The following is a 69,994-nucleotide window of genomic DNA, read 5'->3' on the forward strand; positions in this document are numbered from 1 at the left end:
AGGTGTAACAATTGAGTTTAACATCCAGGCATCCATGAAAACGGAATTTATGATATTTAACGGCGTTAGAAGTTAGCAGGAAGTTAGCTCGCTAGCTTCTATCTAAATACAATATAGCATGTCCTGACTGCGGGGTTTTTGAAAAAAATTCAAACGTACAGCTCTGCTATCACTTCCAACATAAATGAAGACAGAAAACTAAACAGCAGTGACGTTTGTAGGGTTACTGAAGTTTGGCTAGCTGCTATATAATGATGTGCTACGTGATCGCTAGCGACACAGCTATGTTAGCATAACATAAATAAGCTAACTTTTTTTCCACTCGATAAAAGTTAACGTGAGTGTTCTCGGTGGTCAGGAACAAATGTAATCGCATGGCAGGATGCTGTAAAAGGACTAAACTTCAGCCAGGAGAACAAGTGAGATAATCCATCCACAATACGAGGTTAGTTATTCATATACTGCTGCATGGGCTATGCTGTAGTTACATCGTAAGGTTTTAAAAACTGAGCTTAAATAAATGATTAGCAGTAATAAAAGCCGAGGGAGGTCAACAGTGATCACTGACTGTTTTAGGAGCTTTTTGAGATTAAATAGAAGAAAATACAAAACATTAAACATGTTAATAACACAAAAGCCATATTAAACGCAGACTACTTTAGGCCCGGAAGTAGGATTCGTCACGTCATCACTGAACAACCGGATAGCCTTCAGAAAGGCTGCTTGCATTGTTGCTGTGATATCATTGGCCAAACGCACTTGTGGTGTCCCTGAATCTACAACATGCAATCAGTATCAGAAATATCAGCTTCCTGTGACATGTGATAAAACTATAAGCAAATTTATTTTCTGTAATATTTTGAGAGAATAAAATGTTCCTTTCGAATCAAGAAGTGACAAAGTAAAATGTGACTGGATGGGATGCTCTTTTTTGACATTATAGATTGTATTAGATTGTATTAGGGTCAGCTGTTCAACTTCTCATTAAGACAAATAATCAGCCAATCACATGGCGGCACCTCAGTAGATTTAGGCATGTAGACATGGTCAAGATAACTTGGTGAATTTAAACCCAGCATCAGAATTGGGAGTAATAAGAATCATAATCATCATCTTACACTGTAAGCTTTTTATATACAGGTTTTTAACTATGTCGCTTTAAGAACAATACTTTCATAACAGTGACAGAATACTGTTGCAACCATGTCGGCTTCCAGGCTCCTTTTAGTTTCCTCTCCATTACAGAATTTGACAGCAAAAGGAGGAGATGGGCATCATCACATCAACCAGCTCTCTTTTGGTTCCTTAACCTGGAAGCAGGTTCAACAAACTCTAAATTTTTAGCTACAGCCCTGTCCTTAGTGACCACAACACAGCCACAACTAGACATATGTTCTACCATTAAGCTATAAACTGGAGTTTATAGCTCAGATTTTGTTATGATGGGGAAAAATAAAAAATGACCTCTGGAGGTGCCAATAATTGGATTTTTCTCAATAGCATTATCATCATCATATTGCTTAAAATGTTGATTTTGACTGTTTACCCTTTCTGTGTGTTTAACGTTCCTGGAAGTGAGACATTTAAAGTTCTCTGCTGTTGTGAAGGATTAATTATCATGACTACAAATCGTAGTAGTACTAATCAGTAGTTATTAATAGCACTTATCAGGATAACATATTGCTGCACCCTGTGTCAAAACAACCACTGATCCCTCCCTTACACAAACACACAAAGATGCACTTGTTGACAGAGTTCATTTTATTGGAATCAGCTCAATTCAAATATCTTCATTTCTTCCTTTTTTAGTTAACCAAGAGCAGCCTCAGTCATCTTTGTACAGATGTAGGTTAGAACAGGTGTTATTTTTTCCACATAGAAATTTGTTTGCACGATGACAGGCTATGTACACTCAGAGTTACTGTAAATAACTAATTTCAACACACTTAGTTACTTTGAATATGTAAATAATCACAAAATGTGTAACCATTCTAATTGATCATGATGTGTTACTAGCAGTGTTGGGCAAGTTACTTTCAAATAGTAATTCAATTATAGTTACTAGTTACTTCTTCAAAAAAGTAACTGAGTTAGTAACTGAGTTACAATATTCTAAAAGTAATTAATTACTTGGAAAAGTAACTATTGCGTTACTTAAAAAAAAAAACAAAGAACGTTTAACCCTCTGGCGTCCAGGGTATAATTGGCCATTTTTTTACTACTCTTGATTTTCTCTCCACATTTTACCTTTAAAAACTATTTGCTTTGCCTTGTTTGGTATCATTCTTTTTAGCGCAACCTCACGTGCCTGAATTTACAGTTATGTTCTCATTTTGTCATACTGTATAACCAGAATTGATCTAAAATCAGACAAAAAACATAAAATCAGAGTAGAAAAAGTTATATTTTTACTGTAACAACCATAAACATGTTTAATGAATCATATTTTATAACTTCAAATGCAAATATTAATTGTCAATTTTAAAATCCTATGCACAAGTTTTGCAAACAACAAAGTTATTTGCATCCATTTACCTTTTACCCTTTTTTTAAATAACCATTTCAAACTATTTACAGAACAATCAGCTGTTCTTCAATAAGATGCCACACAAATTATTTGTGCCACTCCAAAAAAATCATTTCTGTCCACTATAAAGGAGAACATCACAGCCTGATACCTGCAGGTCTGACAGCAGCAGGTGTATCACTGCTGTTTCTACCTGGAGACAGCAGTCGCCTCATTGTTCTGACACACAACACAAAACTATCCACAACACTACACACTAACTACACAAGACAACACATTAACTACACACTCCAAACATGCTAAACGTCACAAATCTCACATCTCAAAACTCGCTCTCTCTCTCTCTCTCTCTCTTTTCCTGCTCTCTCTCCCTCTCTCTTTCTCTCTCCCTCTTTCTCTCTCTCCCTCTCTCTTTCTCTCGCCGTCACTCCTAAAACTTCCCCTGTTTTGTTTTGTTTTTTTGCTCATAAGCAGAGAGTGCTTGCTAGCGCTAACGTGGCGAAACTATTGAGGAAAAAACGCCGCGTATATATCGTTTATCATGACTCTGGTTTTACGTGGCCTATCGACACAATTTATAAACTAGCACCTTGTTGCTTTGTCTTTAAGTGGTCATGTGATCGGCTTACCACGACTACTTTATTCTTCCTCAGTCAAACAGCAGCACTCATGCGATTGTTTTGCCTCCTGAGCTCCAGGTGTTGTGCTAGACAGTGATCGTGATTACCGTCCGTGCGGGAGCGCGCAGCTGCTTAAAGCTGTAGCGCCCAGATTACTTACAGCTACTTCCGTGCAGCTGATATAAGATGCGGTGAACTGAACACAGCTTCAACTGTTTGTTGAAAAATAGTAACGGACCGCGTTACCTTGTTAGTAACTGTAACGGCGTTGTAACGATAGGAATAGTAATTAGTTAGATTACTCGTTACTGAAAAAAGTAACGCCGTTAGTAACGCCGTTACTTGTAACGCCGTTATTCCCATCACTGGTCAGTAGTATTTGGTGACCTGCACAGCGGACTCCATTCCTACAATCAAACATGCACAAAGAGAAAAAGTGAGAGAGGCTGTCCGCTCGGGAGTGCAGAAGGAGAGCATGACCTTCAGTAGCTTCAAGTGTTAAAGGATCATTTAATCCTACATTAACGAGTTCATGAAGTTTTGAGATTTAAAAAGCAAGCAAACATGCTTTTACAAACACCACAGTCACTGTTTCTTTTTAAACGACAGAAAAGTTAACAGAGAATTACTTCTTTTTTCCATCCATCCATCCATCCATCCATCCATCCATCCATCTTCTTCCGCTTGTCCGGAGCCGGGTCACGGGGGCAGCAGCCTAAGAAGAAAAGCCCAGACCTCCCTCTCCCCAGCCACCTCCTCCAGCTTGTCCGGGGGAACACCCAGGCATTCCCAGGCCAGCCCAGAGAAAAAATCTTTATATGATCTGGGTCTGCCCCGGGGCTTCCTCCTGGTGAAGCATCCTTGTCAGATGCCCAAACCACCTCAACTAGCTCCTTTCCTCCATTTGATGTGGAGGAGCAGCGGCTCTACTCTGAGCCCCTTCCGGATGGGTTAACTTCTCACCCTATCTCTAAGGGAGAGGCCAGCCACCCATCGGAGGAAGCTTATTTCCGCCGCTTGTATCCGCAATCTTCTTTCAGTCACTACCCACAGCTCATGACCATAGGTGAGGGGAGAGACATAGGTCGACCGGTAGATTTAGAGCTTCGCTTTTACACTCAGTTCTCTCTTCACCACCACGGACCGGTGCAGCATTCACATCACTGCAGCCGCAGCACCAATCTGTCTGTCAATCTCCCGCTCCCTTCTCCCGTCACTCACTCTTCCACTTGGAACAAGAACTTGTCCCTGACCCGGAGTGGGTACTACACCCTTTTCCATTTGAGGACCATGGCCTCAGATTTGGAGGTGCTGATTCTCATTCCCCCCTGTTCACACTCAGCTGCGAACCGTTCCAGTGCGAGTTGGAGGCAATCACCCGATGAATCCAACAGAACCGCATCATCCGTGAAAAGCAGAGATGATATTCTGAGACCACCCAAGTGTGAGCCTCTGCCACTTGGCTGCGCCCAGACATTCTGTCCATAAAAATTATGAACAGAATCGGTGGCAGGGCTGCCCTAACCCTAAGCCTTATTTTTAAGTTACACTTTATTATAAATTCAACATAATGTCACAACGTTTGCAGATATCTTAAGACCAGTTTTATTAATATACTTTGGATTGCAATTAGAATCAAATCTTCTTTGACTGATTTTATTAAAGGACAAAACACATCAATTGCATTTACTGAGAAAGTTTCACAGGTAGAGATGGCAGTTGCTGCTTGTGACGATAGTTTCAACGTAATGCAAAAAAATATAATGTTCTCCTAATTTGGACCGAGGTGTGGAAGTGGATGGCTTTCTGTGGGGAGTCGGAGCTGTTTGAATGGATCGAAATAATCTGCTGTGATGCTCTGGACTCTCTTACCTGTGTGTAAAAGTTGCTTTTGGTCTTAAAATTACTGCAGTGATTTACAAGAAATGCCCAGTATTAATATTGGTTTTTTTAATCCAGTGTAAAAAAACCAACAATAACAGCAACAAGTGGTTCACAGCAGATAATTTATTGCATTTTAAAATTTTGCAATCCATGTATTATTAGTAAAACTCCTGGTAAGATATCTACGTAATACATTTCACAAATTGTTTGTTTATTATTTATTTTTTATTTATTTATTCATTGTCAGTCTTAAGAAAGCCAGGGAGGGCATTCAGATGGTCCCTGCCAGGTAGTGCAGTTTCCAATAAATTTGACTTGGTTGTTATCGGTTGTTAATAATCTCTTGCATCCACACTTTAAAAACTTCATAGTCTGTGGGCACTGGCAGAGTTTTTTGCATGGTCACTTATTAAGACCATGTTGAATGTTAATAAAGTGTTAATTCCCTCCTGCCTCTCAGCACATGGAGTTTTTGCACATATAACTAAGTACCTAATATTTTTTGTATGAGCCCCTTTTATGCTTCTCTCAATGATGAAACACTAAACACAGTGTTTGTATATTATGTGGCTAATGTTAAATTGTCTATTAATGATAAAATCTTTATCCTTGTATTGCTAATAACATGCCCTTTGTCAGAATGGTGATCTGTCCAAGGTGTACCCTGCATCTCGCCCTATGGTAGCTCCGATAGGCTAGTTTACTTAATTTGATAAAATAGCAGCCACATGAAACACTGATAATGTTCAAGCATGTAGCCAGGCATTAGTGGAAGTGTGAGAGTAGCAGTAGTGGAATCATAAAATCAGATATAGCTACCTAACATTAATTGGTTGGCCGAGCAAGCTGACTGTCTGCAAACAGCTGAACAGATGTGCTTGTAGTGATTATTTATCGTCTTATATTGTTCAGCTGTTCCTGGAGATAATTTGTCTCAGTTTATGAGTCATATTGACACAGTCAGCAGAAGAGCAGGTCAGTGCTGCGCTGCTGTTCTCAATTGTTAAACTAGAAGTGTACTTGAACTTCATGAGTCAGACTCACTCCTTTCACTCACTTTCAAAGTCAAAGAGTGTTAGCTGAGAACTGTAGATCCCTAAATTGTCACCCAGTGTCTTGTTTTTTTTATATAAACTTCAGAGTGGTTGTCATACTATGAAATTGAATAAAGCTTTTGCTTTTGCACAGCTACAAAGACGATAAACAGGTCAGCAAAGAACTTCATGTACCTTGAAGTTAGAGCTGGGCGATAGAATGATAACGATATGTATTGCGAAATAACTTTTTCTAGATAGAAAAATTAAACTATTGCGATAGGCCTCATCTCTCTTGTCCTCTTAAAATAAAAAAAGAACAGCCAATCAAAATTAAGTAGCGCAGAGCCGAACCAATCACAGCCGCAGCGTCACATCACATGACTTGTTACGTACAGCACAAGTGCCAAGGCGCACATGTGTATTTGTTTGGGAAGCAGCCAGCCGGGCTGCCCAGGTAATGGAGGAAATGAGTGCGCCGACTAGAGAAAAATCAACTGAGAGCGTGAGCGAAGGTTATCGAAGAGAAAACAGATGATGGTTCCAATGCCGGAGAGTTTGTCGAACGGAAGGGCCACAGAAGTTCCGTAGTGTGAAGGTATTTCGGCTATTTCAAGTCTGACAAAAAACAGAGTAGCACGCACTGTAAATTGTGCCGAAAGCAAGTCTGGAAATACAATAAAGCGGTGCATGCTCAATCACTGACTGAAAGCGCTAATTCGTCATTCGGCTTTTGTCAGACTAAAGTAACTGTTAAAACTGTTTGAAAAGCTAAGCTATACAACAAGGAGAGATTGAGAATTTCCTTTTAGTTCTCAGTTTATTTGATATTGACAAAAGTTAGTCAATTTTGTCTGTTCTTCTGTAAAACAAACTAAGATTTATTTTTAGAATTAAAATTTTGTTTCTAAGTGGAATTGACAATTTAGTGGTCTGTTTTGTTTTTTCTGTTTTGAAACTTAAACGCTTTAGCGGCTGCCTTTTGTGTAGTTTGCAATATTTGCCTTTATTTATCTGAAATGAAGTCTCATGTTCCTTAAGTACATCTGCCCTGTTGAAGTTATTATGGGAAATAAATATTTTAATTAAAACAAGCTGCTGATTATTTCACATTTTACTTGTGAGCAACGGCACATTTAAATCTTACAAATATAGTTATTTGGCTTATATCGTGATATATATCGTTATCGCCTGAAATGAAAAAAACATATCGTGATATGAAAAAATCTTATATCGCCCAGCTCTACTTGAAGTTCTACCTAACATAACATTCATGTGTCACAGAATAGATTTTTTTTAGTAATGTGTTTTTATTTCAGTTTACTACAAATAAATTATAAATATAGCCTTTTGCTTACACGTTAGCAGTCTGTTAAGAGTTAGAAGAATAATCTAAAAAAAACAGAACTTTAACGATGGCTCGTAAAGCAAAATATGCTTGTGTTGATTTCCTCCATTACAGCGTTTAAGAGCAGGTTGATCGTTGTCACACTCACTTAATCTACTGCTGCCCTCAACTGGCTACAAAATATGGTTACATCTTAATTGTTAAATCCCTGAAGAATTCGCTGAGGTGTGTTTTTATGTCTCAGTCATGTACAAGTTCATATTTAAAATGACTAATAAAAAAAAAAAAAAAAAAAAAAATGACTAATACAGGGCCTTTGTATGACAATTGATATGATATTTGCAAACAGTGCTAACTTGTGACCTGTGTGTAGCTGCATTTTAGCTCAAATTCAAATCACTGTTTACCTAAATGTTAAATAATAAATTAAAAATTCTACTTCAAAAGCATGAAGAGTAAATAAAATTTGAAATGCCAGCCATCCAGGACCTCTACAGACAGCTTTGTATGAGGAAGGCACAATTACTATACACCATGTACATGTATTTATCATTACCTCAGCACTACAGTGTCCCACTTTTCTTTGCTAGTAATCTGTATTTATTTATTCTACTTATTGATATATATTTCCTTATTTTTATAGTTTACTTTATAAATGCTACCTTATGTGCAAGTTTCCATGAGCCTAAAAATTTCATTGCCAGTCATGATGTGCCATTGTTACCTGTATATGACAAAATAAAACTTTAAACTTGAATCTCAGAAGGACTTTATCAATTACTCTTTGCACGTTTTTGACAAGCAAGGTAATAAAATTTATAAAAGGATATTCCCACCAAAAGGTTTCATTTTTATTTTACACCTAAACACAAACAGATTTAAACATATATTATCAAATTGTTTCATATTTTAAAAATCAAACATTCAAGTTTACATCTGGTTACATAAATCTCAGATGTCTAGAATCATTATTTAGTTGAATGCAGTGATTGTGTGCCCTGTATTGGAGGGACTTCAGTGGAAAGAAAAAATGCCAAAAAGGTGTTTGGTGTATCTTATGGACAGAGGAAAGAGGACACAGACTTGGTGGTGTAAATAGGAAGTAACAGAAACAGTTCACAGAAACATAAAAATGAACACTGGGATCTAATGTGGAGGTCCATGGATGTGAGCATGTCACAGGAAAACAGATTATTGAATATGCAGGTATCTCTGTTTCTAGCATGACGGGTCCACAAATAAAAGGAAAATATCAGAACACATGGCATCATTTCATTTTTTCTCAACATTGTTATCCTTAACAACATCTGAATTAGCCCTGGTCATGGCTGTGGTTAAACAAGCACCATAATGCCGAGCAGACACTGAAGCTGTATCAGAACCAGAACCTTCACCAAGCTGTATCTCACTTCCCGTCTCTCACATAGACAAAGCAGCTAGAGCCAGACTAAACAGAAGATGAACAAGATCATGCTTTCTGTCACTGACAGGACTGATCTGCACTGCCCAGGTGGGGTCAGGATCTTAAAGATGAACACACAGCCTTTCAATCACCTGTATCACATAAATTGTAACATGTGAAGGTAGATTTTTTTTTTTTAAATTTCAACATATAAATTATTACAAGATAATATGTAACTACTATGTAACAGATATATGACTAGTACAGAGTATCTAACGTGTTATTTATCATGCACACAAGCTTAAAACAATACTCATCATAATGCATCTTAAAGTATTGATAAGTCACCTGTTAATCAATCATCTGACATCAGCAGCATCACACTCACTCTTTTTCTGCTGCCCTCAGGTGGCCACAAAGTAAATAACAGGTACTTGCATTCTAGCTGTGAAAATTCAAATCTTTTCCTCTCAGGAGTGCTCTTCTACATGGCTGAACCCTAAAAAACGTACGCAGCACACTTATAGTAGTATTCTGCTGTCACAGTAAAATAAATCACATTACAAAGATGCTGCTGTATTTGAAGCTTTGGAGTAGAAAGTACTTTGAGAGCTCAACTGAGTAGAAAGGTGCTAAATAAGTACAAGTCCAGTCCATTTAAGTCTCATTGAGCTGATTGTGCAGACAAATATGTGTGTTTGGATTCTGGCCTCTCTGTTATGCACTGGTTACTTTGATCATATTTTGACAGCAGGGTGTGTTAGAGACACTGGCTCTAATGTCCTCCATGCACTGATTTGCTGTTCTGTTCTACTCTGGCCCACTTAAACAGCCCAGGAAGTCCTAGAGCTCCTTATTTGAAAGGATTCTTCTTGCATTTAAATAAGAAAGAAACCAAGATAATAATCACGAAATAAAAGAGATGGTAACTGGCTATTGCTGTGCAACACTTTCATTTTATTGATTTAAAGTGATCCAGAAAAACAAACAAACAAACAAATGCATGATGAAAATACCTGTTTAATATAGTATTACAGAGTCCTTAAATTTCAGTACTCCAGCCTTGCACTTCTGTACTTCTAATATATTTAATTAATAAACATATTAATTAGGATATATTAATATTAACATTGCTAAATTTATTGTGGAGGGACGCTACATGCCAACATAACATCAGGTAAACTGTCTAATGTTGAATTAGTGTCTTATTTTCTAAACACAGGCATTGCGTTTTACACAAACAGAGGGATAACCACGAGAGCATGGTTCGTCATTCCACTTCTTAACAGGACCAAAGTTGTTTAGCACACAGTGTTCGTTTTTTTCCAGGTTGTTTGGCTCGCCTGCAAGCCAGTTAGAATAATGCACCACAGAGCCATCAGACCACATCCATCTGCCCTCCATGTGGATGTCACTGAGTCCAATCCAGGTGGGTGCCTGAGTAGGGTCAGAGTTCCCGATCAGGGATCTGACAAAACTCTCTTCATCACTGGTGTGGATGGACACCAGGTTAGCTCCCTGTGACAAACAGTGGAACTCTGCATTAGCCCAGCTCATTGGTGTAGCTACATACTTATAGCAACGGTTGTTGAAGTACCACCAGAATGGGGGACAGTTTCCACGCAGTAGCTTGAATCGCTGGTTATCTGAAGAAGACAGAAACAAGAAGAGGAACAAGATCATGAATTTTATCAGTGATAGAAACTAAACTGATCTGTACTGCTGAGATTAGATTAATATTTTATTTTTTTATAAGCTTCTTTTCATCATAACTCCACAGTACATGTAGCAGAATAAAGTGAAACATCTGGACCTGGAAAAGAATTCATGCATTTGTGATTATACCAACACATGGGTTAGATCTGCTGGTGCAAAATATTAGAAAAATGATCAAAAATGCATTTAGAGTCTAAACAATAAAGAGGAAATCAAATTAAAGAGGAGCCAGAATATCTGATGCTTACCAAGTTGGAGCTTCACTTCAGTGTCATCAGAAGGAGACTCAGATGGAGCACCCAGAGCCAGACCGAACAAGAAGAGGAGCAAGATCATGTTGGAGCTTTAAGTCTCAAAGTGTGATGAGGAGCTGCTGAAGCTTCTTCCTACAGGATGTTCAGATTTCTGCAGAGTGTTGGTCCTGCTTTCTTTTATAGCTGCCTGAGAGGGTGTTTTCACTGATCACTGAGATATCATTGGTCATTGTCTGGACAAAAGTCAGAAAACATCATAGGAGGCCAAATAAATTTGCTTGATACTCAATAAAAGTCAGTCAATTATAGTTTTATTATATTATAAAAGTATAATTTCTTATTAGAAAAACATCAAACATGTATACCAGTAAGGGGAAATAAAAGTTTGTGAGCTTTTACAGTACATGAAGACAAAAAACTCTCTACATTGTTTTCATTTTTATAACAGTAAATGCACAGAAATAAACTGATTACAGCTGAAAAGAAACATGGAGCAGAGATGACTGTTCATGGTTGACTTGGAGGTCATCAAGTCCAAACTCTGAGATAGCAAACCCCATCAAGGCATCTCACTCTATGGGCAGGATTTACTTTACGGTAGTGATATTGTATTTCAAATATATTCATTTTGTTTAATTTGTTGTTTTTTTAAACATGCTATAAGAAGTTTGTCTTGCAGTAAAAATCTGTCGAAATTCAGTTTTAGTGAAAGAAAAAGACACTTTTTATGGAACAAATGATAAATAAAATATCAAACATGAATTGTGACTTTTATGTTTCACCATCTAAATAGACTTAGGCAATAAAGGCCTATGAGACGCTAAATAGAGCATCTGATTGGTTTCCCTTCATTTCAGAATTTAACAGCAAATAAAACTTGTGACCATCATCTCTCCAACCTGCTGTTTTTCTGCCCTCAGCAACAAATATTTCTGCCTTCGGGCTTGTACATGTTAAAGTGTAATAATATGTTTTTATCTGTTTGTGTACAGTGTCCCACTGTATAGTCAATCAGAAAAGTGCATTGAAGACCTTTTACAGAAACAAAAGGCAGTACAAAGCTGTTTTCACACCTTTGGTCTTCCCCCAAAGAAAAGTTCACACTCCCTTGCTATCTCTTACAGTGGAGAAAAGACAAAAGGCTCCACTACCTGTGGTGCCAGGCTTCCTGTGTGAATGTCCCCGTTTCCTTAGCAGACCCCCACCATCTCTCTAACTGCTTGACCTAAAGCATTACTAATAAACAATGTGACCAAAACATAAATGAAAGAAATTCTAATACAATTCCACCCTTTGATTCTTAAATCAAACTATTAAGAATCACATTAATAACAGAATTTCTTTCCTGACAGTCTGCATATCACATCAACACCATTGTACGTTTAAAGAAGTTTCACAGTGTGCATCCTCACGTCGCTATTCTCTCACCACCCTTTGTTCATCTCCAATTATCCTCAGTTCTCACATGCAAATGATAACAACAATGATACAAAGGAAAGACTCTCTCCAGAATGTCAAATTATGCATGGCAAAGTGAAACAGCATTAGGTGGTCATTCATGGGCAATTGTTGTCAGTCATTTCCAGTCAGGGTCAGGGCTCCTGGTGTCTGTGCTGTTTACAGAGTCATAATTCCATCGCTGATCTCTCTCTGCGCTGTCACTCTTGGAGCTTGGCACACTCGCTTCATCCCTCAGTTTCCGTTCCAATGCAAGCTGTACGTTGAAAGGGCAGAGCACATCGTACACCCCTGTAGTCTTCCTCAACGTCAAGTCACATCACGTGGTAGACTTCCGCAGGCACAAACATCCTCCACTGCAACCACTGAACATCCAAGGTATGGACATTGAGGCTGTGGACAGCTACAGGTACCTTAGTGTTCATCTGAACAACAAACTGGACTGGACTCATAACTCAGATGCCCTCTACAGGAAAGGGCAGAGCAGGCTGTACCTGCTGCTGAGACTCAGGTCGTTTGGAGTGGAGGGCCCACTCCTGAAGACCTTCTATGACTCTGTGGTGGCCTCAGCCATCTTTTATGGAGTGGTCTGCTGGGGCGGCAGCATCTCTGCTGGGGAAAGCAAGAGACTGAACAGGCTGATCCGAAGGGCCAGCTCTGTTCTAGGATGCCCTCTGGACCCAGTGGAGGTGGTGAGTGACAGGAGAATGGTGGCTAAGCTGTCATCCCTGTTGGACAACATCTCCCACCCCATGCAAGAGACTCTGACAGCACTCAGCAGCTCCTTCAGTGGCAGGCTGCGGCACCCACGGTGCGGGACGGAGAGATTTCGCAGGTCTTTCCTCCCCACTGCTGTCAGACTCCACAACAAAGACTTTTGCAGCTGATCAAACCCTCACACGTGCAATAAGACTGCTATATGTGCAATTCTTTCTCTGACAAAGTTGTACTTTTGTATTTTCTTACTCAGTTGTATATAGTATTTGTATTCTATTTTATTCTATTATATATATTATTCTATTTTTATGCTATTGTATATAGTATTTTATTTTATTTTATTGCATTCCAGTGTTTCTAATTTCTGCTACATAACTTTGCACTTTTGCTGTAAAAAAACAAATTTCCCACCTGCAGGTGGGAAACTGGGACTAATAAAGGGGGACTAATAAAGGTCATCTTTATCTTTATCTTTACGTCGTCTTTATTTGGATTTCACTGTTGTTCAAAATCTCCTCATGACGATTTCTAGGAAGCCAAGTGGTACAGCCCTCTGTCTTAACTCCTCTCTGGGTTGTCAGCTGGGCTGGAAATGGTCCCTGTTTTTCACTGGTCCTCTGTCCCAAAAGCTCATGCAAACCTAGGATGTTGCTGTCACCTTTCTGCTCCTGTAAAAAAAAAACATACACACATACATCCACCCTTTTGTCACATCTGGGTGGGGTGGAGTAGGTAGGTGCAATCTTATGTATTGGTATCCAGTCAGTCCCCCATGCAACATGCAGCACCTGTACATAAAAGGCCAAAGCAGACACTGTACTTCCTCCTCAGGAGGCTGAGGTCCTTCAACATCTGCAGGAAGCTCCTGAGGATGTTTTATCAGTCGGTGGTTGCAGGAGTACTGTTCTATGCTGTGGTGTGCTGGGGGAGCAGCACAGCAAAGAAGGACTCATCCAGGCTGGAAAAACGAATCAGGAAGGCTGGCTCTGTGGTCGGCATGAAGCTGGACACTTTGGTGACAGTGGCAGAGAAAAGGACATTAAAGAAACTGCTGGACATTATGGACAATGCTGGGCATCCTCTGCACACGGTGGTAAATAATCAGAGGAGCCTATTCAGCGACAGGTTGCTTCTCTCAAAGTCAAGAACCAACAGGCTTAAAAACTCCTTTGTCCCACACGCCATCAAACTGTTTAACTCCTCGTTGGAGGGGAGAGGGAGGGGAAACAGGAGGACAAAGGAGGGCGGGAACAACTGAGCTGTAGTGCCTTTTCACTGTGCAATATTTGCAATATTTTTTTATATTCGACTTTTTTTGTGGGGCAAATAATATTGACACCAGTCATTTTGTGTTTTTCTGAAATTATTCTGTTATTGTGTACAAAATATTTTAAAAATTAAGCTATAGGGAAATCCTCTGGTTGAAAATCCTGTTTAAAAAAAAAGCACTTGGGACAATTGTGCTGGTGACAGCTTTTGTTATAATATCAATAATATTTATATGAATATGGGATACTGTTACATGTTTGCATAGACTTTTGTGGAATATGGAGACACTCCTGGCATTATATGAGCAAAGTGAGACTCATTTTTTAGGGTTTGTGGAGATGAGTGTGAGGATCCAAACAATCCCTGTCAGTGATGGAGAAGCTTTGATGAATAAATTTGGTAAAAAGTTCACCAGCATGAAGGAAATGAAGTTCTCAAACTTTCCTTAGGAGGACCCCAGCACGCCTGCTTAAAGAAAAGTAAGTGTGCTGATGTGGATGCTTGCAGCGACTGCTGTATAGAGGCCATCCTGCTATACATGACACACATCAGTGTCATAATTGTTAGTTTAGTCACGTGTTTGTTTATTATCCTCATTGTTTTATCAGGGACTGTTTGCAAACATCTCAGAGAGAGGAGACACCAGCATCTGAACAGAGACTCAAACCAGCAACCTGCAGCTCCCTGCTTGGCTGCTCCAGTTTTCTCCTCACTCATGTTGCTCACCAGTGATTTCTAGCTGCCCACCCACACAGCAGGCTAGAATATGCACTGAGCCTCAGCACCATGGTTGTAATACTTGGACATGTTTTCTTTATTGAATAATGAACCAGACCCCAAAAAGTAAACAGCTGTTATTGCTAGGCAACGGGAGCAGCATTTGGTGATGCAGCACCTGACATTCCTGACCATGTGGGCGGAGCATGCATGACATGGAATGTTTAGTAGAACTGTGCAACACAAGCACTTAGTTACAGCATTTTTCATTGTATCCAGACACAGTTAGAGACACATCTACAGCAGCATCTCTGTGCAGGACAAACGACAGTTGAAGATATAAAACATCGAAAACTTCACTTCACTTCTCTACAATACTTTGGTTCCTTTGTTTAAAAGGCCAAAATGAAACAAGGGAGATCGAGAAGAGGATTGGCGAGTGCTTCACCATACAGTACAGTGAAGTCTGAGCTGATTAACCTACGAGAGGAATTTCAAATAATACAGGCTGAAAATGTCAAATTAAGAGAAGAGGCAGAAAAATCAAGAGGAGAAGCTAAAAATTCAAAGTTTGAAACTGAAGTAGTATTGCAGGAATTACTGCATGTGGGTCTAAAACTTAAAGGAGAGAAGATGGAAAAACAACGGGCAGAAAATGAGAATGAAAATATAAAGAAAGAACTGTTGGAAGCTGAAAAAGCATTGGAGGAAGAGAAAACCACAGCACAAGAAGCCAAAAATAAATATCAAACCGCAAAGGAGGCAGAAAACGTGATGCAGGAATTACAGGAGGTGCAGAAAGATTTTGAAGAGGAAAAGAGGAAAATGCAGTTGGCAACACAAGAAGCTGAAAATGTAATGGCTGAAGCTGAAATAGTAAGGAAGAAATTACTGCATGTAAAGCAACAACTTGAAGAGGAGAAAAAACGTAAACATGAGGCAGAAAATGAGATTGAAAATATGAAGAAAGAATTGTTGGAAGTTCAAAAAGCATTGGAGGAAGAGAAAATGAAAATACAGGAAGCAAAGAAAGAAATGGAAAATACAAAGAGTTACACTCAAAACATGAAGAAGAAGTTGCTGGAAACACAGGAAGCAATAGAAAAAGAGACACGTGGAAAATGGGAGGCAAAACAGGAAAGTGAAACTCTGAAGAAGGAACTGATGAAAGTGCAAGAAGAACTTGCAGAAGAGAAAATTGAGGTGAAGGTATTCAAGAAAGAAATGACAGGCTCTGCGAGGACCAAGAAAGACTGCAAAGATGCACTTAAAGAAATACGAAAGCACAAAAAGGAAGCTAAAGAGCTCCTCAAACAGAAAGTGAAAGTGGCCAAACAGGAGCTGAAAGAAAAATTTAAAGACGCCGAGGAGCAGCTAAACAAAACGTTGAAAGAGCTGAAGGCAAAAGAAAAAGAAAAGAAAGCCGAGGAGACGAGGGGATTCTGGAGCAGACTGCTGAGAAAGAACTGACCCAGCAGCATCAAGTTGAAGGAGATCAATAGTTTCTTCCTCCTTCCCCCTCTCTCCACCTTTCTTTCACCCCATCCTTCTTCTTCTCTCTCTCCTCTCTCATCTTCTCTACTCTCACCTCTCACCTTTAACCCACTTTCTCTTTCACCGTCCCTCTCCTCCTAAAAATCCCCCCAAACTTTACTTGGGACGTTTGTTTGTTTTTTAAAAACTCTAATCTGAATACATGTCCTGAAATACACAAATAAAATTGCCATAACTTGACCTCATGTTGCCTGCTTCTTTTCTTGTGTGTCTGTGGATGTAAAACAGTAACACACTTTCTGCTCTGTGTGTCTTGTAAATAAATGTAATATATTTTAAAATGCAGTGCAAAAAACTTCTGCTCTAAATCTTTTTTTAGGAAAAAGCTTCTTTTTTTTGCCCCTTCCTGATTTCTTATGTTTTAACATGTTTGTTACACTTACATGTTTCCGATTTCAAGTGTTAACACAGATGGTCAGAGTAAATACAGATTATAGTTTTTAAATGATGATTTCATTTAGTTTGGGAAAAAAGCTCTCCAACTTTACCTCATGTGAAAAAGTAATTTCCTTCTAAACCTAATAAGTGGTTTTGTCATCTAGCAAGAACTGCAATCAAGCATTTGCAATAACTGGTGATGAGTGTTTTACAGCGCTGTGGAGGAATTTTGGTCCACTCTTCTTTGCATAATTGTTTTCATTCGGCCACTTTGGAGGGTTTTCCAGCATAGGCTGAGTTTTTAAGGTCATGCTAAATCATCTCAATCTGATTCCAGTCTGCACTTTGACCAGGCCAAAACCTCCATTTTGTTTTTTGAGCCATTCAGAGATGATCTTGCTGCTGTGTTTTGCATTATTGTCCTGGTGCACTTGAGCTTCAGGGCACATTAAATGAGACAAGTGAGGCCATCAGGTTTTCCACATTTTCTGGATAATGGCCCTCATCGTGGTTCAATTCCCAAAGCGTTTGAATTGCCTTTGTAACCCTTTCCAGACTGATAGAGTTCAGTGTTTCTTAGCTCTTTCTTTAGATGTCCATGATGTTGCTTTCTAAGATCTTGTAGTCACCGTCACTTTGTCAGACACGTTCTAGTTAAGTGATTTCTTGACTAAAATGTTCTGGCCATATTCCAACCTGGGTGTTGCTCATGAAGTCATCTCTATAAAAAAATGTGATTAATCACTGTTGATTGTTGATTTAACACATTGGTGTAATTACTTTTTACATAGAGACAGAGGTTTGGACAGCTGATGGGTCTGTCTAGCAGAAACCCGCCGCTGGAACGAGACAATTTGACTACACAGCAAAAGCACTGAACACCAAGTAGGCAAAGTTCTTTGTGTTACTCATGCATGAGGGAGAGGACTGGACGAGCGCCGTTCCTTCGCCTGACCTCAGTTGCTCTTGTCTGCTCCCTCGTAACACTGCTCCTTTATTGAGGTTACATGCATATGCATAGGTTCATTAACATATGAGTCTTACATAGATATGTACATGTAACCAGAGAGTACCGTGTCTGTGTGTGTGTGTGTGTGTGTGTGTGTGCTAACAAAACACACACAGCGAAGGCAAAAAAATATTCATCAATCATCAAGATTTTTGCGCCATCTTTAGGTGGCATGTTCTTTGCAGACCTGTTTTTCGTCTTTGTAGCTTTTGAAAAGCAAAAGTTTCATCTAATTTCACATTATGAAAAATATGATTAAAGTGTATACAACAAAAAGAAGACATTACGTGTCTCAGCTATCAAAAAAAGTGAGGTTAGGGAGTGAGTCTGACAAGAAATTGAAGTACATAAATAACCACTACAAGCACATCTGCTCAGCTGTTTGCAGACACTGGGCAATGGCTTGAATTAGCATGTGTACGCAGGGGTGTAATTTCCAGGGGGGTTAGGGGGGTTATGACTCCCCCAATAATCAGTCCCAACCAATATAACCCCCCCCCCCCCAATAAAATTATAAATTACCTTGCATAAATAGGCTGTTGATTGTCTTTACTCATTTCAGGTATTACCAGCAAAATAGTTGCATGTTTAATCATCTGGGAATTTACCCAGATTTATTTATTTATTTAGACAGAGATCTTGACCCCCCAACGTTCAGCACAAAGTTACGCTGATGTGTGTACGTCATGAAGTCTGTTGGTTAATACTTTATAGTAACTAAAACCAGGACTTGAAACTGAATATCAGATTCCTGATGAAGGCTCTTAGGGTCCTGTTGATCTTGTATTATTCTAGGCATTCCAGGATCCATCTGTGGGCCACTGAGTTGTAGTCTTTCTTGTAGTCAATCCATGTGGTGCCCATGTTGGTTGGTCTGGCTTCATAAAGCTTCAACATGATCCTGCTCCTCATTTTTGTTCAGCCTGGCTCTGGGTGCTCCTCCTGAGTCTCCGGCTGATGACAATGAAGTGACGCAACAACTTTGTAACTGAGAAAAAGATCCTAGATAAATATCAATGGTATTTAACGTAGCTGTACATAATGTTACATCTCTGAGATGGCTATGAGTCATATTTCTCTAATGGTTCAAATGTTATTTGTGAAGAAATTCAAGAAGTCATTACTAGTTAAGGTTAAAGGAAGGCTTGATTTAACAGGCCTCTGACTGTTTTTCAGCCTGGCTACAGTGCTGCAGAGAAACCTAGGGTTGTTCTTATTTTCTTCACTCAGTGATGAATAGTAACATACGCTAGCTTAGGGAGGAAATTAAATAAAGCCACAAGCTATTTTTCCAAGCTAAATGATGATCTTCTAAATTGGTCAGATGCCATTTCCTCTCTAGTTTACAAGCTAGGTGCGTCTTTGAGAGTTATGCTAGGGAGTCCAGTACGTCTGAGGTTTTCTTTTTTAGTGGAGCTACAGTATCCAGAGTCATACACAGTGAAGATCATAAAATTATTAACAAGATAATCAACCTCTGTGAAAGTAGCATTCAGGTAGCTGGTTTGCACTGTGTTGGCACCTGGCATTGAAGAAGATAAAAGTGGATGAATTATATCCTTAAACGTAATTAGAGCACTATCAAAAATACATCTACTGTGATAAAAAAAACTTCCCACTGCTTTGGCGAATCCATTACTGTAAATCTAAATGTTGTTAATAAATGATCAGACAAAAGAGGGTTTTAAGGAAATCCCTTTAAATGTTCAGTTTCCACGTCATATGTCAGAAAAAGATCTAAAGTGTGATTAAAGTGATGGCTATGGTCTTCTACATTTTGAGAGAAAACAACTGATTCTTATGAATTTAAATGCCATGTTGACAATGTTATTTTTAGTAGGTACACGGATGTTAAAATCACCCACTAATCAGATAAAAAGTGGAGAAATTGGACAGAAACTATATAAATAACAGCAAATAAAACTGGTTTTCAAGTTTTCCAGCTAGCGTAGACAAGACTAAGTGTCAGGATTTCAAATGAAATAAAACTGTGTTTGGGTGTACCCCTCATGTCACACTATGACAGCTGGGAAACAGAGACTTGGATAAGTGGAGGATATGGATGGATGGGTGCTAAAATGTTTGCATATACTGTAAATATCCCAAAGGACACCGTATACAATAGCAAAGGGAAAAAAATTGTGTATAAATCTTACAACTATGAAAATAGGTTTTTTAAAATGCCTCTAAGCAGGCCTGCCACAATAAGCTCAATTCAATATGCCTTTACTGTTAAAAAAAGAGTGGAGAGGGTTTGCTTTGACTTTATTTAGTAGAAAAGCTCACAGACTTATATTCCCTGATATTCCTATAACCTATTTTGTTTATCATTTTACTGATAAAGGTTTTTTATGATATAATAAAACTACAATTGCTGAGACAAAGAAAACAGTAAAGTTCACCTGAAAGTGCCAGAGTTCAACTACTGTTGAATTAGGTGTTGTCCTTCAGAATTTATTTTTAACCCCATACACATCAATTCATTTTTATTGTTTAAAAATACAGAGCAGATAGGCAGAGGTAAGATTTTGGAACTACTGAAGGATGTTGGTCAAACTACTTTACATTATCTAAAAAACACTGTATTTAATTTTCTTTCTATCAACCCCTCACTAGTAAGACCAAAAAGATGTTATGTCAGTGTTGTATTGTGTTTAGTCTGTGCTTTTTGAAGTAATGCCAAGCCATGTTAGAGGGGGCGATAGACTAAAAAACAAAAACCATTTTGGATTGTGACTGGGGACACTGAGTCTAAGTGGAGCATGTTCTGCAACTCCACTGATGAGGCTGCTGCAACAAGCTGGAGCTTCAAAGTTGTTGATGCCTGTTGTGGCAGTAATCCCAGAACGAGAAAGTGGATACCAGAGGTTTACTGAACCATCAGGCTGAAGAAGAAGTCTTATTGGGTTTGGTTAGCTTGTGGGAATCCACAGGCAGCTGAAAGGTACCGGCAGGCCAAGTGGAATGAGGCTCTGAGACCATGGAACAAGACTTTTGGTCCGCTTCAAAGTGATTCTAGCAAGCCCTCAGATGACTGAAGAGGGGGAAGCTGTGCTTTAATTACACTGTATAAAGTGGTAGTGGGATGCTACTGACATCAACTGAGGATATAGTCAAGCAGTGGAAGGAACATTTTGAGGATCTCCTCAAACCCACTGTCATACCTTATATACTGGAAGCCTAGACAGCTTGCCTACCACTGGGAGTGAGGTCACAGCAATTGCTCAGTGGCAGGAACTATTGGATGAATAATATTCGCCCTAAAGGCTCTGGATGTTGTAGGGCTGTCCTGGTTGACACGTCTCTGCAACATTGCGTGGAGGTGCCTCTGTTTTTTTTTGTTTTTAAAAAAAAATCGTCTTCCGTCTGTTGTTGCCACACGCATGACCTGGGCTCCACTGTTTGTCTGAGAGAGCCAACCTGGTGTCTATCCACAGTGAGGGGGAAGAAAATGTTGTGAAATCATTTTTCTTAATGTCTCACAACTCCACAAACCATTAATGTGGCATTAAATGCTTATTTAAGAACGAAACTTCAGTAAACGGAAATAGTGGAAGTTAAGATGAGAGCTGGGGGAAGAACAAAGCTTTTAGATAGCAACAACGTTGCTTATTTGTCTTCATTTTTTAGTTTTTTAATTATTATTTTTACCTGAAATCAATAGACATTAATTTAAGATCGACCTGTGTGTGAACTACATTTGAAGCTATGATGAAGTGATAATGGAAGTGTGCTTTTTTTGGAAGATTTTGTATTGCTACTACATTGTCAACTATTCTAATAATCAGTTAATCTGTATGAAAAAAGTCTCAATTCTCTGATTCATGGTTCTCAAATAAAGCTTATTTTTTTTCCATTCAGTTCAGTTCAATTCAGTTTTTTTTTATATAGCAACAGCTGCCTCAAGGTCCTTTTCCTTTTCTCTTCTCTGAAAGTAAACTAAATATGTTGTAATTGTGGGCAGAAACACATTTGACAACACCAGCTTGAGTTTCTTCAAAGCTGCCGTTCACTGCAGCCCTGTTCAAAAAAAATTTGCACTAAACATATTTTTGTTCTGCCCTCTCCCGTGGAGCATTTGCCTTTCTTTACCCTAAAGGAGTTGAAATGTTTTATCCATGGTTGCTCATAAACGTTAATCCAAATGTGTTAAAAGAATAACTATAAAAAAAAAAGGTTTGGTGATAAAATATTGCATCGCCCAGTTCGGCTGAAGGTTGTACACTATTCTTCAAGAACCTTCCACATAGATGGTTTGGCCCCCTTATCTCCATCTTGCCTTCTTTCCCTACCACAATAACAACTCCATTGTGACCAAACTGTTTCTTGAGTTGTTAGCACATTGGATTATTGATTAAAGGTATTGACATAATCATCATCTCTTGTTTCTGAAACTCAGTTCTGGGATAAAACTAAACTTCCCTGAATAACTGAGGGTTAACAAATTAAATCAGTCAGTATTATTAAGTAGATTAACAATTATCTACTCACAAACACGAGTTAGAATGATTCAATTTCTATCAGTAATTTGTTATGTAATGTACTGAGAAGTATCGGGTAGACTTCACCTTATTTGTTTTAGTATTTCATAGCTTTTAATATAAGGGACTATTTACTAAAACTATGTAATAAAATTTACCTAAATAAAATCAATGCAAATTGTTACTTCAAATTTACTGGTTAGATTCTATAGATTGTTTTTTACAGTGTATTCTTTACTTTAATTAAACATAAATGAACATTCGGATTAGAAGAAAGCTTTAAATATCCTAACTAAAAAAAAAGTGACAAAAGGAAGAAAAAAACATTACAACTGCACATGTATAAATCTTACAACTATGATGACAGTCTTGATTGTTATTGTCTCTAAACAGGTCTGCCACAATCAGGGCATTCATATTCTCATGTTCTTTGTTACATAACATATTGTTTCACATTGTTTCGTATTCATTTACTGGAAAGGATTGTAAACTTCTATAACATCTTCCTGACATTTGCTGATGTGTGTGGGGTTTTTATAATATAATAAAACCATCTCTGATAAACCATGAAGTTCTGCTGAAACGGCCAGAGCTTAACAAGTATCAGTAAATAGTAAAATAATATTCTTTGTGATGTCTTTGAGTTGTTTATGGTTTTTAATAAAAAATCATGTGTCCTGAATGGATTTTGTATAAAAGGCTTTAAACACAAACGTGATCTTACAAATAAATAATACTTTATGTTGCAGTAAAATATGTACAACAATGTAAAATTGCACAAAAAATAGAGTTTTGTGAACTATTTGATGTCATGGTTCCAGAGTTTTGCAATGACATGTAGCTTCTCTCACATATGGCTTTGAGTTTTTGGTCCCTTTATTTGATGTTTATTCTATTCAGTGCTTCTCCGTCTGTTTTCTCTGTCTGTTTTCCACTGACTGATTTTCAGTCTGCGTCATCCATGCCATGTCTTTCTGCTTTAACTCTAATAGTTAGCTTGAGTTCTGTCTCTCTGTGCCAATCCTTTAAAAGACTGGCAAGGTACCCAGCTTCTTTTTTCTGATCTACCCCCAATGCGAAGGAGTAACAGCTCAAGCTAACTTAATTTAGGTGAAAATCAGGTCATGGCCAAGGTCACACTAAACCTCACAACAATATACTAGACCTTGGGGGACATGAGTGCCTAGGTTGGCTGAGCATTTGACCTTAACCTTCATGCTTCCAAAAGTTGACCTTGAAGAAAATGTCAAGAAACCAAATCAAGTAATATATCACATGAAAGGGCATGGAGAGAGCTGTACAACACACTTTGTATTTTTTCAATACAATGCCCTGTGACATCGCAATGACATCATAGATTTTTGCCAATACACACACACTGCATGAATTTATCTTAAAATCTCAACTTTTTACATAAGCAAAGAACTTTCAGCCAATCTGCTCCAATCATATGGATAGATAAGATAATAAAATACAGTTCTACGATGTCATGCCTCAAGGTCATAGGTCAGACATGAGCGTGTTGTTATAAAAGCCGGCTGATGTTGGTAAGTTGTAATAAAAGCATCATAAAACATCAAAGTGCACTCTCTGAGTGCTCTTATTTTTTTCTGCCATCTGACCAAGTGAGCAAAAGTACTTAGAAATATACAGTGATATGTAACAGTTTGTGAGGGCCCAATTGATGCCTATATAAAGCAGTTCAAATTCACATAAAGTTAGAAATATGCTTCCAAATATTCGCTCTTATCATCAGAAATTTCATTAAAAGCCTTGATCTAAAAGATGAAAAAAGCCTTCAGAGAAAACTGCACATCTACCTGAAAGAAAAGCACACAAAGGTTGCCATGGAACTGCAGAAATGTTTAGACCAGAGCAGTGGTGTTGAGTGACACAGTTGCTGTCGTGTTATCACTCTGACCTTTTTGGCTTTTTTATCCACTATGTCGATAAGGCCTTTTATGATACAATAAATGAAAAAATTACATCCCAAAACTTCATCATTTACCGGATGTGCCGAAAGATCAACAATTGTTAATTTCTTTCTCTTTTTTTGGCTTATGTTTTAGCCAATCATATCACACCAGCAACAAAAACGCCCTCTCAGGCATCTATGTAAAAAAGCAGCCCAAATCTCTGGAGGAATCTTAATATCCTACTTTAAGAAGCTTCAACAGTACTTTATGACACTTTGAGACTTAAAGCTCCAACATGATCTTGCTCCTCTTCTGGTTTGGTCTGGCTCTGGGTGCTCCATCTGAGTCTACTCCTGATGGCAAAGAAATGAAGCTACAACTCGGTAACTGTCCGATATTCTGGCTGCTCTTTTACTTTATTTACTTTTACCCTGATTTTTGTTTTGTTTTGGTTCATTTTAATGAACCATGATTTAAGTCAAGCACTCCAAGAATACGTTCTTTGTTTCAACAGATATTTTGATACAAATTTGTGTCGGATTATATATATGGATACATTAGTCCAGTTTGTCCAGTGCCTTTACAGACAGACCCCCTTAATATCATGTTATTTGGAGTACAGGTTGACACGTCAGATTAAGCTTTCTATGCTGAAATAATAGTTTGCTGTTCAGCACTTAACAGTCATTTGAAGTCAAAATAAAATGTTGCTACACAGGCATCAGTTAGTAGATGTATTGTACATCATAAAGATACATCATAAAGATATATTGACCTTAGTAAGCTAAAAATAAAAGAGAGGCTGTGTACATATTAACTGTCATCAAGATCTTGTGATATTCATTTTCAGTATTAACTTTTACATGGCACAGAAATTCAACCACACTTGAGAATTGTTTAACAGTGGGTTTAATGACGACGTCGTGGACAGTTGAATGAGTGAAGATTGAATTAGTGTTATGATGATGATCTGCTGTCAAATATTGTAATCAAAAGAAAACAGAACAGTGTTAGTATTTTAATACCCAATATTATGAGCATGCTTTTTGAACATGAATTTCACAATTCATCACAGGACATTATGGTTTTGTTAATTATGGTTTTTGTAATTCTAATATTTTTGAAGGTGCCTATGGCAAGTATCTCATTAACATTTAGTTTGTTCTGGATTTATAAAATCATAATCTTGTTCCTCGTCTTCTTTCTGTGTTTCCTTCAGCTGACCATGGAGTTAAACTACTACGTGGAAACTGTCCCACATTCTGGTACAGCTTCAACAGCCGCTGCTACAAATATGTTTCTGCACGCATGACCTGGGCTGATGCAGAGCTCCACTGTGTGTCACAGGGAGCCAACCTGGCATCTATCCACAGTTTGGAGGAACATCAGTTTGTGAAAGTCCTGATCAGTAACTTTGACCCCACTGAAGGATACACCTGGATTGGACTCACAGATCTCCATAAAGAAGGAGGCTGGATGTGGTCTGATGGTAGTCCAGTGGATTTCACCTATTGGACTTCAAATCAGCCAGACAACATGGGAGGAAATGAACACTGTGTTCATAAAAACTTTGGTATGAAGTGGAATGACAATCGATGTTCTGAAAGTTTTCCCTTTGTCTGTGCAACTCGCTGTTCTCAGTAACCGAGACTCTTACATATTAAAGAACTAGTTGACACAAGTACCTGAACTTTGCTGTACTGTAATTTATTGTATCATAAAAGTCGTTCTTGGCAACATGAAACCTTTAGTTCAGATGTTAAAACGTGAGCTCTCCACTCCCTTTTTTCATAACAGGAAACCTGCATGAAAATGGATCAATTATGGAAGGCCTACTTAGAGCAACTAAATAACTCTCTATACAGTAGTTTCTATATACAAACCACTTGAAGGCTATAAAAAGATAGAGGTGCACTTCCAGTTGTCAGTTTCTACTGTTAGAAATGTTACCAGGAAACTTCAGTAAAGGGATATGGTGGAAGCTCAGATGAACAAAGCTTTAAGACCATCACACAAACCTCTCACATGAGTGCCAAATATCTGCAGGACAGTGTAGCTGACACAGCAGTGGTAATGATCTGCTTTTAGATTAGTCTGGTTACTGCAGGGGTTTTATTTTGGCTGCTTTACAATTGTAATAGACACAACTGTGCTTATTTGTGTACACTGTAAATATCTCTGTGATGACCAGTGTTGGGACTAACGCGTTATTAAGTAACGCGTTACAGTAACTACGTTATTATTGTGGTAACGAGCACGGTAACTAGTTATTATGCCAAAACCAGGAACGCGTTACTCGTTACTGGGATTTAGATAGGCTCGTTACTCGTTACTTCGTGTGGTGGATATCGCGGAGCTTCCACAGATTCAATAACATTAGCAAGTGGTGGAGGCCAGCAGGTGGATGAAGGAAAAGGGAGGCAAGAGGAGAGACCCGAAGCGGCCGCCGGTCCGCGTGTCAGGTGAACTGAGCTTCAGGTAAGAAGTTATGACCTGCAGTCTATCGGAGTCAGATATAAACCAAGTTTAGGTGGAGTTTATTTTCGGTATGCTGACATTTTCGTACTGCGTGCTAGCTAGCATGACGGAGTTTCTACTGTATACAGCTGTGTGGGTGCTATGTTACTGATGTTGAACTTTATTTTGTTCATACGGTTAATTATTAGAGTTGACAACCGTCCCGTAAAAAACAGAATCGATTCTGTTTTTTACGGGAATATTACGGAATATTTACGGAATATTTTCTCTGACTACCAGACGATCGTCTGGTATTCAGAGAAAATATTACGCGTTTCGTATTGAGGTGAAAAGGAACACAGTTTGTCCCGGACTTCAGCTACAATGAAAAAGACACGAAGCTGAAGCTGCACAGCTGCCTCTTCTTCTCTCATTCTCTCCTGTTTCTACTTCAATCACGAAACTGATCAATGATCAGCTGATCGGCTTTTCTCTCTTGTTTATTTATCGCCCACTTTGCACCAGAAAGAGGAAACCAGCGGATGTCGCATTAAACAACAGCAGCACGTTTAAGCTTGATCAGCTGTTGTTAGAATTTATTTAATATTAATTTCTAGTATCAGCTGATGTTTGCTGGAGCCACAGCTGTAAAGCTGCTGGTCATGATATCGGTTTGGTTATCTGGTGAGAGGGAAACATGCAGATGAAACCAGGAGATGTCCTTACTGAATCATCAGAGGTGAACAGGTGATGGAGAAACAGGTTTACCTTTTAGGTGACATGAATGAGTTGAAGGGAAGTTATGAACTGTTTCTGAGAGACAAATAACACCAGGATCCTTTTCTACGTAGCTGACAGCTGGTAACTGTGCAGGGGCGGGTCTAGCAAAGTGTTGCCAGGGGGCAGGTAGGGCATTAACAGGGAAAGGGGGGCACAAAGACATACTTTTCTTTATTATTCTCATTTAAAATGTCTAGCTTTTAAAAAAATAATTATCTGAGTCTTACAACAAACAATTGATAGATTGATACATATATACCATCAGAACAGTGTACATCACTGTCACAACAGCGTTTATTTTCATTCAAAGGCTTTATGATTTTTCCTATAATGGTGGGCCGGTCTCTAGTCAAAATGCCCGGGACGATTGTTTTGTCCCAGTCCAGCCCTGTATGCAGCTCATCTGCAGTCTGGTGTTACCTACATCTTCCTATTCAGAAGGCAGAATTTCCAAGTTCTGAGTACAATCAAAAGCACCACGACTGCAGTTTTTGTGTTGGATGTAAAAAGCAGGCTAGAATCATGGCGGCGGTCAACGACGGTCCAGGCGTGGGATTTCTCTCGTGGAAATGTGCACATTATTTTTTCCTTTCTATTGGTAGGTGACACAGTGCACTTGTGGCAAGTAAGCAAGCTAGAAGACTGGCAATCTGGCTGGGTATCCAGTTAGGGAAGCAACACATTAACAAGAGAATTCTGAGTAAAACCAAAGTTACTTTCCCTAGTAACTAGTTACTTTGAAAGTAACGAGTAACTTGAAGTAACTGAGTTACTTTTTTAGAGAAGTAACTAGTAATGTAACTAAGTTACTAATTTAAAGTAACTTACCCAACACTGGTGATGACCCACTGCACCCTGCCTTCCTTTTGGCTCATGTGTGTCTTGTTTGCAGGCATTGGAGAGGCGGAGTTCCCGTTTACAATCAGTGACACTGGCAACACCTGGGCCAGTGTGCCAGGACTCTATATAAAAAGCCTTTAGGGCATAGTTTTGGTTGGCTCTGAGACAACAGGTTGGACTTTGGCAGTGTTAGGTTTGGTTTTTGCTTTTGACACTATTACGTGCATCATCTTCCACTCATCCATTCCTTCACACACTACTGATGGTACTGATTACACACACCACTGTTTGTTTTTTACAGTAGGGTTTCTTTTCTCTTTTATTTGTTTAAAAGAAGAAAGCAGCTTGGAATACATTCCTAACCATGTCTGGGGTTTTTTTTGTCATGACCGTACGGCCAGGTTCGTGACATCTCAAAGTGGAAAAGTAAAATTAAAAAAAAGATAACACGCAGTCTTTTTTTAATTGACTCTAAACAGGCCAGCCACAATCACTTTGTTTATATGTGTTCACTGTTATTAAAAACAACTGAACAGGGTTTGTTTTGTGTTCTTTACTGGAAAGGATCATAAACTTCTGTTTCCTCTTCCTGGTACAGTCATTTATTCTGTTTTCTTTTTGCTGATAATGTGATTTCATAATATAATAAAACCATAATTATTCAGACAAACAAACAGTGAAGTAAATCTACTAAACCAAAGGTGTTAGTAGTTTATCTGTTTTGTCATTTACTCCAATCAGACCTGCCACAGCAGTCACATGTCTCTGGGTCCAGTACTAAGAGAGGATCCTCTTGATTGTGTGGAGTTCATTCTGTCTTTGTTTAATGGAGCAACTCAGGAGTTCTCACCTGTTAGAGCTCTGACCTGTCCTGTTTGATTAGTCATTGTGCTGATAAAGCCTTTATGGTACAATAAATATAAATTATACATCAAAAAACAAACAACATTTCTTCATGTCTTTGGAATTTGATGTTTTTTTCTGGCTTATGTTTAGTGTTGTGTACAGTTGAGAGTGTTGGTCCACCTGGCCAGTGATGTCACACCAGCAGTGAAAACACCCTCTCAGGCAGCTATAAAAGAAAGCAGCTCCAACTCTCTGCAGGAATCTGAACATCCTGTAGGAAGAAGGAGCAGCAGCTCCTCATCATCTTTGAGACTTAAAGCTTCAACATGATCTTGCTCCTCTTCTTGTTTGGGTGGTTCTGGGTGCTGAGTCCTCTTTAATGTTGAGAATTTGTTCCATATTTGTTTTTATTTTCCTGTTACAACAACCTTTCCTGTGTGTTTAATCATTATGCTGAAAAGGCCTTTGATCAAATCATAAATGCAGAATTACAGCAAAAACAGTCACGTTCTTCTGAGCCTGCCAGGAGGACGTGGCTGTTCAGCAATTATTAATTTCTTTAGAATCTGATGGTCTTTACTGCCTGGTGTTAGTGATGTTTGCAGTGAAGAGTTTTGTTCCATTTGGCCAATGATATCACAGTGATCAGTGAAAACACCCTCTCAGACAGCTATAAAAGAAAGCAGCTCCACCTCTCTGCAGAAATCCTGTACAAAGAAGCTTCAGTAGCTCTTCATCACACTTTGAGACTTAAAGCTCCAACATGATCTTGCTCCTCTTCTTGTTTGGTCTGGCTCTGGGTGCTCCTTCTGAGTCTCCTTTGGATGACAATAAAGTGAAGCTACAACTTGGTAACTGTCCTATATTCTGACTCTTCCCTCCCTTCTTGTATTTTAACTTTATTTGCGTGTGTGTTTTTATTATTTTAATCACACTTTAATAAAACACTCCAAGATTTTTTTCTGTGTCTGCTTCAGCAGTCAGTGATACAAAATTCTTGGTGTTGCATTGTAGCACAGATTTTTTTCTGCATGTCAGATGGGTTCAAGTATACTGTAGAGTTATGATAAAGACCTGCTTGTAAACATAATAAAAGCAACTTACTTCTCTGCATGTTATAACTTTCACAGTGTCAACTGTGCAGATGTGCTCATCTGATATTCTTTAGTGGGTACATCAAAGAACACATTTCAGTCACACTGACAAAAACAGTTCTTGTATGTTTTTCATTAAGTTCTGACTGCTGTGTCTTCTTCAGATGACCACAAAGCTAAACTACTGCATGGAAGCTGTCCCATGTTCTGGTACAGCTTCAATGGCCGCTGCTATAAATATGTGGCCACACACATGAGCTGGGCTGATGCAGAGCTCTACTGTGTGTCACAGCGAGCCAACCTGGTGTCTATCCACAGCGAGGAGGAAGAGAAGTTTGTTAAATCATTAATTAAGAACTTTGACCATGCTGAGCGATTGACCTGGATTGGACTGAGTGACCTCCATAAGGAAGGCAGATGGATGTGGTCTGATGGTTGTGCAGTGAATTTTGTCTACTGGCATGCAGGACAACCAGACAACACTGGAACATTTGAACACTGTGTTCACACTAACTGGCTTGAAGCAAAGAAGTGGAATGATCACCAATGTTCTGTCAATTTAGCTTCTGTTTGTGCAACGCAGATAACCTGCCCTTAGATACTTAAGTGTACATTAAACCTGCACTCTTTATGCTATCTGTCTTTTGTGTGTTTGTGTGACAGTCTCAAAATTTCACCAGCCTTGATTTTTATAAATGTAAATGTAATATTAACCACTGGCAGCTGCACTCGAAGGGAATATTTACTCATCGTTTTAATCTCAAATCTCAACATTTATGGAAGGGAGTTCTGGAGTTCCATCAGTTTCTTCTTTGCTGTTTCACATATCATATCTTTACCTTTTCCATTTTCTTTCTGCCCACTGCCCTCTTTCCTGGAAAACTCCCTGCCTCCACAGTTATGTATTCTGGACCAGCTGCCTTTCCACTAGCTGCCCTCACTCCCTCCTTACTAATCCTCTGCATTTCCTGATTTACCAATGTTCCTCCTTTTGTCCTCGTGTCTCTCATTTTCTTCGTTCATGAGCCCCTTCAAAATACTCCTTCCATCACTCTCTTAACTCGTTAGTACATTTTTGTACTAGGGACAGTAACTGCATGTGTATATGTAAGCGTGTAAAAACTGCAGATAGTAAGATTAAAAGCAACAGTATTTTGTCTCTATCAGCCATTGTAGAAATTCATCTCATTTAAACAATAACGTGGCGCACAGCGTGACGTCAAACAAGGCGCACACCTTTGACGTTGCATGACTAAATCTCTATATTCCTAATCCACATGTGTGGATCCATCCACACGAATAAAAAGATGTGGGGCATCAGCTTTCACAGGAATATACACACCAACATGACTTTATTAAACTCTCGCGTATATACCGCAACATAACAGGAAATGTCCTTTCAAAAGAAAACCCCAACAGATGACAATGAGGGCATCGCTATTAACTAGCCCAACACCCCCACTAGCACTCACGTTATAAGCTTTAAATGCATTTCAAAGAAACAATGTTTTTTTTAACTATATGTTTACACTCCAAACATATTTTCCAAACTTCAATAACTTGCTCTTTGTTGCTGGCTTTGTCATAACATCGGCCACCATCAGACCTGTCGAACAATATTCCAATATCAAATTTCCAGCTTTAACTGCTGACCTTACAGAATGATACTTGATATCGATATGTTTACACCAAATGCCAATGCGATAGTCCCTTGATTGCCCTCAAGAATCTTTGGTGGTCCCTTTTGATGCTCATACATGCTTTGCAACAGTTGTGTCAAGTACAAACATTCTTGTGTCGTTGCTGCCAAATCTATGTACTCTGCTTCACAAGTTAACAAGGCAACAGTTGGCTGCTTCTTTGTTCGCCATGGCACCAAAGTACCTTTTTCATTCAGGCTTATGCAGTAACCTGCAGTACTCCTCCTGTCAGTCGCATATGCAGCCCAATCTGAGTCACTGTGACCTTGTATCCACAAATCTTTGTCACTTTTTCTGTAGCACAATGTCTTGTCTTTTGATTGTTTCAAATACCTCTGAACATCATTCACAGTAATCCAATGCTCCAAAGTTGGTTCCTTGAAGTGCTGTAATAGCTTACTTACAACAAAACTCAAATCTGGTCGTGTGCAAGAGGTCAAGTAAATAAGGCTACCTACTGCCTCTCTGTACATTCTGACATTGTTCATTTTCTCAGCATCATTTTGTAGTTCAACTTTTGTTCACAAGGAGTTGATCTTGGTTTACAGTCTTGCATTTGAAATCTTTCCAGTATGTTTTCTACATATCTCTCTTGTGATATTTTTACACAATCTTTTGGTTTGCTCAAAATTAATACCAAGAATTCTTGGTAGACAATTCTTGGTAACAATTCTTCCGGCACCCCCCGTGTGCGGCAGCCTGTTACAGCAGCTCTTATCTTATCTTATCTTATCTTATCTTAAGAAAATGTTTGAGTTTCCCCATATCTTTCATTTTGAACCTTGCAAAGTTTTCAAAACACTTTCAATACTGGCTGCAATAATAATACTATCAACCCATATGATCACGATCACTTTGTCTTTTGTGTTTACACAAGGAAAACAAGAATGATCTGCAGGACTGCATGAAACCGTTCTCTATCAAAGAGTTATGTAATGTCCTGTTCCAGTTTCGGCCCAACTGTTTAAGGCCATGAAGTGACTTTTCCAGCTTATAGACCAGTTTCTAATCTGTTTTTCCTTTTACTTCATAGCGCTCCAGCTGCTCAACGTAAACTTCAAAGTCTATTGGTGCATGCAAGTATGCAGTTTTTACATCCATCTGATGCAAAATCAGGTTTTCTTGTATCGCACACTGCATCAATACTCTTATGCTTGTCAGGTTAGCAGTCGGAGAAAAAGTTTTGTCATAGTCTATTCCAAAACTCTGGTTGTAACCTTTAGCTACGTATCGTGCTTTATATTTTCCTGATCCATCACCACTGTTTTCCTTTACATACAGCCATCTACCCCCCACTGCTTTCTTTCCCTCAGGTAAGCTAGTTAGGGTAAAGGTATTGTTCTCTTTTAAGGATTGCATTTCCTCATCCATAGCTGCTTTCCACTCTTTAGAGTTGGGTGACTTGACAGCTTCACTAAATGTCATGGGTGAATTACATATCAGTCTGTAACAGTAGTCTATGTTGCTCAACACTTGATCATCAATGTCTTCTCCTGACTCATATTCATTTAGATAATCTGGTTTCTTTCTTGTTCTAGAATGATACCTTCTGGAGTTTTCAGTCTCATCACTAAGTGGCGTCTGACTGTTCACTTCTGGTTGATTGTCCGTGCATGGTTCCTGTGAACTGGTACTGGGACTTTCCCTGTTCACGTTTGGTCTCTCCCTCACCTGTATGTCCTCATCCTCAGATGTCGTATCAGTTTGTGTTTGCTTTTCCTCATTGTGTTTGGTCACAAACTTAACCAGCTTAAACTTTTGCACTTTAGTGCTGTCTGGGAAATAACCCTGTATGCTGGACTGTTTTTGTCGTAACCTACAAAAATCCCTTTTGTACACCTAGAATCCAGCTTCCCCTTGTCTTGCTTGTAAGCGTAACACTCACACCCAAACTTTCGCATTCTGGATAGATTAGGCTTCCGCCCAGTCAGCAAAAAGTAAGGTGTCTGTTCTGTCCGGTTGTTAAAGCACCTGTTTCTCACAATAGCCGCTGTTTGAACTGCATATGTCCATAATTCCTTTGGTAAGGCACTCTCAATAAGCATGCATCTTCCCTTATCAAAAAGTGTTCTCCAGCCACGTTCTGCTGTACCATTCTGGTGAGGGGAATATGGAGCTGAAGTTTCATGTCTTATTCCATGTTTGTTTAACAATGCCTGGTAACTCTTTGCCATGAATTCTGTACTATTGTCTGATCTGATACACTTTACCTTCCCATGTGGGGCTGTATCGGCAAAAAAGATTTCAGTTGCTTGCACTGTTTCACTTTTGTTTTTGAGAAAATATACAAATACTGCACCAGAAAAATCATGGGTAAACAATAATGCATATCTGTGTCCATCTTTTGATTCTGGATCTATCGGCCCTGCTAGATCCGTATGTCCCAGCTCGAGAGGTTTCTCAGCTCTTCTGTCAGGGTTTCTATTCCCAGTTGGGACAAATTTTCCCTGGATACACACCTCACAGTTCAAACTTTGGTTGTCTGTTTTCCCCTTGATTTTCATGCCTTCAACCACATTTTGTAACTTCAGAATGTCACTATGATTGCAATGTCCCAAAATTTCGTGCCATGTTTGCACATCAAAACAATTATTACACTTATCATCATACTCACTTACAGTTTCAAGGTAATAAAGTCTGTTGTGTTCATGGATGTAGAACTTTGTACCGTCTCTGTGTTGAAGGACGTTTCTTCCTTTCTTAAAGATGATAGTAGCTCCATTCGTGGTGGCTGCTCTCACAGAGAAGATATTCTGTGGAAATGAGGGAATATATAGAGTCTCTTTTAGTGTTGTTTTACACTCTCTCCCTCTGCTGTCAATCAAGCATCTCCTCTGCCTTCAGCCACTCCTTTACATCTGGTGCCATCAGCTAATTCCACACAGTGTGTTCCCGGCTGGAAATCATTGTTAAATTTCTTGAACGCTATTTTATCATTAAGGATGTGTGATGTTGCACCAGTATCCACCATCAGGCCTTTGGTCCTGATTTCCTGTCGCTGTTGAGGTTCCGCGTAGTCATCGCTCATCCGGAAGACATAGGTGTCGCTGCTCTCTGCGTTGCTGCCTTCCTCCAAGGCTGTGCGCGCTTCATCATTCCGTTGCCATCTCCTGCAAGTCGACTCTCGATGGGTGTAGCCTCTACAGCAGGGGTCCCCAATCCCAGTCCAAGAGGGCCAGTGTCCCTGCAGGTTTTAGATTTCACCCTGGGTCAACACACCTGAATCACATGATTAGTTCATTACCAGGCCTCTGGAGAACTTCAAAACATGTTGAGAAGGTAATTTATCCATTTAAATCAGCTGTGGTGGATCAAGGACACATCTAAAACCTGCAGGGACACCGGCTCTCGTGGACTGGGATTGGGGACCCCTGCTCTACAGTGACTGCACCACTGTTTGTAGCAGCATGCTCTGGCCTTGTGTCCCCACTGGCCACACTTAAAACAGACTATGTCTGCCGTGTCTCTCCTGTGGTCACTAGCAGCTGCTGCGGGTCTGGCGCTAGGTTGCACTCTCGCCTTCATGATGTTATCCTCTTGTTCCACCAAGAGCATTTTCTCAGTGTCCTCGTAACTGCGGAGTTTAGTCCGCATCCATCGTCGGCAGCTTCTCTCATCGCAAGCAATAAACTCTTATCATCCAGGAACTGTATTAACTCTGTAAAGGCCTGGGCATTCTTATCTTCGTCATCCTCATCTTCGTCATCACTCTCCAATATTGTGTCTTTTAGACTTTGTAATCTAAGATGTCCCCAAATTTTTGTCTCCCACAGTTCATAATTCTTCTCATCTCCGTCAAAAATTAATCTTGCCCATCGGCCACTGGGTTCACCTGCACGCTTACTCATGATGCTAACTTAGCATGCTAGTCCTCACCGAACACGCTGTACTTTGCGACTTTTCTGGTGGTAAACTTTTCCCTGGCGTAACTTTTCCTGGGCCCATAACCTGTTAGCAGAGACGGGTCTTCCAGCAGAATCTGCATGTATACTGAAGATACTTATTGATGTAGACGGAGGAATAAACACACGTGGGGCATCAGCTTTCACAGGAATCTACACACCAACGTGACCTTATTAAACTCTTGTGTATACACTGCAACATAACAGGAAATGTCCTTTCAAAATAAAATCCCAACACATGACAATGAGGACATCGCTATGAGTGAGAACGGGTTGAACTAGCCTAAGAACTACACTGGTTTTACTATCAAGCCTTTGGTTATCCAACCCGAGGCATTGGCTTTAAGATAGTTAAAAAAGTTACAGAATTATTTCTTTGAGTGTCACACACAAAAAATAATCATGATATTTCCTTTTCTTTTTTCTGTCTTCTTCAGATGACTGGGCAGTGAAGCTGCTGCAAGGAAACTGTCTATGCTGGCTTCTACACATAAACTATGGGACCAATATATTTAAGATGAAGGCAGCACTGATGACCATTTCAATTTCAGATTACTTAGCTGAAATTAAAAGCTACAAAGTATGCGGTCGCTACACTGAAATACAAAGTCAGAGTACTGGAATTTGGGGTCTTTCTAATAGAGAGAGCTGTTTACAGCTGTTTTACATAAACATTGAAAAACAACTTTGTTATTTTTGTGTCAGGGCACTGGGTCTGTGATCCAGTGTTTTCTAATTCAGGACATGATTCTGTTTGTTTTTGAATAATTATTGTGATTCTTAGGCAATCTTAGTTCTCCCTCCCTCAGTGGCTATCTTCTCCTGTGTATTGTCAGTCTTTGCCCCTGTGTTTACTCTTTGCCTCCCCTGTATTCCACATTTCATGTCTAGTCTCCCTTGTCTTCATGTTCATTTGTGCCCTGTGTCTGTGTTGGCTTTATTCCCATGTCTGCTCCTTTCCCTGGTCTCAGTGTCAAGTCTCTGTCTTGGTGTGTGTCTCATGTTTCCTGTTTTATTTTGACAGTTCCAAGTCTTGTGTTCAGTGTTTTTCATTTTGCTTCCTCCCTTTCCCATTATGTTAGATCTCTTCCAGCTGTGTTCCCTGCGTGTTTCCACTTCCCTTCATACCACTCTGTGTATTTAAGCCCTATGTCTTCCTCTGCCCATTGTCATGTTGCCCCATGTTGGTGTGTAAGTTTCTCCATGTTTCTGGTTTCCTTCGCTCCTAGTTTTTCAATTCTTAGTACCTAGTTTCTAGTTTGAAATATGTATTTCTAGTGTTTTTATTACAGCAAAATAAAGCTGCCTCCCTTAGTTTATTATTTTGAGCTCTGAGTCCTGCATTTGGGGTCCTCATCCCGCCTGCCACAGCACTCACTATGACATAATAGCACAAAGACTGAGAGAGAAGAGAGGAGGATAGAGAAGAGAAAGGGAAAAACCAGGGTGAAAACAACAATGAAAGAGAGAGAGAGAAAAGGACCCAGCCCCCCCCCCCCCCCTCCCCCCCTATTTCCAGTGTTTCTAGAAGAGGCAGATTAATTATTTTTGTAAACATTGTAAATAATGTTTTGGTTGATCTGGTAGCTGTAGGGGTGGGAGGCCTTTTTTTCTTCTAAAACCATTTTCTCCGGTTTAGATTAGATTTCTACCTCTAAAGGTAAATAAAAAATTCTGTGTTTGAAACTATAACTCCTGCATTGGTCTTTCTTTGGGAGCAGGGAGCTTTGTGTTGTGCTCTGGTTTTCCCCTAGGGTGGGGTGTAACAAAAGAACACAAGTAATGCAGTAAGTTACTTAATTACTCCCAAGAGAAAGTAATTTGTTATACTATTGAGTACATTACTTTCACATTAAAATGATGTGACACACACTCTTTGATCATTCCCATTTAACAATATAAACACGTAGTCTACAGTCCCATACACCAACACAAACCTCGATGAGGAAATTCTACAATCAAAGAATTAAGATATGAACACAAAGCCGAAAGCAAAATAAAGAAAACAAGCACAAAGAGACTTCAAAGTGATCGCCACAGTGATTCTGCTGTAGAAACATGAACAGGACCAAAAAAATAAGAACTGTCCCGCTATTTTCCTCTGCCCCTGGCTCAGCTCTTCCTTTTTGCATTTTAATGAAAAACTTTGAGTCAAAAAGTGAGAGATGATGCTCTTTAATGTAAGGAATTTGTTCTGTCTTTGTTTATGAGAGCAGCTCTACTTGCCCCTTGTTGTTTGTTACGATTTAATGTTGTCAGTGTTTTGTTTTATGTTATGTTTAAGGATTTGTTCTCGTTTCCTGTTTTATTGTGAAGGTCTGCGTCTCATGTGAGTGTGTTCAGTTTTACCTCTGTCTCGTCTTGTTGATTATTCCCAGCTGTGTTCCCCACCTGTGTGTAATCTCCCTGTGTTTCCCTGTGTGTATTTAAGTCGCGTCCTCTGTCTTTGTAGTTTGGCTGGTCCGTCTGTGTATCCACCATGTCTCATCCGTGTGTTTCCCTGCTGCCAACCGTCATCTGTTTTCTGCTCGCGGTTATTTGTGTTCAGGTTTGTGTTTCTGTTCAGGGTCAGTTTAGTTTTCCCAGTATAGTTTAGTTCTCCGTTCACCATTTTGTCCATCTCTTTTGTTGTGTTTGCCTTAGTGGCACCAGCCATTTTTAGCCAACCTGGTTGTCCATTTTAAGATAAAGCCTCTTCTCATCCCACGATCTGGTATTCATCTTCTTTTATGTTGCGGCTATGAGCCGGGTCGTAACACGCCCAAACTTTTTTTTACTAGTCTGTAAAGGTACGCTTTCAAAAACTGAGAATTTTAACACATGAATCTGCTGAGACTGACTCGCTTTTAGAGCCAGCCTCAAGTGGTCATTAGAGGAACTTCATTTATTTTTCGGGGCTTCATGTCGAGAGGTCAAAGCACGAAAAATATAGAGAAAAGTAAGAGGAAATAAACAGGCTTTGCAAGGGTATAAGATTTATGGCCGCTCAGTTCCAGACTCCTCGCTTCCCTTTGCCCAAGAGATTTGCCTTGACAACTAAGATCCCTGACACAAAGGGCTGTCACAAGTGCTGCATTGTGAGAAACCCGTATACTGGCCACAAGTACCTGTGTGGAGCGCTTCAGTCTGGGATTGTCCTTCTGCAGTGGTATGAGCCCATGCAGAGATTTATGCTCATCAAGCACTTTGACTTCCCTCTTCCCAGCCCGCTAAAGGTGTTTGAGATGCTGGTGGTTCCAGAACAGGAGTATCCTCTGGTGTGTGTTGCCATCAGCCATTCGTCTTCGCTGGAGGGTCTGAGGGGCCTGTCCAGCCTTCGTCCGTCTTCACTGGAGGGTCCGAGGGACCGCTTCAGCCTTCATTCGTCTCCGCTGGAGGGGTCCAAGGGGCCTGTCCAGCCAACATTCGTCTTTGCTGGAGGGTCCGAGGGGCCTGTCCAGCATTTGTCCGTCTTCGCTGGAGGGTCCGAGGGACCGCTTCAGCCTTCCGTCTCTGCTGGAGGGTCCAAGGGGCCTGTCCAGCCATCATTCGTCTTCGCTGGAGGGTCCGGAGGACCGCTTCAGCATTCTGTTTCAGCTGGAGGGTCCGAGGGGCCTGTCCAGCCTTCGTCCGCCTTCGCTGGAGGGTCCGGAGGACCGCTTCAGCATTCCATCTGCCTGCAGAACAGCGGCCAGTGCCTTGTGCGCTGGTCCTCCAGGACTACAGCATTCATGGCTCTCTAGGTCATGAATCAAACATTTTCATTTGGGGTTAAATGTTTGATTTTTGGGTGGGGGGAAATGTTACGATTTAATGTTGTCAGTGTTTTGTTTTATGTTATGTTTAAGGATTTGTTCTCGTTTCCTGTTTTATTGTGAAGGTCTGCGTCTCATGTGAGTGTGTTCAGTTTTACCTCTGTCTCGTCTTGTTGATTATTCCCAGCTGTGTTCCCCACCTGTGTGTAATCTCCCTGTGTTTCCCTGTGTGTATTTAAGTCGCGTCCTCTGTCTTTGTAGTTTGGCTGGTCCGTCTGTGTATCCACCATGTCTCATCCGTGTGTTTCCCTGCTGCCAACCGTCATCTGTTTTCTGCTCGCGGTTATTTGTGTTCAGGTTTGTTTCTGTTCAGGGTCAGTTTAGTTTTCCCAGTATAGTTTAGTTCTCCGTTCACCATTTTGTCCATCTCTTTTGTTGTGTTTGCCTTAGTGGCACCAGCCATTTTTAGCCAACCTGGTTGTCCATTTTAAGATAAAGCCTCTTCTCATCCCACGATCTGGTATTCATCTTCTTTTATGTTGCGGCTATGAGCCAGGTCGTAACATGTTACAACTGTCCTGTATTCTAAGGAAGTCCAGATGCTTTTCTTTCCAAGCTCCTTAGACTACGATGAACTTGATGACTGAGAACCTTTACAGACAACTGTCCTGTTTCTTTAATCATTATGCTGAAAAGGCCTTTGATCAAACCATTAATATAGACTTACATCAAAAACAGTCACGTTCTCCTGGAAGTACCAAGAAAACGTGACTGTTCAACAACTATTAACTTTTTTGGCATGTGATGTTTTTTTTCTGGCTTCTGTTTAGTGTTATTGTGTACAATGGAAAACTTTGGTTCATGTGGCCAATGATGTCACACCAGCAGTGAAATCCCACTCTCACTCAGCTATAAAAGAAAGCAGCTTCAACAACTCTGCAGGAATCCTGTACAAAGAAGCTTCAGCAGCTCCTCATCACACTTTGAGACTTAAAGCTCCAACATGATCTTGCTCCTCTTCTTGTTCGGTTTGACTCTGGGTGCTCCTTCTGAGTCTCCGTCTGATGACAATGTAGTGAAGCTCCAACTTGGTAACCGTCTGACTCTTTTCTCTACTTTTACCTTTATTTGTGTCTTTTTTTTATTTCACTCCAAGAACATGTTGTTCATCTTTCTGTTGTTTCTGTTTCAGCAGATTCTGTGATGCAAAATTCTTGGTGTTGGATTTTAGCATAGATTTTTCCCCATGTCTATACTGTGGAGTTATGATAAAAACTTGCTGGTAAACATAAGAGCAGCTTATTTCTCTGCATGTTTTAACTTTGACAGTGTCAACTGTGCAGACATGCTTCTCTGATCTACCCTCTGAAAAATACATTTTTTCTAAAATGTCAGTCACACTGACAAAAACAGTTATTAGTTTGTATTTCATTAAGTTCTGACTGCTGTGTCTTCTTCAGATGACCACAGAGTTCAACTACTGCGTGAAAGCTGTCCCATGTTCTGGTACAGCTTCAATGGCCGTTGCTACAAATATGTGGCCACAAACATGAGCTGGGCTGATGCAGAGCTCTACTGTGTGTCACAGCGAGCTAACCTGGTGTCTATCTACAGCGAGGAGGAAGAGGAGTTTGTTAAATCATTAATTAAGAACTTTGATCATGCTGAGCGACACACCTGGATTGGATTGAGTGACATCCATAAAGAAGGCAGATGGATGTGGTCTGATGGTTGTGCAGTGAGTTTTGTCAACTGGGATGCTGGCGAGCCAAACAACAGTGGAACAAATGAACACTGTGTTCACACTAACTTGTCGGACTTAAAGAAGTGGAATGATCGCCAATGTTCTGTCAATTTAGCTTTTGTTTGTGCAACACGGATAAACTGCCCTTAGAAACGGAAACATATATTTAACCTGCACTGTTTATGCTATCTGTCTTTATGTGTTTGTGCAAAAGTCACAACATTTCACCAGCCTTGATTTTCATGAATCTGGAATCAACAATTGGCATCTGTCAAGGGGATATTTACTCATCGCAATGAATGTTTTTGGCACATAAATAAATGATTAAAACGGCTCTGAATTAAAAGGAATGAAAAGTTATAATGAAAATTCATCATCAGTAACTCCACTGTGTGTCTCTGGGGTTACGAGGCATGTGACAAAACATGCAAGCACATGCCCGCAACATCAGTTACCCAAATTTAATCAGTACGCAGTTATTGAAACTGAGTATATCAAAAGGAGGCAAATGGAGAAAATCCACTTCCACCTTTATCATTACCAAAAATAACTCAAATCCTATTAAGATTTATTGTTTGGCTTCATTCTAAAAAGAAAACAACATAGAAGTATATCACTGAGGAGGCCAAGAGAGAGGTACAACAGTGAGTGTCTACAGCCATCTGTAAAGTTAACATCTAGAAAAAATAGCTTTGAATGTTCTTCAGGAAATCTGGAGAAACTTTCCTGAAGACTGAAGTCATACCAAACACTGACTTTAAATCTTCCCTCCCTTCTGCTTAACAGCAGCAGATTAAATGTGCACATCTAACCTTACTGCACAAGAAGATTAGTTCTTTTTATTTTACTTTATTTAAAGTGTCAGTGCATTTCGTCATAGATTTCGTCCTTGTGCATTAGGTTTTATTTAAGTTAGCATCTTGTTTTCATCAGGAAAAAAAACAAAAAACTATAACACCAGGTGAAACAGGTCCACTCACCTACTGTATGGAAACAAAGAGCATGCATACACAAACTGGTCTACTTTTGCAACCTGAATGTGTTTGTAGCATCTGTTTGTGTTACCAATAGTGATAAGGACACTAAAAAAAAAAAAGCAAAACTAGAGAAAATCAGTAAGAAGGGACAAGGAGAGAGCAACAGTTTGTAAAATCACTCCCTTTTTGATAATCCTTTTCCAGTTGTCAGTGTCATTTGCACCAAAGCATGTGAAATGAATTCACAATATTTATGCTTCTAAATGGACAGATTAGCAGGTAAACTTCAAAAAATGATGTTCATGACATTGAAATTACTTACACTGTGATTCTTCAGTACTACCATAATTTTTAGTTTACTTGATTTATATATTTGATTTATATATATTTTTTATATATTTTATATATTTTTTAATGAGCTCCCAGAACAACTTCTGTAATTTTACACATTTATTTCTTACAATTTAGGTGCAAAGAGTTGTGCTGACAGATTTCTTTCTTTGTCATGTAGAAAAACAGTTAAATGTACACTGACAGAAAGGGGAGTTTCACTGGTCTGGCCCACTTAAGATCAAAGTGGGCTGTGTGTAGCCCACGGTGTAAAATGAGTTTGGGGCTGGCTATAAATTGGGACCCATCAAGACCAGCATGGCCCCTCCAACTTCCAGCTTCCAACCTGGCTGTGTGTTTATTTGTGTATTGCGTCTGATAAAGTTTGTTTATCTATAAGGACTAGAATAGTTATTTGTGTATATATTAGTTATGGCCAGATGAAGCTTTCCAAAGCATTGAAGGTAGTGTTGAAAAAGGGTTCATTACTCGAAGCTTTTTAATACTGTCCTCTTTGGTGACATCTAGTGGCCAGAAATATGAAGAGCTAATTAAATGAAATTAATTGAACTGCTTCATTATCATTTCCCACTCTACAGAGCTAATTTAACAGGTTGTGTTTAATATCATTTGTCATTTCTGTCTGATATGGGGCTACCACTGTAGGTTTTGGGGTGAAAAAATTGTTTTCTCTATTTAATGAATAAATCAAATGGAATGTTGAATGTTAGGGTGGGTGTAGTTTTCCCCTACGGTGGGGTCGTGTCGCGTGGGCTGGGTGGGTTGCCCCGGGCTCTGTGGGGCTTGGTGGTGTTACTGCTGTCCCCGGTCCCCGGTCTGGATGGGCCCCGGATCCCCGGCTGTTGGTGGATTTCGGGGAACGCGGGTGCCTACTGGGGTTAGCGGGGGACCTGGCTCCAGGGAGGGGGTACTTTGTCCACCCCAGTCCTTCCCTCCCCATCCCCAACTGCCTCCCTTCTCCCGCTCCATCACACCACCACTCATGCAGGGCCTTGAGGTACAGGTGTGTCACTGAGGTGCAGGGGAGGCATTTCTCCTCTGTCCCCTTTTGGCCACCTGTGCCTCAATTTTATTCCACAACCTAGACATTCACATTACTTACACTCTCATAAAGTATGCATATGGGACCTTGGGGCTTGGGCACACTGAACGGCATCTAGCAGAGAGTGTCATGCCCTTCCCATGTTTTAAATGCACTTTAGAACAGCACGCAGCAACACCACATATGAGTGGGCGGAGTGAGGTATGAGGTCTGTGTTTGCCATCTGGGGCGGGGGACCAGGAGAAGGAGCTGGCTGTCTGGTGTGGGCCTCCCTGCTGTTGCAGGTCTGCTTATGTCCACCCCAGAGTAAAGGGAAACATCTCCTGGGTCTGGGGGTGGACTGCCCCTCTGGGGGTGATGGTACCTTGACCTGGGGCTATAGACTATGTTTAGCGAGTGTGAGTGTTGAGGGCAGCAGTAGATTAAGTGAATGTGACGATGATCAACCTGCTCTTAAACACTGTAATGGAGAAAATCAGCACTAGTTTCATTTTTTTTAGTTTGCTAGCCATTGTTAAAGTTTTTTATTTTATTTTTTTATAAACCACACAGTGTGTGTTTGCTTGTAGATTAGTCTTCTGAGTGTTAACGGACTGTTAACGTCAGCAAATTGCTATATTTATTATTTATTTTTAAACAGAAATAAAAAACACATTACTAAAAAAACATTTCTAAGACCGATGTGATGTCTTCAGGTGACAATGCTGGACAATACTTCCCAGCCACTCCATGACATGCTGGCTAGTCACAGGAGCACGTTCAGTGAGAGACTGAGATTACCAAAAAGCACCACTGAACAACACAGGAAATCATTCCTGCCCGTGGCCATCTCCCTGTACAACTCCTCCATCTAATACACTGTAGACACTGCAATAGTTACACCCTTTTTGCACACACTCTTTCTACTTTCCTGTAATATTCCTGTCAATATTCTTGATATTTATTTATAATCACCTCTGGTAATCCTTGAATATATTAGTGTTATTTTTAAACTTGTAAATCTGTAACATATTGTATCATTTAATTAGTTTAGTCTGTTATTGGAGCAACTGTAACCCACATAATTTCATTAGTGAAGAGGCAGGGTACACCCTGGACAGATCACCATTCTGACAAAGGGCATGTTATTAGCAGTACAAGGATAAAGATTTTTACCATTAATAGACAATTTAACATTAGCTGCATAATATACAGACACTGTTTAGTGTTTCATCATTGAAAGAGGCAAAAAAAGGGGCTCATACAAAAAATATACTGCAGTAGTTAGTTAGTTAGTTAGTCAGTTAGTTAGTTAGTTAGCTAAAAGTGCAAAAACTTCATGTGTTGAGAGGTAGGAGAGAATTAACACTTTATTAACATTCATCCTGGTGTTAATGAGCCACCATGCAAACAACTTTCCCAGCCCCCACAGACGAGTTTTTAAACTGTTCAAGCAAGACATTATTAACAACCATATCTATATTTTTTTACATTTTCTATATCTTTTCTTCTGATTGTGCAATGAAAGAATCATCATCATCATCATCATCATCATCATATGACCCCTCAGCCTGAATGTAGCTAATAAACCAGGCAACATTTATGGGAAACTGCGTGACCTGGCAGGGACCATCTGAATGCCCTCCCCAGCTTTCTTAAGACTGACGATGAATAAATAAACATTTTAATTACACGATTTGTAAAATGTGTTAGGTAGACATCTTACCAGGAGTTTTACTAATAATACATGGATAATTTTAAAATGCAGTAAATTGTCTGCTGTAAAGAACTTGTTGTTTTGTTTTGGGGGGGGGTTTTGTCAAAGGAAAACCTGGAAGGAGAGCAAGAAACACAAACTCAGTTTATTTCGTGTACACGGGCGAAGCTTACTGCGTGGCAGGACACAAGCAAGTCGCGCAGAGCCTCAGTCCATTCTTTATTTTATAGCAGAGAATAGATTACACAGCATCTCTAGGTGGAGCATACGTAATAGAAAAACATCTCTAGATATGGTTATCGCATGAGTGGCCGTTATCAATAAGACAAGAGGAACTAGTATCTTTTGTCATATCAGCTTCAGGTTGGAACTGTCTCTGCCTGAGCGTGTGTGACGTTGTAACTTCCTCACGCATGCTTCTGTTCCTTAATCTGTAGGTTGCAGGCACATCATGTTCTCACAAGAAATTATACTTAAGCAAAATAAAGGTTATCAAAGTAAGTAAATGTAAAAATCTCTTAACATTTTTACACTGGATAAAAAACTAAACAATATTAATACTGGACATTTCTTGTAAATCACTGCAGTGATTTTAAGACCAAAAGCAACTTTTGCAGACAGGTAAGAGAGTCCAGAGCACCACAGCAGATTCTTTTGTCACACATTAGGTGACCATTCAAACAGTCCTCCAACTCCCCACAGAAGGCCAGTGATTTCCACACCTCAGCCCAAATATCACTGTCTGTGTCCGGCTGTGAAGAAATAATAGACAGAAAGTATTTACATGACACTGTTATGAAAAAAATCTTCTTTGTACTTTAGGACAACATTACATTTTTTCTTTTTGCATTACATTGAAACTATCGTCACTATAGTGACAAATAAAGGCCTTCTTTCTATAGACAAGCAGCAACTGCCATCTCTACCTGTCTGTGAAACTCTCAGTAAATGCCATTGATGGGTTTTGTCCTTTAATAAAATTAATAATAGAAGATTTATTTCTGATTACAATCCAGAGTATATTAATAAAACTGGTCTTGAGATATTTGCAAACTTTGTGACATCATGCTGAATTTATAAAAATAATATGCAGAAGTCATTTCCACTTGATAGAAATGACTTCTCGATGGAAAGTCAGAATATGCCTGTTTAGTTTTTTTTAGGTTCGCTAAATAAGAGAAAACAGTTTTCAGCTCAGAGCTGTGTTCATTAAAACTGTGGCATCATAATATCACTCTTGGTAGTATTATAAGATTCTACTCTCCTCGGGAGAAATTGCCAGTTTTAACAATTGTGTTCAACAAAAACTTAACAACAAGTAGAAAAACTTTAAATTCACAGAATTAACAACAGTCTAGATGGTATTTTATTTTATTACTCTTCTAATGTCATTGGAATCAGTGACTCAGTCAGGATGGATTTGGGTTAATGCAACTGAAGCCAGCTTTGTTCTTAGAAATGATGGAGAGCTGAGCAACAGAGTATATAATGAGCACTGTGTGCATTTCAACCAGGCCACAGACTTGTTATGTAACAACAATACATTTGAAAACATTCTCTTGTGTTTGCTGAACTCTCGCACTGAGCAGCTTATTACTGATTTAACTCACTGATTTTACATCTGCTTTTCTGTGGTGATGATTAAGTGTGCTTAAGTACAAAAGTGTGAAAATTATATTTCCATGTGTGCTGGACACTAACACAAACAAGCTCAAAACATTTGTATAAAATCACTGCACTATTTTTCCTAATTTAACAATGAAATAAATAAAGATTTAATGTAAAGAGTGTAAAGAAATCTATTCTATCCACTGTCCTTCATCATTTTCATTCACATTCACAGGCAAAAATATTATTGTATCCTAAACAAATATCAGAGCATGCTGCAGTTAAGACAGAAGAGAAACAGATTTTAAACAAGTTTTATTAAATGTTTAAAAGGTCAGTTTTAGATTTATCCCTTCAGCTGCAGCCTTGATGGTTTTTAATGGGCTAAGAGCAAGGAAATAATACATGTAAAAACACTTCAGCTTATAGGCTCGTGCAAATTTGGTACAAGGTCAGAAAGTACCAATATGTGTCCTGTCAGGATCAGATATTAAAACTTACAGAAAATTAAAGTTGCTGTAAAACTGTTTGCATCCAACAGAATAAAAATCAAGTAAATAAGCTGTATGTGTAATTCTATAGAATTGACATTTCTTACTGATTCTTAGGGAAAGATAAAGACTTCAGATGCCTTTGAAATCTCAGACCCTCCTACTGTCAGAGTTATCTTCCAAGCATCAACGCAAAAAAAGAAAGAAATCCTCTTGCATGGAGGGAGTTTGTTGTCTCTCTGTTTACTAAAGCAGCTCTGGAGTCTCTTCTTTTCTCCTCCTGTAAAAGCTCTGCCCTGTCTGTTTACTTAATCAATGCCTTTTATGACACAATAGAATATAATTGCACAGTAAAAACAGTCACGTGTTGGTATTCGTTGGAATTCAATGGTCTTTTCTGGCTTCTGTTTAATGTTGTTTACAGTGGAGGGTTCTGGTCAGTTTGGCCAGTGATGTCACACCAGCAGTAAAAACACCCTCTCAGGCAGCTATAAAAGAAAGCAGCATGAACTCTTTGGAGGAATCCTGTACAAAGAAGCTTCAGCAGCTCCTCATCACACTTTGAGACTTAAAGCTCCAACATGATCTTGCTCCTCTTATGTTCAGTCTGGCTCTGGGTGCTCCTTCTGAGTCTCCTTCTGATGGCAGTGAAGTGAAGCTACAACTTGGTAACTGTCCTGTACTCTGGATCTTTTTTCCTTTATTTACTTTGACCTCTGTTTGTCTTTTTTGTAATTTTAGCACCTTTTAGTTAAACACTCCAAGAATATGTTTTTTTATGTTTCTGATGTTTTTTGTTTCAGCAACTTCTGTGATACAAAAATGATTAGTGTAGGCTTATAGTGTGGATTTTTCTTTCTTCCCATACCAGATGGTTTCTGCTAAGTCACAGAGTTATGATAAAGACCTGCTAATAAACATGATAAGAGCCACTTTGTTCTCTGTGTTTTTCAACTTTCGCCTTGATGGACAAACTTTGATCTTTGACTTTGGCACTATAAATAATCTCCAGAAGGGGATCTGTCAACACTTCAGATTAAGTGGATGGAAATCATATTTTCCTTTTGATGCTTAACTGTGTTGACTTCTACCTTTTGCTAACTATGGTCCAGTTTGCTTCTAAAATATATTGTTAAAAAAGTAATTCTCTGTTAATTTTTATGTCATTTAAAAAGAAACAGTGACTGTGGTGTTTGTAAAAGCATGTTTCTTTGTTTTTTAAATCTCAAAACTTCATGAACTCGTTAATGTAGGATTAAATGATCCTTTAACACTTGAAGCTACTGAAGGTCATGCTCTCTTTCTGCACTCCCGAGCGGACAGCCTCTCTCACCTTTTCTCTTTGTTCATGTTTGATTGTAGGAATGGAGTCCGCTGTGCAGGTCACCAAATACTACTGACACAAGTACCTGAACTTTGCTGTACTGTAATTTATGTATCATAAAAGTCGTTCTTGGCAAAATGAAACATTTAGTTTAGATGTTAAAATGTGAGCTCTCCACTCCCTTTTTAATAACAGGAAACCTGCATGAAAATGGATCAATTATGGAAGGCCTACTTACAGTAACTAAATAACTCTCTATACAATAGTTTCTATATACAAACCACTTGAAGGCTATAAAAAGATAGAGGATCACTTCGAAATGTCAGTTTCCACTGTTAGAAATGTTACCAGGAAACTTCAGTAAAGGGATATGGTGGAAGCTCAGATGAACAAAGCTTTAAGACGATCACACAAACCTCTCACATGAGTGCCAAATATCTGCAGGACAGTGTAGCTGACACAGCAGTGGTAATGATCTGCTTTTAGATTAGTCTGGTTACTGCAGGGGTTTTATTTTGGATGCTTTACAATTGTAATAGACACAAGTGTGCTTAGAGATTTGTATACACTGTAAATATCTCAAAGTAAAAAAAAAAATAGATACATACACATTTTTTTTTTAATTGACTCTAAACAGGCCAGCCACAAACGCTTGTGCACAGGGTTTGTTTTGTATTTTTGTAATTTTTTTTACTGGAAAGGATCATAAACTTCTGTTTCCTCTTCCTGGTACAGTCATTTATTCTGTTTTCTTTTTGCTGATAATGTGATTTTATAATATAATAAAACCATAATTATTCAGACAAACAAACAGTGAAATAAACCTAATAAACCAAAGGTCCTAATAGTTTATCTGTTTTGTCATTTACTCCAATCAGGCCTGCCACAGCAGTCACATATCTCTGGGTCCAGTACTAAGAGAGGATCCTCTTGATTGTGTGGAGTTCATTCTGTCTTTGTTTAATGGAGCAACTCAGGAGTTTTCACCTGTTAGAGCTCTGACCTGTCCTGTTTGATTAGTCATTGTGCTGATAAAGCCTTTATGGTACAATAAATATAAATTATACATCAAAAAAACAAACAACTTTTCTTTATGTCTTTGGAATTTGATATTTTTTCCTGGCTTATGTTTAGTGTTGTGTATAGTTGAGAGTTTTGGTCCGTTTGGCCAGTGATGTCACACCAGCAGTGAAAACACCCTCTCAGACAGCTATAAAAGAAAGCAGCTCCAACTCTCTGCAGGAATCCTGTACAAAGAAGCTTCAGCAGCTCCTCATCATGTTTGAGACTTAAAGCTCCAACATGATCTTGCGCCTCTTCTTGTTTGAGTGACTCTGGGTGCTGAGTCCTCTTTAATGTTGAGAATTTGTTCCATATTTGTTTTTATTTTCCTGTTACAACAACCTTTCCTGTGTGTTTAATCATTATGCTGAAAAGGCCTTTGATCATATCATAAATGCAGAATTACAGCAAAAACAGTCACGTTCTTCTGAGCCTGCCAGGAGGACGTGGCTGTTTAGCAATTATTAACTTCTTTAGAATCTGATGGTCTTTACTGCCTGGTGTTAGTGATGTTTACAGTGGAAAGTTTTGTTCCATTTGGCCAATGATATCATAGTGATCAGTGAAAACACCCTCTCAGACAGCTATAAAAGAAAGCAGCTCCAACTCTCTGCAGGAATCCTGTACAAAGAAGCTTCAGCAGCTCTTCATCAAAGGTTGAGACTTAAAGCTCCAACATGATCTTGCTCCTCTTCCTGTTCAGTCTGGCTCTGGGTGCTCCTTCTGAGTCTCCTTCTGATGGCAGTAAAGTCAAGCTACAACTTGGTAACCACCCTATATTCTGACTCTTCCCTCCCTTCTTTTATTTAACTTTTTTGTGAGTGTGTGTGTGTGTGTGTGTGTGTGTGTGTGTGTGTGTATGTTTTATCATCATTATTATTATTATTCTAATCACATTTTAGTCAAATACTCCAAGTTTTTCTGCTGTTTCTGTTTCAGCAGAGTCAGTGATACAAAAATCTTGGTGTTGGATTGTAGCATTGATTTTTTTCTGCATGTCAGATGGGTTCTACTATACCGTACAGCTGATGATAAAGAGCTGCTTGTAAACATAATAAGAGCAGCTTACTTCTCTGCATGTCTTAACTTTCCCACTGTCAGCTGTGTAGACATGCTTATCTAATGTAGCATCTCTAAAGAATATGGAGAAAAACGTCAGTCACAAGGTGTCACCCTAAAACCTACTTCAGTGTTAATAGAACTAAAATAATTCACTTCTATTTCAGTCACACTGACAAAAACAGTTATTGTTTGTTTTCATCAAGTTCTGACTGCTGTGTCTTCTTCAGATGACCACAGAGTTAAACTACTACATGGGAACTGTTCCATGTTCTGGTACAGCTTCAATGGCCGCTGCTACAAATATGTGGCCACACACATGAGCTGGGCTGATGCAGAGCTCTACTGTGTGTCACAGCGAGCCAACCTGGTGTCCATCTACAACGAGGAGGAAGAGGAGTTTGTTAAATCATTAATTAAGAACTTTGATCATGCTGAGCGATACACCTGGATTGGACTGAGTGACATCCATAAAGAAGGCAGATGGATGTGGTCTGATGGTTGTGCAGTGAATTTCACCCACTGGAATGTTGGTGAGCCAAACAATGGTGGAACAAATGAACACTGTGTTCACAGTATCGGTTACTTAAAGAAGTGGAATGATCAGAAATGTTCTCTCAATTTACCTTCTGTTTGTGCAACACGGATAAACTGCCCTTAGAAACTGAACTGTACATGTAAACCTGGAGTGTTTATGTTATCTGCCTTTATGTGTTTGTGCAAAAGTCACAAAATTTCACCAGCCTTGATTTTCATGAATCTGGAATCAACAATTGGCATCTGGCAAGGGGATATTTACTCATCGCAAAGACTTGTTGACACATTAATAAATGATTAAAACGGCTCTGAATTAAAAGGAATGAAAAGTTATAATAAAAATTCATGAAAATTCATGATCAGTGCCTCCACTGTGTGTCTCTGGGGTTACGAGGCATGTGACAAAATGCAAGCACATGCCCGCAACATCAGTTACCCCAATTTCATCAGTACGCAATTACTGAAGCTGAGTAAAATGAGAAAATACACTTCTACCTTTATCATTACCAAAAATAACTCAAATCCTATCAAGATTTATTTATTAAGATTTATTTAATTCATTCATTAATTTATTTATTCTAAAAAGAAAACAAGACAGGAGCATATCACTGAGGAGGCCAGGAAAGAGGTACAACAGTGAGTGTCTACAGCCATCTGCAAAGTGAAAAAGTTAACGAAAAAATAGCTTTGAATGTTCTTCAGGAAATCTGGAGAACCTTTCCTGAAGACTGAAGTCATACCAAACATTGACTTTCAAGCTTCCCTCCCTCCTGCTTTAACAGCAGCAGATTAAATGTGCACATCTAACCTTACTGCACAAGGAGATTACTTGTTTTTATTCAAAGTGTCAGTACATTTCATCATAGATTTCTTCCTCGTGCATTAGGTTTTATTTAAGTTATCATCTTGTTTTCATCAGGAAAAAAAAGGTTGTTGACGGTGTGTTGATGCTTTTCTATAGTCCTGTCCAGCTCGTCTCGGGTAACAGCCTTTCTCCTGGTACCTCCTACACACTCTTGAGACTGTGCCTGGGACTCAAAGCAGACCTTCTTGCAACAGCATGTATGGATGTGCTAACACTGACTTTCTGGCTGTAAACCTGTGTCCCTATTATTTGCCCAGAGAATTCACACACGCTATTGTTGCCATTGTTTACATTCCTCCAATCTGACGCAGAGACTGTGAGTGATGTCATCCACTCCACTGTTGCTAAAGTGCAAAGACAGAATCCTGAGGTGCTTGTGTCAATGGGAACTTTAATCAGGTAACATTGGATAAAAAACTTCCTGGCTTCCTCCCAGTATGTTGACTATAACACCAGGTGAAACAGGACCACTCACCTACTGTATGGAAACAAAGAGAATGTACACAAACTTGTCATTTGCCAATTTCATTTGCACCAAAGCATGTGAAATGGATTCAAAATATTTATGCTTCCTAAATGGACAGATTAGCAGGTAAACTTCAGAAAATGATGTTCATGAATCATACTGTGATGCTTCAGTGCTACCATACATTGTAGTTTATTTGATTTGTTTTTTTCTTTAATGAATTCCCAGAACTTCTTCTGTAATTTTACATATTTATTTCTTAGAATTTATGTGCAAAGAGTTGTGCTGACAGATTTCTTTCTTTGTCACGTAGAAAAACAGTGAAATATGTAACTTCTTTACACTGACAGAAAGGGGAGTTTCATTGGTCCGGCCCACTTAAGATCAAAGTGGGCTGTATGTGGCCCACTGTGTAAAATGAGTTTGGGGCTGGCTATGAATTGGAACCCATCAAGACCAGCATGGCCCCTCCAACTTCCAGCTTCCAACCTGGCTGTGTGTTTATTTGTGTATTGCGTCTGATAAAGTTTGTTTATCTATAAGGACTAGAATAGTTATTTGTGTATATATTAGTTATGGCCAAATGAAGCTTTCCAAAGCATTGAAGGTAGTGTTGAAAAAGGGTTCATTACTGGAAGCTTTTTAACACTGTCCTCTTTGGTGACATCTAGTGGTCAGAAATATGAAGAGCTAATTAAATGAAATTTTAAATGAAATTGAATGAACTGCTTCATTATCATTTCCCACTCTACAGAGCTAATTTAACAGGTCGTGTTTAATATCATTTGCCATTTCTGTCTGATATGGGGCTACCACTGTAGGTTTTGGGGTAAAAAAATTGTTTTCTCTATTTAAGGAATAAATCAAATAGAAATAGAATCCGCCATGTGGTGTGGGGGGCCAGGAGAAGGAGCTGGCTGTATGCTTCTCTCCACCCCAGAGTAAACGGAAACATCTCTTGGATCTGGGGGTGGATTGCCCCTCTGGGGGTGATGGTACCTGGACTACCAAAAAGCACCACTGAACAACACAGGAAATCATTCCTGCCCGTGGCCATCTCCCTGTACAACTCCTCCATCTAATACACTGCAGACACTGCAATAGTTACACCCTTTTTGAAGACGCTATTTCTACTTTCCTGTAACATTCCTGTCAATATTCTTGATATTTATTTATAATCACCGCTGTTAATCCTTGAATATATTAGTGTTGTTTTTAAACTTGTAAATCTGTAACATATTGTATCGTTTAATTAGTTTAGTCTGTTATTGGAGCAACTGTAACCCACATAATTTTCTTAGGGAAGAGGCAGGGTACACCCTGGACAGATCGCCAGTCTGACAAAGGGCATGTTATTAGCAGTACAAGGATAAAGGTTTTTACCATTAATAGACAATTTAACATTAGCTGCATAATACACAGACACTTTTTAGTGTTTCATCATTGAAAGAGGCATAAAAAGGGGCTCATGCAAAAAATATACTGCAGTAGTTAGTTAGTTAGTTAGTTATTTAGTTAGTTAGTTAGTTATCTCCAAAAGTTGAATCTGTTCATCTGGACGTAGCGTTTTGTGGGAGAAACGTTTCGTCACTCATCCAGGTGACTTCTTCAGTCTCGTTTCTCCCACAAAACGCTACGTCCAGATGAACAGATTCAACTTTTGGAGATTTACTTTCCTGGATGATTGAGAATGCATCAAGAAGTTAGTTAGTTAGTTAAAAGTGCAAAAACTTAATGTGTTGAGAGGTAGGAGAGAATTACTTTATTAACATTCAACCTGGTCTTAATAACCAACAATGCAAACAACTTTCCCAGCCCCCACAGACTAAGACGTTTTTAAAGTGTTCAAGGAAGAGATTATTAACAACCATATATATATATTTTTTTTTACATTTTCTATATCTTTTCTTCTGATTGTGCAATGAAAGAATCGTCATCATCATCATCATCATCATCATCATCATCATCATCATCATATGACCCCTCAGCCTGAATGTAGCAAATAAACCAGGCACAATTTATGGGAAACTGCGCGACCTGGCAGCGACCATCTGAATGCCCTCCCCAGCTTTCTTAAGACTGACGATGAATAAATAAACATTTTAATAGCACAATTTGTAAAATGTGTTACATAGTTATCCAGGAGTTTTACTAATAATACATGGATTTATTGGGGTTCACTGGATTAAAAAACAAACAATATTAATCCTGGACATTTCTTGTATATCACTTCAGTAATTTTAAGACCAAAACCAACTTTTACACACAGGTAAGAGAGTCTAGTCTCCAGAGGCCTGGTAACGAACTAATCATGTGATTCAGGTGTGTTGACCCAGGGTGAGATCTAAAACCTGCAGGGACACCGGCCCTCGTGGACTGAGATTGCCCACCCCTGGTCTAGAGCATCACAGCAGATTCTTCAGTCCATTCAAACAGTTCTCCGACTCCCCACAGAAAGCCATCGACTTCCACACCTCGGGCCAAATATTACTGTCTCTGCCCTGCTATGATTTAAACACACATCCTCTTGGAAGAAATAATTAACAGAAAGTATTTACATGACACTGTTATGAAAAAAATCTTCTTTGTACTTTAGGACAACATTACAGTTTTTTAGTGCTTTATCATTTTAGTGCTTGTTGTTCAGCTAACGCCATCATTTCCATTACGTTGAAACTATCGTCACAGCTTAATGACAAATAAAGGCCTTCTCTCTACAGACAAGCAGCAACTGCCATCTCTACCTGTCTGTGAAACTTTCTCAGTAAATGCCATTGATGTTTTGTCCTTTAATAAAATTAATAATAGAAGATTTATTTCTGATTGCAATCCAGAGTATATTGATAAAACTGGTCTTAAGATATCTGCAAACTTTGTGACATCATGGTGAATTTATAATAAAATGTAACTTAAAAATATGCAGAAGTCATTTCCACTTGATAGAAATGACTTCTCGATGGAAAGTCAGAATATGACTGTTTAGTTGTTTTTTAGGTTCGCTAAATAAGAGAAAACAGTTCTCAGGGTAGAAATGACTGAAAAACATGTTGTGAAGTTGAAAATTTATTAGGCTGTGTTTTGAGTTTTGTTTGAAAAAGGATAACTTCATATAAGAAAAAATATATATATCACATATAACACAAATATATATCCCCCTTTGTGCTAACAATCAAGTCGAACACCAACATCATCAAATACACAGTTGAAACCAGATATTTACATACTCTTCAGAAAAAAACACAAACAGTTTTTTAATTGTAAAACATCAAATCACACTAAATGGTTTATTTTTTTTAGATTGATAAATATTAAAAAAACATATTTGTTAAATTTAGGAGTAAAGAGAGAAATTTTATGTATTTCTTAACTGCAAATGGCACCAAATTGTATTCAAAATTGAGCCACACTTATGGAGCTCCACAATTCTTTTCCTGGTGTTTTTGTTGATATCTCTTGATTTTCCCATGTCAAAGAAACAGGCTCTGTGTTTTGGGGGTGCCTTATATGCATCACAGGTGTGCCACCAATTTAATCAAATGGACTCCATCAGAAGCCTCTTAAGCTCAGAATGGAATCGCCTGGAGTTTTCTTATTAACTAAAGACACAATAAACTTAGTCTATATATACTCCTAAATTTAAAAGTGATGAAAAATACACAGCTCTCTCTGTTTTTTTCCCTAAAGTGTATGTAAATATCTGGTTTCAACTGTTTCAACTGGTTTCAACTGTGAATACACGAATATATATGTATTGAAATTCCTCTTGTTTTGCATAGAAATATAAAGCATAATATATAAAATAACATTTAGAGTGTTTTCTTTGAAAGAATCCCCTTATGTCCATTGATGTGTTCATCAGTATGTAACTGAAACCGATTTAGAGCGCTTTGTTTAGCCGTGGAGGGTAACAACTGAAAATATGAAATAAACACACATGTAAGCTAAGACTCTCTAAAAAGCAGCATTGTTGTTCGGCTTTTCATTTCGCCATTTGTTGATTCACTCGAAGAGCAAGTAACATAATATGGGTCAAGTGATCAGTTTGATATCAATCCTTTGTGATACACCATCATATTTACATTATTTGTACAGTACAAATGATTTGCTTTGGTACCTGGTCAAACTTAAGCTCTCCTCTGTCTGCCTGGCTGCACTTCTCCTACAGCAAACCCGCAGGCAGCAGCTTCTCTCCCCTCGCTCACATGCGTAAGTGCTGTGCTCAGTCGGCTAGTGCCTGAGCTCGGACCATACTAAAATTAGAGGGAATTTACAACTGTGCGCTATGTGCTTCGAATATTGTGTGTAGTTTTTGTTTTATACAGTTGTTAGTCAGGCATCTAACTATGAAACAAATTACACTCCAAAAGACCCCGGGCTTGATTGAGATTGCTTTGTGAGTTTAGATGAATGTGAAGTGTTACAGCCTGGAAACAGTCCTGTGGTCTGGTACAGCTTCAGTGGCCATTGCTGCAGTTATACAGCCAAATTTAAGACCTGGGCTGATGCAGAGCTGCACTGTGTGTCAGAGGGAGCCAACCTGGTGTCTATCCACAGTTTGGAAGGAAGTTTATTAAACTGCTACTCCAAAACTTTGATCCTGCTCATAAACACATCTGGACTGGAATCAGTGACTCAGTCAGGATGGATTTGGGTTAATGCATGTGAAGTCAGCTTTGTTCTTAGAAATGATGGAGAGCTGAGCAACAGAGTATATAATGAGCACTGTGTGCATTTCAACCAGGCCACAGACTTGTTATGAAACAACAACACATTTGAAAAAATTCTCTTGTGTTTGCTGAACTCTCGCACTGAGCAGCTTATTACTGATTTAACTCACTGATTTTACATCTGCTTTTCTGTGGTGATGATTAAGTGTGCTTAAGTACAAAAGTCTGAAAATTGTATTTTCATGCGTGCAAACAAGCCAAAAACATTTGGATAAAATCGCTGCACTATTTTTCCTAATTGAACAATAAAATAAAGATTTAATGTAAAGAGTGTAAACAAATCTATTCTATCCACTGTCCTTCATAATTATCATACACATTCACAGGCAAAAATATTATTGTATCCTAAACAAATATCAGAGCATGCTGCAGTTAAGACAGAAGAGAAACAGATTTTAATCAAATTTTATTAAATGTTTAAAACGTCAATTTTAGATTTATCCCTTCAGCTGCAGCCTTGATGGTTTTTAATGGGCTAAGAGCAAGGAAATAATACATGTAAAAAGACTTCAGCTTATAGGCTCGTGCAAATTTGGTACAAGGTCAGAAAGTACCAGTATGTGTCCTGTCAGGATCAGATATTAATAAATTACAGAAAATTAAAGTTGCTGTAAAACTGTTTGCATCCAACAGGATAAAAATCAAGGAAATAAGCTGTATGTGTAATTCTATAGAATCTACATTTCTTACTGATTCTTAGGGAAAGATAAAGACTTCAGATGCCTTTGAAATCTCAGACCCTCCAACTGTCAGAGTTATCTTCCAAGCATCAACGCAAAAAAGAAAGAAATCCTCTTGCATGGAGGGAGTTTGTTGTCTTTCTGTTTACTAAAGCAGCTCTGGAGTCTCTTCTTTTCTCCTCCTGTAAAAGCTCTGCCCTGTCTGTTTACTTAATCAATGCCTTTTATGACACAATAGAATATAATTGGACAGTAAAAACAGTCACAGTCACGTGTTGGTATTCGTTGGAATTCAATGTGATCTTCTGGCTTGTGTTTAATGTTGTTTACAGTGGAGAGTTCTGGTCAGTTTGGCCAGTGATGTCACACCAGCAGTAAAAACACCCTCTCAGGCAGCTATAAAAGAAAGCAGCATGAACTCTTTGGAGGAATCCTGTACAAAGAAGCTTCAGCAGCTCCTCATCACACTTTGAGACTTAAAGCTCCAACATGATCTTGCTCCTCTTCTTGTTCGGTCTGGCTCTGGGTGCTCCTTCTGAGTCTCCTTCTGATGGCAGTGAAGTGAAGCTACAGCTTGGTAACTGTCCTGTACTCTGGATCTTTTTTCCTTTATTTACTTTGACCTCTGTTTGTCTTTTTTGTAATTTTAGCACCTTTTAGTTAAACACTCCAAGAATATGTTTTTTTATGTTTCTGATGTTTTTTGTTTCAGCAACTTCTGTGATACAAAAATGATTAGTGTAGGATTATAGTGTGGATTTTTCTTTCTTCCCATACCAGATGGTTTCTGCTAAGTCACAGAGTTATGATAAAGACCTGCTAATAAACATGATAAGAGCCACTTTGTTCTCTGTGTTTTTCAACTTTCGCCTTGATGGACAAACTTTCATCTTTGACTTTGGCACTATAAATAATCTCCAGAAGGGGATCTGTCAACACTTCAGATTAAGTGGATGGAAATCATATTTTCCTTTTGATGCTTAACTGTGTTGACTTCTACCTTTTGCTAACTATGGCCCAGTTTGCTTCTAAAATATATTGTTAAAAAAGTAATTCTCTGTTAATTTTTATGTCATTTAAAAAGAAACAGTGACTGTGGTGTTTGTAAAAGCATGTTTCTTTGTTTTTTAAATCTCAAAACTTCATGAACTCGTTAATGTAGGATTAAATGATCCTTTAACACTTGAAGCTACTGAAGGTCATGCTCTCTTTCTGCACTCCCGAGCGGACAGCCTCTCTCACTTTTTCTCTTTGTGCATGTTTGATTGTAGGAATGGAGTCCGCTGTGCAGGTCACCAAATACTACTGACACAAGTACCTTAACTTTGCTGTACTGTAATTTATGTATCATAAAAGTCGTTCTTGGCAAAATGAAACATTTAGTTTAGATATTAAAATGTGAGCTCTCCACTCCCTTTTTAATAACAGGAAACCTGCATGAAAATGGATCAATTATGGAAGGCCTACTTACAGTAACTAAATAACTCTCTATACAGTAGTTTGTATATACAAACCACTTGAAGGCTATAAAAAGATAGAGGATCACTTCGAAATGTCAGTTTCCACTGTTAGAAATGTTACCAGGAAACTTCAGTAAAGGGATATGGTGGAAGCTCAGATGAACAAAGCTTTAAGACGATCACACAAACCTCTCACATGAGTGCCAAATATCTGCAGGACAGTGTAGCTGACACAGCAGTGGTAATGATCTGCTTTTAGATTAGTCTGGTTACTGCAGGGGTTTTATTTTGGCTGCTTTACAATTGTAATAGACACAAGTGTACTTAGAGATTTGTGTACACTGTAAATATCTCAAAGTAAAAAAAAAATAGATACATACACATTTTTTTTTTTAATTGACTCTAAACAGGCCAGCCACAAACGCTTGTGCACAGGGTTTGTTTTGTATTTTTGTATTTTTTTTTACTGGAAAGGATCATAAACTTCTGTTTCCTCTTCCTGGTACAGTCATTTATTCTGTTTTCTTTTTGCTGATAATGTGATTTTATAATATAATAAAACCATAATTATTCAGACAAACAAACAGTGAAATAAACCTAATAAACCAAAGGTCCTAATAGTTTATCTGTTTTGTCATTTACTCCAATCAGACCTGCCACAGCAGTCACATGTCTCTGGGTCCAGTACTAAGAGAGGATCCTCTTGATTGTGTGGAGTTCATTCTGTCTTTGTTTAATGGAGCAACTCAGGAGTTTTTACCTGTTAGAGCTCTGACCTGTCCTGTTTGATTAGTCATTGTGCTGATAAAGCCTTTATGGTACAATAAATATAAATTATACATCAAAAAAACAAACAACTTTTCTTTATGTCTTTGGAATTTGATATTTTTTCCTGGCTTATGTTTAGTGTTGTGTATAGTTGAGAGTTTTGGTCCGTTTGGCCAGTGATGTCACACCAGCAGTGAAAACACCCTCTCAGACAGCTATAAAAGAAAGCAGCTCCAACTCTCTGCAGGAATCCTGTACAAAGAAGCTTCAGCAGCTCCTCATCATGTTTGAGACTTAAAGCTCCAACATGATCTTGCGCCTCTTCTTGTTTGAGTGACTCTGGGTGCTGAGTCCTCTTTAATGTTGAGAATTTGTTCCATATTTGTTTTTATTTTCCTGTTACAACAACCTTTCCTGTGTGTTTAATCATTATGCTGAAAAGGCCTTTGATCATATCATAAATGCAGAATTACAGCAAAAACAGTCACGTTCTTCTGAGCCTGCCAGGAGGACGTGGCTGTTTAGCAATTATTAACTTCTTTAGAATCTGATGGTCTTTACTGCCTGGTGTTAGTGATGTTTACAGTGGAAAGTTTTGTTCCATTTGGCCAATGATATCATAGTGATCAGTGAAAACACCCTCTCAGACAGCTATAAAAGAAAGCAGCTCCAACTCTCTGCAGGAATCCTGTACAAAGAAGCTTCAGCAGCTCTTCATCAAAGGTTGAGACTTAAAGCTCCAACATGATCTTGCTCCTCTTCCTGTTCAGTCTGGCTCTGGGTGCTCCTTCTGAGTCTCCTTCTGATGGCAGTAAAGTCAAGCTACAACTTGGTAACCACCCTATATTCTGACTCTTCCCTCCCTTCTTTTATTTAACTTTTTTGTGAGTGTGTGTGTGTGTGTGTGTGTGTGTGTGTGTGTGTGTGTATGTTTTATCATCATTATTATTATTATTCTAATCACATTTTAGTCAAATACTCCAAGTTTTTCTGCTGTTTCTGTTTCAGCAGAGTCAGTGATACAAAAATCTTGGTGTTGGATTGTAGCATTGATTTTTTTCTGCATGTCAGATGGGTTCTACTATACCGTACAGCTGATGATAAAGAGCTGCTTGTAAACATAATAAGAGCAGCTTACTTCTCTGCATGTCTTAACTTTCCCACTGTCAGCTGTGTAGACATGCTTATCTAATGTAGCATCTCTAAAGAATATGGAGAAAAACGTCAGTCACAAGGTGTCACCCTAAAACCTACTTCAGTGTTAATAGAACTAAAATAGTTCAGTTCTATTTCAGTCACACTGACAAAAACAGTTATTGTTTGTTTTCATCAAGTTCTGACTGCTGTGTCTTCTTCAGATGACCACAGAGTTAAACTACTTCGTGGAAGTTGTCCCCCGTTCTGGTACAGCTTCAATGGCCGCTGCTACAAATATGTGGCCACACACATGAGCTGGGCTGATGCAGAGCTGTACTGTGTGTCACAGCGAGCCAACCTGGTGTCCATCTACAACGAGGAGGAAGAGGAGTTTGTTAAATCATTAATTAAGAACTTTGATCATGCTCAGCGATACACCTGGATTGGACTGAGTGACATCCATAAAGAAGGCAGATGGATGTGGTCTGATGGTTGTGCAGTGAATTTCACCCACTGGAATGTTGGTGAGCCAAACAACGGACTTGGAGGAAAAACTGAACAGTGTGTTCACAGTATCGGTGACTCAAAGAAGTGGAATGATCAGAAATGTTCTCTCAATTTACCTTCTGTTTGTGCAACACGGATAAACTGCCCTTAGAAACTGAACTGTACATGTAAACCTGGAGTGTTTATGCTATCTGTCTTTATGTGTTTGTGCAAAAGTCACAAAATTTCACCAGCCTTGATTTTCATGAATCTGGAATCAACAATTGGCATCTGGCAAGGGGATATTTACTCATCGCAAAGACTTGTTGGCACATAAGTTATTAACACTGCTCTAAATTAAAAGGAATCAAAAGTTATAATGAAAATTCATAATCAGTAACTCCACTGTGTATCTCTGGGGTTGCAAGGCATGTGACAAAACATGTAACCGCATGCCCTGCGACAGCATTTACCCCAGTTTTGTCAGGATCCTGGGTCTCTCAACCCAGCATTTTGAGTTCCTTGTGTCTTTTGTATTATGTTTGATGTTTAAGGTTCTCTTTGTATCTCAGTTTTTTCCATAGTGTCCAGTGTTCTTAGGTTTCCTGTTTTGTCTGTTTAGTTTCCTGTGTTTTTAATAGGTTTCCCTCTGTGTAGCTGACCCCTGTGTCTCCCTCTGTGTGTCTAAGTGGATCTAGCGATGTGAGTATTGTGCTTTGTTCCCACTCCTTGTGTTCTGTGTTTCCTCATCCCGTCATGTGCTCCTCCATGTTCTCTTTCTCCCTCCAGGCTGTCTCTGTGTACTTCCTGTTTTACTTTGAAGGTCTGTGTCTCATGTAAGTGTATTCTGCTTTGCTTCCTTGTCTCATCCTGTCTGATTTCTTTCAGCTGTGCTCTCCTCCTGTGTCTCATTCCCCTCGTTATTCCCCAGTGTATTTAAGCGCTGTGTTTCTCTGTGTCAGTGTTGCATCCTCCTTTATCCTGTGTGTTCCCTTGTGTCCCTCTCTGTGAAGTTTAGTTTAGGTTTATATGTTTTCCTTGAGTCAGCAAATAAAGCTGTATTTTGAGTTCATTCCCATGTGTTGTGAGTCTTCCATTTTGGATCCAATCTCCTGCCTGCCACACAGCGATCCTTGACAAGTTTAATCAGTATGCAAATGGGGAAAATCCACTTGTATCTTTATCATTACCAAAAATAACTCAAATCTTATCAAGATTTATTGTTTGGCTTCATTCTAAAAAGAAAACAACACAGAAGCATATCACTGAGGAGGCCAAGAGAGAGGTGCAACAATGAGTGTCTACAGTCATCTGTAAAGTTAACACCTAAAAAAAAAAAGCTTTAAATGTTCTTCAGGAAATCTGGAGAACCTTTCCTGAAGACTGAAGTCATACCAAACATTGACTTTCAAGCTTCCCTCCCTTCTGCTTAACAGCAGCAGATTAAATGTGCACATCTAACCTTACTGCACAAGGAGATTAGTTCTTTTTATTTTACTTTATTTAAAGTGTCAGTGCATTTCATCATAGATTTGTTCCTCGTGCATTAGGTTTTATTGAAGTTATCATCTTGTTTTCATCAGGAAAAAAAAGGTTGTTGACGGTGTGTTGATGCTTTTCTATAGTCCTGTCCAGCTCGTCTCATGTAACAGCCTTTCTCCTGGTACCTCCTACACACTCTTGAGACTGTGCCTGGGACTCACAGCAGACCTTCTTGCAACAGCATGTATGGATGTGCTAACACTGACTTTCTGGCTGTAAACCTGTGTCCCTATTATTTGCCCAGAGAATTCACACACACTATTCTTGTCATTGTTTACATTCCTCCAATCTGACGCAGAGACTGTGAGTGATGTCATCCACTCCACTGTTGCTAAAGTGCAAAGACAGAATCCTGAGGTGCTTGTGTCAATGGGAACTTTAACCAGGTAACTATGGATAAAACACCACCTGCTTTCCCAGTATGTTGACTATAACACCGGATGAAACAGGACCACTCACCTACTGTATGGAAACAAAGAGCATGCATACACAAACTTTTACTACTTTTGCAACCTGAATGTGCTTGTAGCATTTGTTTGTGCTATCAGTAGTGATAAGGACACTAAAAAAAGCAAAACTATAGAAAATCAGTAAGAAGGGACAAGGAGAGAGCAACAGTTTGTAAAATCACTCCCTTTTTGATAATCTTTTTCCATTTGTCAGTGTCATTTGCACCAAAGCATGTGAAATGGATTCACAATATTTATGCTTCCTAAATGGACAGATTAGCAGGTAAACTTCAGAAAATGATGTTCATGACATTGAAATTACTTACACTGTGATTCTTCAGTGCTGCTATAATTTTTAGTTTATTCATTTTATTTATTTTTATTAATTTAATGAGCTCCCAGAACTATTATTTCTATTATTTCTTACAATTTAGGTCCAAAGAGTTGTGCTGACAGATTTCTTTCTTGGTCACAGCAGCTTCTTCTTTTCACGTAGAAAAACAGTAAAAATATGTAACTTCTTTACACTGACAGAAAGGGGAGTTTCATTGGTCCGGCCCACTTAAGATCAAAGTGGGCTGTATGTGGCCCACTGTGTAAAATGAGTTTGGGGCTGGGTATAAATTGGAACCCATCAAGACCAGGATGGCCCTTCCAACTTCCAGCTTCCAACCAGGCGGAGTGTTTATTTGTGTATTGTGTGTGATAAAGTTTGTTTATCTATAAGGGCTAGAATAGTTATTTTTGTATATACTGTACATATTACTTATTGCCAAATGAAGTTTTCCGAAGCACCTCAAAACCTGTCACTGTAGGTTTGGGGGTGAAAAATTTGTTAGATTTATCCCTTCAGCTGCAGCCTTGGTGGTTTTTAATGGGCTGAGAGCAAATGAATAAAAAGACTTCAGCTTATAGGCTCATCCAAATTTGGTACAAGGTCAGACAGTACCAATATGTGTCCTGTCAGGATCAGATATTAATAAATTACAGAAAAGTAAAATAGCTGTTTGCATTCAATAGGATAAAAATCAAGTAAATAAGCTGTATGTATATTTCTATAGAATTTACATTTCTTACTGATTCTTAGGGAAAGATAAAGACTTCAGATGCCTTTGAAATCTCAGACCCTCCAACTGTCAGAGTTATCTTCCAAGCATCAACGCAAAAAAAGAAAGAAATCCTCTTGCATGGAGGGAGTTTGTTGTCTTTCTGTTTACTAAAGCAGCTCTGGAGTCTCTTCTTTTCTCCTCCTGTAAAAGCTCTGCCCTGTCTGTTTACTTAATCAATGCCTTTTATGACACAATAGAATATAATTGGACAGTAAAAACAGTCACGTGTTGGTATTCGTTGGAATTCAATGTGATCTTCCGGCTTCTGTTTAATGTTGTTTACAGTGGAGAGTTCTGGTCAGTTTGGCCAGTGATGTCACACCAGCAGTAAAAACACCCTCTCAGGCAGCTATAAAAGAAAGCAGCATGAACTCTTTGGAGGAATCCTGTACAAAGAAGCTTCAGCAGCTCCTCATCACACGTTGAGACTTAAAGCTCCAACATGATCTTGCTCCTCTTCTTGTTCGGTCTGGCTCTGGGTGCTCCTTCTGAGTCTCCTTCTGATGACAATAAAGTGAAGCTACAACTTGGTAACTGTCCTGTACTCTGGATCTTTTTTCATTTATTTACTTTGACCTCTGTTTGTCTTTTTTGTAATTTTAGCACCTTTTAGTTAAACACTCCAAGAATATGTTTTTTATGTTTCTGATGTTTTTTGTTTCAGCAACTTCTGTGATACAAAAACGATTATTGTAGGATTATAGTGTGGATTTTTTTCTTTCCGTACCAGATGGTTTCTGCTAAATCACAGAGTTATGATAAAGACCTGCTAATAAACATGATAAGAGCCACTTTGTTCTCTGTGTTTTTCAACTTTCGCCTTGATGGACAAACTTTGATCTTTGACTTTGGCACTATAAATAATCTCCAGAAGGGGATCTGTCAACACTTCAGATTAAGTGGATGGAAATCATATTTTCCTTTTGATGCTTAACTGTGTTGACTTCTACCTTTTGCTAACTATGGTCCAGTTTGCTTCTAAAATATATTGTTAAAAAAGTAATTCTCTGTTAACTTTTCTGTGATTTAAAAAGAAACAGTGACTGTGGTGTTTGTAAAAGCATGTTTGTTTGTTTTTTTAAATCTCAAAACTTCATGAACTCGTTAATGTAGGATTAAATGATCCTTTAACACTTGAAGCTACTGAAGGTCATGCTCTCTTTCTGCACTCCCGAGCGGACAGCCTCTCTCACCTTTTCTCTTTGTTCATGTTTGATTGTAGGAATGGAGTCCGCTGTGCAGGTCACCAAATACTACTGACACAAGTACCTGAACTTTGCTGTACTGTAATTTATGTATCATAAAAGTCGTTCTTGGCAACATGAAACATTTAGTTCAGATATTAAAACGTGAGCTCTCCACTCCCTTTTTTCATAACAGGAAACCTGCATGAAAATGGATCAATTATGGAAGGCCTACTTACAGTAACTAAATAACTCTCTATACAGTAGTTTCTATATACAAACCACTTGAAGGCTATAAAGAGATAGAGGTTCACTTCCAAATGTCAGTTTCCACTGTTAGAAATGTTACCAGGAAACTTCAGTAAAGGGATATGGTGGAAGCTCAGATGAACAAAGCTTTAAGAGCATCACACAAACCTCTCACATGAGTGCCAAATATCTGCAGGACAGTGTAGCTGACACAGCAGTGGTAATGATCTGCTTTTAGATTAGTCTGGTTACTGCAGGGGTTTTATTTTGGATGCTTTACAATTGTAATAGACACAAGTGTACTTAGAGATTTGTATACACTGTAAATATCTCAAAGTGGAAAATTTTTAACAAAAAAGTTAACACAGTCTTTTTTAAATGAAAAAAAACTCAACAGGGTTTGTTTTGTATCTTTTACTAGAAAGGATCATAAACTTCTGTTTCCTCTTCCTGGTACAGTCATTTATTCTGTTTTCTTTTTGCTGATAATGTGATTTTATAATATAATAAAACCATAATTATTCAGACAAACAAACAGTGAAGTAAATCTACTAAACCAAAGGTGTTAATAGTTTATTTATTTTGTCATTTACTCCAATCAGGCCTGCCATAGCAGTCACATGTCTCTTGGTCCAGTACTAAGAGAGGATCCTCTTGATTGTGTGGAGTTCATTCTCTCTTTGTTTAATGGAGCAACTCAGGAGTTTTTACCTGTTAGAGCTCTGACCTGTCCTGTTTGATTAGTCATTGTGCTGATAAAGCCTTTATGGTACAATAAATATAAATTATATATCAAAAAACAAACAAAATTTCTTCATGTCTTTGGAATTTGATGTTTTTTTCTGGCTTTAGTGTTGTGTACAGTTGAGAGTTTTGGTCCGTTTGGCCAGTGATGTCACACCAGCAGTGAAAACACCCTCTCAGACAGCTATAAAAGAAAGCAGCTCCAACTCTCTGCAGAAATCTGAACATCCTGTACAAAGAAGCTTCAGCAGCTCCTCATCATCTTTGAGACTTAAAGTCCGACATGATCTTGCTCCTCTTCATGTTTGGGTGGTTCTGGGTGCTGAGTCTTTATTGTTGAGAATTTGTTTCATATTTGTTTATTAGAGCAGCTCATAAGTAGAGCTTGTGAGCTGCTCTCTTCCTGTTACAACAACCTTTCCTGTTTGTTTAATCATTATGCTGAATAGGACTTTGATCATATCATAAATGCAGCATTACAGCAAAAACAGTCACGTTCTTCTGAGCCTGCCAGGAGGACGTGGCTGTTTAGCGGTTATTAACTTCTTTAGAATCTGATGGTCTTTACTGCCTTGTGTTAGTGATGTTTACAGTGGAAAGTTTTGTTCCATTTGGCCAATGATATCACAGTGATCAGTGAAAACACCCTCTCAGACAGCTATAAAAGAAAGCAGCTCCAACTCTCTGCAAGAATCCTGTACAAAGAAGCTTCAGCAGCTCTTCATCAAAGGTTGAGACTTAAAGCTCCAACATGATCTTGCTCCTCTTCTTCTTGTTCAGTCTGGCTCTAGGTGCTCCTTCTGAGTCTCCTTCTGATGGCAGTGAAGTGAAGCTACAACTTGGTAACTGTCCTATATTCTGACTGTGTTTGTTTGTGTGTGTGTGTGTGTGTGTGTGTGTGTGTGTCTGTGTTTATTATTTTAATCAAATTTTAGTTAAACACTCCAAGATTTTCTGATGTTTCTCTTTCAGCAGAGTCAGTGATAGAAATTTCTTGGTGTGTAATTGTATTTTTTTCTACATGTATGCATTCTGCTATACTGTGGTGTAGTGGTTCTCAAAGTTTTCACAATGAGTACCACCTCATAAAATATATAGCTCTTAAAGGTCCACCCTTATGACCGACATTAAAGTACAGTGATATACGCCTATTTAACACCACATACAGTTTACATGAGACAATTTTATTTCTTATATGAATGTTATGAATGTCCTGTCATAAACAAAATGTGACTAGTGATAATATTAACAACCGTACTGCATTAAAACATTCACAGCAGGTGGGATATCCGGTCTTTAAGTGATGATGTATGAACCCAGCTTCCGGGTCAAAACTACTCTCTGTTTATTAAGGCTGTTGTGTTTTTAACATGTTTTAATGCTTTGTATCTTGTTCTATTTAATCTGAACAAGCCCTTAAAAAAGTCAGTGATCACTGTCGGCTTCTCTCCCTTTTTAATACCGCTAATCATTTTAAAGTTAAATTTTTCAAAACCTTACGATTTAACTACAGCCCAGCCCATGCAGCACTATAATAATATTAAAAACCTCATATTGTGGATGGATTATCTCAGTTGTTCTCCTGACTGAAGTTTGGTCTGTTTACATTATCCTGCCAAGCAATTGCATTTGTCTCTAACTATTATGCTAACATAGCTGTTGCTAGCGATCACGTAGCATATCATTATATATCAGCTAGCCAAACTTCAGTAACCCTACAAACGTCACTGCTGTTTAGTTTTCTATCTTTACGTATGTCAGAATTGATAGCAGAGCTGTACATTTTAATTTTTCAGAAATCCCTCAATCAGAACATGGAATATTATTTTATCTTAAAAAAGTTTTTTAGACTTCCTGTGTAGGGGAGACCGGGGATAGTTATAACGTGGGTCAGTTGTAACACTTCCAATTTCTCCAATCAGGGCAAAGTTTCAAATGATGTGATTCATGCTGTGCATGCCCAATTCAGTTCTGTTATCACATGTGAAAAATCAGCACATTTTGTCAAACACAGACAATTTAACACGAAAAAAAGTAATTTGTATGCCAAAAAGTAAGTTTTTCTACTTTATTTCAATTTCTAATAGCATTATCTGCTTTGCAGTTAAACACATCAAACTTAAATTATGTTATTTGTATGTCTATGGGGATATATTCTGTGTAGGTCTTTAGTGCTAATGTTTTAGCTGTTGGCTGTAATGTTAGCTAGTTCATGGCTATAGGAGTGTGGGTCAGTTGTAACAGCAACAGTCTGGGTTAGTTGTAACAATAATGCAGATGTTACAACTTACCACACTATTACTTTAACTTATATTAAACAAGTTGGGGCAACGACATCAGCAGAGAGAGGTTCACTGGTCGCCTTTGTATATGTGGTTAATGCCATTGGCAACACAACCACTGTTTGTGTTCCCACACATACATTATGCAGACCACTGTGTCAGAGATGGACCAGTAGGAAGTATTGGTAGTGGAAATAAATCAGGATGGGTGCAAGAAACAGATTTCCTCATCTTTCTGAAGCACTTTGCAAACCACACCAAGGTAAGCCATGATAAAAAGTAATGGAATTGCGATGCTGGTGCACAACTACATTTTTT

The 69,994-nt window shown here is 38.8% G+C and overlaps 8 protein-coding genes and 1 long non-coding RNA gene across 11 annotated transcripts in view; 8 read left to right on the top strand and 1 right to left on the bottom strand.

The window, feature by feature from the left end:
• Window positions 1-9,859: 9,859 nt before the first annotated feature.
• Window positions 9,860-10,970, bottom strand: LOC100692342 (lactose-binding lectin l-2). 2 transcript variants are annotated; one of them, XM_005478659.3, is made up of 3 exons: window positions 10,780-10,970; window positions 10,389-10,461; window positions 9,860-10,304 (listed from the first exon to the last, which is right to left on the bottom strand). In XM_005478659.3, exons 1-3 carry the CDS (start codon window positions 10,865-10,867, stop codon window positions 10,028-10,030), a joined length of 438 nt encoding a protein of 145 aa, XP_005478716.1. In that variant the 5' UTR covers window positions 10,868-10,970; the 3' UTR covers window positions 9,860-10,027. The 2 variants fall into 2 exon arrangements, with proteins under 2 accessions (XP_005478716.1, XP_003444160.1); XM_003444112.4 differs by having other exon boundaries at window positions 9,860-10,461.
• Window positions 10,971-15,174: 4,204 nt separating this feature from the next.
• Window positions 15,175-16,666, top strand: LOC109196397 (golgin subfamily A member 6-like protein 22). The gene has a single exon (XM_019350383.2). It carries the CDS (start codon window positions 15,352-15,354, stop codon window positions 16,414-16,416), a length of 1,065 nt encoding a protein of 354 aa, XP_019205928.1. The 5' UTR covers window positions 15,175-15,351; the 3' UTR covers window positions 16,417-16,666.
• A 7,655-nt stretch (window positions 16,667-24,321) lies between these two features.
• Window positions 24,322-25,928, top strand: LOC100712526 (lactose-binding lectin l-2-like). Its single transcript, XM_019350331.2, has 2 exons — window positions 24,322-24,667; window positions 25,504-25,928. The coding sequence occupies exons 1-2, from the start codon at window positions 24,580-24,582 to the stop codon at window positions 25,926-25,928; spliced, it is 513 nt and encodes a 170-aa protein (XP_019205876.1). The 5' UTR covers window positions 24,322-24,579.
• Window positions 25,929-29,955: 4,027 nt separating this feature from the next.
• LOC112843465 (lactose-binding lectin l-2-like) lies at window positions 29,956-30,926 on the top strand. Its single transcript, XM_025902139.1, has 2 exons — window positions 29,956-30,058; window positions 30,466-30,926. Exons 1-2 carry the CDS (start codon window positions 29,971-29,973, stop codon window positions 30,897-30,899), a joined length of 522 nt encoding a protein of 173 aa, XP_025757924.1. The 5' UTR covers window positions 29,956-29,970; the 3' UTR covers window positions 30,900-30,926.
• A 9,165-nt stretch (window positions 30,927-40,091) lies between these two features.
• LOC100691892 (lactose-binding lectin l-2) lies at window positions 40,092-41,740 on the top strand. Its single transcript, XM_003444023.4, has 2 exons — window positions 40,092-40,728; window positions 41,098-41,740. The coding sequence occupies exons 1-2, from the start codon at window positions 40,641-40,643 to the stop codon at window positions 41,529-41,531; spliced, it is 522 nt and encodes a 173-aa protein (XP_003444071.1). The 5' UTR covers window positions 40,092-40,640; the 3' UTR covers window positions 41,532-41,740.
• Window positions 41,741-47,972: 6,232 nt separating this feature from the next.
• On the top strand, window positions 47,973-49,457 carry LOC112843466 (uncharacterized). Its single transcript, XR_003215817.1, has 2 exons — window positions 47,973-48,214; window positions 48,909-49,457. It is a non-coding gene; the product is annotated as an uncharacterized LOC112843466 (long non-coding RNA).
• A 1,039-nt stretch (window positions 49,458-50,496) lies between these two features.
• Window positions 50,497-51,884, top strand: LOC109196403 (lactose-binding lectin l-2). The gene is made up of 2 exons (XM_019350391.2): window positions 50,497-50,697; window positions 51,222-51,884. The coding sequence occupies exons 1-2, from the start codon at window positions 50,610-50,612 to the stop codon at window positions 51,650-51,652; spliced, it is 519 nt and encodes a 172-aa protein (XP_019205936.1). The 5' UTR covers window positions 50,497-50,609; the 3' UTR covers window positions 51,653-51,884.
• Window positions 51,885-58,611: 6,727 nt separating this feature from the next.
• Window positions 58,612-62,950, top strand: LOC100694396 (lactose-binding lectin l-2-like). Its single transcript, XM_025902147.1, has 2 exons — window positions 58,612-58,843; window positions 61,865-62,950. Exons 1-2 carry the CDS (start codon window positions 58,756-58,758, stop codon window positions 62,287-62,289), a joined length of 513 nt encoding a protein of 170 aa, XP_025757932.1. The 5' UTR covers window positions 58,612-58,755; the 3' UTR covers window positions 62,290-62,950.
• A 2,564-nt stretch (window positions 62,951-65,514) lies between these two features.
• Window positions 65,515-69,994, top strand: part of LOC106097545 (lactose-binding lectin l-2-like) — a 5,769-nt gene continuing 1,289 nt past the window's right edge. Inside the window, exon 1 of one of the 2 annotated variants that reach the window (XM_025902138.1) lies at window positions 65,515-65,747. In XM_025902138.1, coding sequence (XP_025757923.1) covers window positions 65,660-65,747 — 88 coding nt within the window. In that variant the 5' untranslated portion in view covers window positions 65,515-65,659. Of the gene's footprint in view, window positions 65,748-68,006; window positions 68,237-69,994 lie in introns of those variants that run through there. The other variant, XM_013267899.3, reaches the window with a different exon arrangement.

This window comes from Oreochromis niloticus, linkage group LG22 (assembly GCF_001858045.2).
Source record: "Oreochromis niloticus isolate F11D_XX linkage group LG22, O_niloticus_UMD_NMBU, whole genome shotgun sequence".
NCBI lineage: Eukaryota > Metazoa > Chordata > Actinopteri > Cichliformes > Cichlidae > Oreochromis > Oreochromis niloticus.

Bases quoted from the DNA above. Each gene is read 5' to 3' on its own strand.
- LOC100692342 (XM_003444112.4), bottom strand. From the start codon at position 10,867: ATGATCTTGCTCCTCTTCTTGTTCGGTCTGGCTCTGGGTGCTCCATCT. The intron at 10,462-10,779 runs GTAAGCATCAGA...TGTCTTCTTCAG, and splicing joins TGAAGTGAAGCTCCAACTTG to ATAACCAGCGATTCAAGCTA.
- LOC109196397 (XM_019350383.2), top strand. From the start codon at position 15,352: ATGAAACAAGGGAGATCGAGAAGAGGATTGGCGAGTGCTTCACCATAC.
- LOC100712526 (XM_019350331.2), top strand. From the start codon at position 24,580: ATGATCTTGCTCCTCTTCTGGTTTGGTCTGGCTCTGGGTGCTCCATCT. The intron at 24,668-25,503 runs GTAACTGTCCGA...TGTTTCCTTCAG, and splicing joins AGAAATGAAGCTACAACTCG to CTGACCATGGAGTTAAACTA.
- LOC112843465 (XM_025902139.1), top strand. From the start codon at position 29,971: ATGATCTTGCTCCTCTTCTTGTTTGGTCTGGCTCTGGGTGCTCCTTCT. The intron at 30,059-30,465 runs GTAACTGTCCTA...TGTCTTCTTCAG, and splicing joins TAAAGTGAAGCTACAACTTG to ATGACCACAAAGCTAAACTA.
- LOC100691892 (XM_003444023.4), top strand. From the start codon at position 40,641: ATGATCTTGCTCCTCTTCTTGTTCGGTTTGACTCTGGGTGCTCCTTCT. The intron at 40,729-41,097 runs GTAACCGTCTGA...TGTCTTCTTCAG, and splicing joins TGTAGTGAAGCTCCAACTTG to ATGACCACAGAGTTCAACTA.
- LOC109196403 (XM_019350391.2), top strand. From the start codon at position 50,610: ATGATCTTGCTCCTCTTCCTGTTCAGTCTGGCTCTGGGTGCTCCTTCT. The intron at 50,698-51,221 runs GTAACCACCCTA...TGTCTTCTTCAG, and splicing joins TAAAGTCAAGCTACAACTTG to ATGACCACAGAGTTAAACTA.
- LOC100694396 (XM_025902147.1), top strand. From the start codon at position 58,756: ATGATCTTGCTCCTCTTCTTGTTCGGTCTGGCTCTGGGTGCTCCTTCT. The intron at 58,844-61,864 runs GTAACTGTCCTG...ATGACCACAGAG, and splicing joins TGAAGTGAAGCTACAGCTTG to TTAAACTACTTCGTGGAAGT.